The sequence below is a fragment of the Balaenoptera acutorostrata genome, chromosome 17 (genome assembly GCF_949987535.1).
Source record: "Balaenoptera acutorostrata chromosome 17, mBalAcu1.1, whole genome shotgun sequence".
Classification (NCBI taxonomy): domain Eukaryota; kingdom Metazoa; phylum Chordata; class Mammalia; order Artiodactyla; family Balaenopteridae; genus Balaenoptera; species Balaenoptera acutorostrata.
In genome coordinates, this window is record NC_080080.1 from 30670529 (window position 1) to 30742617 (window position 72089).

Here is a 72089-nt window from a genome sequence, read left to right on the forward strand (position 1 = left end):
AAAATTAGCTTTCTCTTATTATCCCTTTATCTCATTAGCTTTCTGCTCCTTTAGAAATCTCATCAACTTGCAAGAATATACATTCTCAAGATCTATTTGATATGTAATTTTCACCTACGAGTCCATCTAATAAATACTTAGTAAGCTCCTGTAGTATCAGTAAAGTGAATGGCAGAGTAGACTAAATAAAGCAATAGAAAATCATTTTTTGTCTGTGTAAGCTGCAGGTGACCAACTAAAGAAAAGTAGCCATGAAGAGAGGAAGGAGAAAGGAGAAACATTAAGCACAGGGTCAACATATACATATGCACAGGGTACAACATATACAGAGAAGTCAGGAAAAATGTAGACAAATGAAAGTTGTGGTAGGCAGAATAATGGTTCCACAAAGATATCTGCATCCCAGTTCTCCGAACCTGTGATTCTGTTACCTTACATTAAAAAAAAAAAAAAAAAAGCTTTGCAGATGTGATTAAGTTAAGGATCTTGAGATGGGGTGATTATTCTGTGTGTTGCAGGTGGATCCAACGTAATCACAAAGGTCCTTATAAGTGAAAGAGGGAGGCAAGACAGTGAGTGTCAAAGTGATGCAGCCTGAAAGGGACTCAACAAGCTATTTCTGTCTTTGAAGATGAAAGGGGGCAATGAACTAAGGAATGTGGGCAGCCTCTAAACATCGGAAATGGCAAGGAATGGCAAGGAAACTGATTCTCCCCTAGAGCCTCCAGAAGGAATACAGCCGTGCAAATACCTTGATTTAAGCCCAGTGAGTCCCATTTCAGACTTCTGACCTACGGAACTGCAAGGTAATAAATTTTGTTGTTTTAAGCAATGAAGTTTGTTGTAATTTGTTATAGCAGCCATAGAAACTAATATTGAAAAGGTATTCAGTAATTACAGTGACAGTTAGATGGCAGCCAATTCAACAAGAAAAATCATCATAGATGTTATAGTGGCCAGCTTTAGTGTATTTGCTGTTCACCAACCCCAGTCCAGAATGTTGGGCTCCCAGTAGCAACAATGTTTCTATTATTTTACTACTATCCCTCTTCATGGGGACAAGAAATGAACACTTGACCAAAGATGGGCCAATCAGTATTCATTTTCTAGAAATAAGAGATATCTCTCGCAACTAGCATTATCGCATATGAACTGGAGCACCATTATTTTTTCCCACTACAGTTGCTGATAACAAAGCAAGCCAGGCTATCTGCAGAGAAAGAGAGAAAAAATTCATATACACACACACACGTGTGTGTGTGTGTGTGTGTGTGTGTGTGTGTGTGTATAAATAGAACAGAATGAGACTCTTCCCTAGGTTCCCTGTCACCTTCTTCCTGGCTCAAAGCTACCCTAAGGCCAAGCTGCATTCATGCCTTTCACCTCCATGGGAGAGCTGTCATCATGAAGTGCTGCATAAGCCAACTTTCGGTGTTTTTTTTTTTAGTTAGAAAGCAAAGCGTCCTTAATAATGCAGGTAAAGGAAAACAGGACAAGAGATGAATTGAGACTTGTATCTAAAAACTACAAGCCAGTGAACTATAATCAACTCACTGTGTAAGAAAGGATTGGTGACCTGAATGAAAAAAGTATGTGACAATGTGTTATTTTTACATTTTTAAATAGATTACAAAGACAAAAATAAAATTTACAAAGGTGAAATGCCAGATAAAAATACAGAACTTACGAAACCGGAGTCAAAAACTTGTCCATGACTCTTTGAACACCATGGCCAGATGAAGAACATCAAGGAGGCCAGAGTGGAAAGGAGATATGATATGAGGAGATCGTTGTGTGAAGAGGAGTTTTGGAGACTGCCACATAGCACTGCAAGGCCTGTTCCCTAAGGGAGAGGACTTGCAGAGATGGCCCCTCACCTCAAGCTCTGGTGGGGAGGGATTCCCGTTAGGCTCTGCAGAGAGCTTAATCTGTGACCCCTGAAGTTGGAAGCATAGTGAACCAGGGTGCTGGTGGGGATAGAAGACGGAGGAATGTTTGGCAGTAGGCTGGAGAATGTTCTATTTGAAGAGAAAACTAGAAGATGCAAGAAGTTAGAGATGGAAGCAAGTTCCTAGAGGCTGTAGAAAGAGGCTCAAGTCACTAGTCAGAGTAGACAATCAGTCTTCTGGGTCAAAGGAAACAGCAAGTAAGTGGTCTCCCATTTGGGATTCTCAAAAGAGCCAAAGAAAGGAACCACAGAGAAAGAGTAGGCTTTAACCATGCCAAGTTCAGAGGACACAAAGCCATCCAGACAACATCTGTGTCCTGTTATCTCTCCTCTCTTCCCATGCCTCGTCACTGATGGGGTAAAGAACATCCCGTGGAGGATAGAATAAGAAAGAAAGACTGTAGATGATCATTACACCCTGGGTCTTAGCTGGGAGAAGGTGAGAAGATATGTCTTTGAATAAAGACTCAAGTGTTAATAGCTTGGACAAGATGCTTTTAGTTTTTAAAATGTGATTGTTTTGTGACATAAATTGACTCCAGGACGGTCTATTATTTCAATAGCTCTGTTGAGTACCTGAGGAAATTCTTCCCTCTACTGAATAAAGTCAAAAGGGGCATTGAGAGACAAAGCTTTGATCCCATCCCATGAGTAATGCATTCAATTTATCAGTAACACATACCGATTAGAAATAGGTAATCTTCATTATAATTGTTGCGGTTTTGACATTTTAAGACATCTGCAAACAATTGGACATGCTTAATACAAATGCTATAGTAAATTTAATCATAACCATACATTTAGCATGTAATGAGTTCTCAAAAAGAAATAGATGGTTCTAAGTCTTCATAGAGACAGTGTAACAGTTACAAGTAAGGCATCAGCCCATAACCCCTGGACTCAACTCTAAGCTCACCTCTAGGTGGAGTGGAGGAGTTCCCTGCTGGCTGACAGCTTCCCTCCTCACGATGATACTGTACTATTTAGTGATATAGAAATAATGATCAGAAAAATGTAAACAGAATTATATAAAAAGATAAAAATGTTTCCCTTTGGGGAACAGGACAGGGGGTAGGGAAGAGAAAGGCCAGTAACTACCGCTTTACTTATGGAGTCTTGTCTCCTTTTTAAAAAATTCTTTAAAGTGTGTAAGTACACATACTTCCCCCAAAGAATAGTGTACATGATATGTTATTAAGTTACAACTACAAGGTGCAGAAAAATATTATGTATGTATCCAATTACAATAGAACTAAATGCACACATACACATGGAATTTTAAATTCCATAAAATTTTTGGAACTTCTCTTAAAATAAGCCAGTCTCTTTTTTTTACAGTTTGATCAACCATTATGGCCCAGAGAAGGTGACAAGACAGATGTCATCTTGGGAAAGAGAAAGAAGTTTCTTCCAATCCTGGAAGATTACGGAAAGAGGAAAAGATTTAGAGGTAAGGAGGGGTCAAGACCTCCTCCCCACTTTAAGCCAAAATCTTAGGTTGGGGCTGGAGGCATATTTGATAGGTTGAGGGGAAAACTGAAAGTGGAAGGACTTTTGCCTTGTTTCCCATCTTGTCCTGTGGAAGCAGACCCACATGGAGCGGCCACCCGACAGTATATACGATGGAATGGTGCAATGGAGGAGAACCAGAGCCTGGGTTTATCTTTCTAGAACTTCTGCCAGCTGTCCAAATATGATGCAGAGGGTATGCAAAGGTTTTTATAGGTACTGTGGAGGGAGGAAAAGCCTTGACTGGTTCCTTCTGGGAAGCAGGACTTAGGACAGGAAGACAGGGGAAGGGAGGGCAGAGCAGGGGAAGGGAGGGCAGAGCAGGGGAAGGAAAGGAAGATCAGGGGTGGGAGAAAATCCAGCCATGGGCTTTAGCAGTAGAGCCAGCAGGTTAAGCAGAGATCTCATGGACAACAGTTACCACGAACCAGAGCCCAACAAGGACCCGAAAATAACTCTGGGACTTTGATGGTGATCTGAAACCTTCCCTCATCCCCACCACCTCAGACCACCCCAAGGGCCAAGTAGTGAATTTGGGAAGGAGAAGGGTTAAGGACAGAATCTGAAAAACTGAGTATTTACTCAAGAAGGGCTCTGGTACATAAAAAAGAGACATAACAACCATCGGAATTTCACAAAATACACCCTGAGAAGCTAAAAAAAAAACCAAGAAGAACAGAACATATATTGTAACTGTCAGAAATGAGCTCAGACATGAACCTGATACATCGTGAAATCACGATGTGGGTTGCGAAACACAAATTTTTCCTCTGAGACTGTAAAATGTACTCAGGTTTTTGTTTGGATTCAATTGAGAACAAAGAGAACGGAGTGCCACCTTATGGCAAGACCTCCCACCCGCTCCTTCCTCAGACCCGCCAGCCCTCCTCCCTCCACCAGTCTAGGTCATCCCATTTCCGTGTCAGCATTAGATCATGCGTGCATATCGGGGCCCACCAGTGTGAAACCCATTAATCAAAAGTACATAAGGTTTACATTGGGCTAATTAACTTCAAAACAAACATAAATCTTGAGAGCATGTTCTACATAACAGCAGGAGTGTGTGGAATGAGCCATGTTGCCACAATCCACTTCAAACAGCCTTGCCATCTCTGGTAGAAGATGACCAGGTTTTACTTTGAAACTGCTATTTTATACTTAATAGCAAAACAATGACCTGAAAACTAAAGTATGCAATAAGTCAACTTAGCCACTTCCACAATGCTGAGCTCTATTTGTACAGCCATGTTTTGTACTGTTTTTCCCACTAAATTGAATGAACTGAAGATTGTTTCACCACAGACAAACCCAGGTTAAGACGATAAAGCCTATTCCTGCCCTCATTAGAGTTGCCATTGCAGAAGGGCATATAAGCTATAATAAACCTTGAGTGATTTTCCAGCAGGTTGGAAAATTGGACACAGAAGCAGCTTTTCTGGCAAGAGAAGCCACCTCTGCAGGATGACATATGAACAAGAGCATGAGCTTTGCAGACAAAGTCATAGTCATATTTTTAGATTTTGTCTCTTCCTTGGGAAAATGAGATTAATAATGTTAAATGACTTAGATTCTTAGATGCAAGCAACAGACACTGACTCTAGCTGATTTTAGCCAAAAACAGAAACAAAAACCACAAGACTTTAGTTAAAGGCTATTATAATGGGTGGTTCACAGGATCTCAGGGAAGACCAGAGAACCATGCTCAGAGGCTGACCACCTCCACAATAGCCATCACTGGCAGACATCTCAGCTTACCTCTAGGATGCCATGCCACATCAGGAAAATGGATTTCCCCTTCTATCCCCGCTGCTTCCATCAGTCACAAGTATAGATTTTTTTCTTATGGGCTCTGCTTCATCAGGACCTGCTCTTCCCATTCAAAGCCTGGGGTCAAGGTGCCCACGTCTTAGCTATGAGGAGGCTGAGAAAATGAAGTGGAGGCTAGCCCTGCCCATCAGTCAGCTACAGATACTTCTTTTGAAGACTTGTAATAAGGCTGAAATTAGGGACTTCCCTGGTGGTGCAGTGGTTAAGAATCCTCCTGCCTATGCAGGGGACACGGGTTCAAGCCCTGGTCCGGGAAGATCCCACATGCCGCGGGGCAACTAAGCCTGTGCACCACAACTACTGAGCCTGCACTCTAGAGCCCGCGAGCCACAACTACTGAGCCTGCATGCCACAACTACTGAAGCCCACACACCTAGAGCTCATGCTCCACAACAGGAGAAGCCACCGCAATGAGAAGCCCATGCACCGCAACAAAGAGTAGCCCCCGCTCACCGCAACTAGAGAAAGCCCACGTGCAGCAACGAAGACCCAACACAGCCAAAAATAAAATTAATTAATTATTTTAAAAAGGCTGAAATTACATAAACAGGTATAAATTTCATCAAAGAAGATACTTTGACCCCCAATTCAAGGCTGGCACGTAATAGCTGTTCAATAAGAGTTATTAGAGGAATGATTTTTAAAAAGCAATGAATAGACGAACAATATGGGTAAAGACTCAGGCCGTGCGGCACAGCCAAGTAATAGCCATGTAATGCATGTCCTTTCTTCTCCCAGTCTTATAACACTCACCTCTCTGGAAACTATATTATACAAATTCTTTATATTTGGCAATTGGAGAATAGGTTTTCTGATTTATGGATTAGTATGTTTAAATGGTAAATATACATTATGTAAATTATCAATTTTAAAATAATTAGAATGTAATACATGTAATTATTGCCAACAGTTTTGAATTCAATGAACCCTCTTTTTTTTCAGATTTAGAAGGCTCTACAGTATTACCCACTGACATTGTTATATATTTAACTAATATTCTGATAATGAAAGTAAATGCCACATAATAAAGACTTCTTAATTTTAAATGGTCTACTAAAACAACTTTTAAACATATTCTTTTTTTTAGTACTTATGATGAAGCATTAACAAATGTTTGTTGATCTTTTATGTTTTAACATAGTAATTCATTTTCAATAGAAAGCAATGCTCTTATCAAACATGCAAAGTCTGGATAGTTTTTAGGACAGTTTTTAATTATCCCCATTTATTAGCCTTCATTTGTGCTATGAAATGTTCATGTCCTTTACAAATTATGCTCTTTACTAATAAATAGTATCATGGACCAAATTTTCACTCTCCTCAATCATCAGAATTCAATAACTTTATTATAAAGATGTTATCATTTCAAGGCAAGGCACTGAAAAAGTGGAGCGGAAAGTAATTTACCATAGTAATTCTGAATAATCTTATCTTTCTACCTCTGAAATTTGGTGGGTTTACAAAATAAATACAAAAGTAATTCAAGATGTTCTGAACCATGGTAAATCAGAATTAAGCAGACCATGTAGCAAAAGCTATTTACACAACATAGCATTTTTGGCCACCTGGATCATCTTTAAACTAGACAAACAAAATGATGAAACACACAGGGAGAAGGACCCAATCCACATGCAGCAAAGCCAACTCTCACCTCAACTCTACATGTGGCCCCATGGCTAGAAATGACATTAAACCAAAGTTTTCAAGAAACAACTGCTTGCCCGACACCCTCCCAAAAAAAACCTTATTTAAAAAAAGTATTATATACAATATAAATTAAAGGAAAAGGCAAATAAAATCAGAATAAAAACCAGCATAATCCTACATAAGTAAATACTGTTAACATTTTGGTGTATTTACCTCTAATTATATGTGTGTATATATGTGTGTATGCAAGTTTAGATGTATGTTTGGATATACACTAAAATAGAATTATACAGCATAACTTAATTTCCTCACCTAACAATATTTCTAGCCTCACAATATTCCATTGCATGGATCTACAAATTATTTACCCTATGTTCTCCTTGAGTATTCAGGTTAGTTCTAATTCTTTCAACAGAAACAGAATTATGTTGTACGTACTATAATAAAGAGTATGACTTCATTTTTGCTGTTGGACCCTGACTGCTTTCAAATCCCCTCCCCCCTCCCCTCCCTCTTGCCCCATATCTGGGCAAGCCCATAAGAAAACCTCTGGCACAAGAGGGGAAATTCAAACCACACAAACCCTTCATCCCAGCCCCAACCCCCAACCACGATAAAAACCAAAGCCACTTGTCCCTCTTTGGTTTAAGCCATTCTGAATGATCCCACTATCTGAGTAATAAAGCTTATCTTATCCTCTTGGTGCATGTATGACAACACCCTTCTCAACATCTGAACCACATTTGAGTGAGGTTGATCCCGCCTGCCACAAGGCCACCACAATACAATTGGTGCTGTAAAGATGACCATCTAGTGATTAGATGACCACCACCTGGGGATCTTTGTTCTCTTGCATTTGGTTTGCTTACTGGATCATCTGCCCGTGGTAAACGTGCACTCTGAGCAGCTGTCTGCCAACTAGCATGAGCTTTGAGTTCTGCTGCTGCCCCCTGGCAAGCTTGCATTTTGACCTGTCCTACACGCTGTTGCATTTGTAGAGTCCTACCAAGCCTGTTATAGATATAACCCACCTAAGTCACAAGTTTCAGTAACTGACATTAGGGGCAAGAATATGGGAATGGGGCTCCCCTTAAAGTGGACCTGGGTTGTGTGTCTTGGCCAAGACTATCTGAGTGACTCAGATTGAATCAGATGTCTCAATTCCAGCATAACCTGTAACTGATGGTAGGCTTATTCATGCTGTTACTTACAAATAGGCTCATTCTGAATTGTGTCCGCCAACAAAGAAGACTCTAGAATCTATTCAAATTGCTATATGACAGGCACTCTCATTGGCGTCCGCAGAGGCTTTGCCACTTTTGAGGCTTTGGCAACCTCCTCTCATGCTGCCTAGAGTTTCTAGATTATCCAAGATGGCCACAGTGGCCCATATGCTTCTGGTACAAGAAACTGCCCTCCTCAGCCCCATACTACACTCCATTAGAGCAGCAAATGCTGTCCACATACTGAACCCTTCTGGAGATGGAGGCTCTCACAAGCCCTGAGCCTGTGACTCCCCATGCCCAACTGACTGTTATGCCTTGGGTCATGGGGGCAGAATGCTGAAGGCTCGGTATAGCCACAGAGAATTCCTTATTCAAATGGAAACAGTACTTACAGATAGAGCCAAACCTGGACCATCACTTACATTCCACCTATAGGAGGAAGTGGCTTCCCCATTGTCATTCCCTTGTCAGGAGCAATGGCACCTGAGGTGGTCACAGTGGTGGTCACCCCTCTTCAGACGCACTAGCCACTTGGGAAGCCCACAGGAATCAAGTGAGTGATCAAGAAGGGAAGTTCATCTACCTTATGGATGGCACATGTGATGGGGCTCCCTGGAGAGCTGCTACTATCTATCCCCTAACTTGGACATCCCTGATCAAAGATGGCGCCAAGGGTCAGCATGACTGACCTATTTGAGGCAGTTGTCTTAGTACTGGAGGATGACCCAGACAATAATCAGTCCTCTCTGAACATTTTTTACAGACTCTTGGGTCATTGACAATATCTGACTATCTGTTCTAATCAATGGCAACAGCAATTCCTTATTCATGGTTGCTCCCATTGGGATAAAAACTCTGGGGATTTCTTGCCTCACAGACACCCAAAACATAGGTCAAGGTCACATGCTCTACACATACTAAAGCCATAAAACAAGACCTCACCAAGACACTCCTTATTCCCTTCAGAGTTCCCGACATTCAGCTCCAAGAGAACAGAGATTTTTGTCTTTGTTTTGTTCACTTTAGGTTTTATTTTGTATTTTTTCCACTGCTGAATGCCCAGTACCTAGAACACTGCCTGGTGCATAGAGGTAGTCAGAAAATTGTTGAATGAATAAATGAATGAATATCCAAAATCTTTGACATTGTATATTTTTTGTATCCCAGAGACTCTATGCCATCCCCAATACACAGCTGAGTGCTCTTTTTTCAATGTTAGTTTCAGTGACAAGAGAGATTTAAGGAAATATTTGAATAATTTAATTAAAGATCCTCATTTGGCTTCAATTATTTGGCTATATCAGATAAAATCTTTTTTGGCTCATTTCTTCAGAAATTACAAATTTAGTCCTGTCTTTAGAGGACTAGAGTCAGGAAATTTGTAGAAAAAAAAAAAAAAAAAACCCAAATCAATGCCTTTCCTAAAACTTCCCTAAGAAAATTGGAGTTTTCTAGTCATTTCCTGAGAAGACAATTTCTTTTATACTTTCATAGATCTGAGGATAGAGTAATTGTTTTATTTTAGAGAAAGTCTAATAATTATACCATTTCAATCCTTGAGACTAAGTTTTTACTGCTCTATTCAACTTCTGAGATACTTACTTCAGCATTCTGCTAAGTCTACCTTCTAAAAGAATTCAGTCCCTACAGATGTGAAAAAAGACTGCTATGAAAATATAAACTATTTGTATAATACTTCAAATCTGTACTTATATTCCTAGGTCTAAAGTAGAATACAATCTACATGAACAAATGAAGCAGGAGCTACAATCAACCAATACTCATATGCTGATCTGAATAAATTGAGTTCTCCCTGGGCCAAATCAATAGATGAATATTACAGACCACATGCAGCTCAGAGAGTGTATGCCTATCAAGGGTCTCCCTCCCTGTCAACCTGTCATAGAATGGATTGAATAGACTACTCCAGAATCTACTCATGTGGGAAATTTGAGAGTGAAAAAAAACATTCTCTAGACTTAAAAAAAGTTGATTGAAAGCAAAATGTGAATTTGAATCACATAAACTTAATTCTCTGCCTTCACCAGCCAACAGATCAAATGAAGTATATTCCATGCCTCCTTCTCTGATTTTAGGTCACTGGTTTCTACACAGGTAGAAATTATACATGGCTCAGTAAATTGTATAGATTTCTTTTAAAAACAAGAAGGTCATCGTTTCATTTTGGCAGTAAGACTGAATATCAGGTGAAATACTAATCTCAATCCCAAAGACCAAATGGATAAATGTGAAGGGAATTTTACAGAATCAAACTGAGCCCTCAAAGATACTTGTCAAGTATGCTAAGTCCACAAAGTTGTTTGTGCCTTCCCAAAATATAAACTTTTGTCCATATTCCACTAGTGCTATCTCATTGTTTTGCTTAATTGTTGGGGGTGGGTGGGGAGAGGAATGGACAAAACAGAAAAGAGCTGGGAAGCCAACCCCTCATAACACAAAGAGGAAGGTTTCAGTTCAAGCCTGTGACCCAGAGAGAGCAACTTAGTGTCTTTTCCTGGAAGCAGGATTGATCCGTGGTGACTGGGAAGAGAGCTTCACTGGGAGAGTTCAGCTGAGGGGCCAGGCATCTTGGCCATTTATTTACATATGCTGTAAGTTGTGGGGAGACTGTGGAGTCAGACAGACATGGGTTTAAACCCTGGTCCTGCCAGTTACTAGCTATTTTTTAACCTTGCTGCATCATCTGTAAATGAGGATAATGTTCCGTACGTCAAAGTATCTTTGTGAACATTAACTAATATTCATAAAATGATTGACACCTAATAAGCACTCAAGAAATGATAGCCATTACTTTAGAATGATAAAGATACACACACACACACACACACACACACACACACACACACACACACACACTTTTGTTCCAAAAAGGACAATAGGACATTTTAAAAACTGCTTGTTTAACAGTAATATAAATTTATAAAAACAAAAGTAAAAAAAAAAATTGGGATAAGGGCAAACTATAGTAAGATAATAAGAGGAAGACAGGTATGACATAAGTTCTCAAAATACATACAAAAGATTTTAATTTCACTAAATTTGGACCAGAAATTTTACTTTAAATCTTGCCGGTAGCATGAAGAGGAAACCTGATCATTTTAAAGATTCTCAGGGCCCCAAAAGTAAAAATTATTTGTTCAGATGAAGCAGAACTGTTTTGTTTTGTTTTTTACTTAGCACGATAAACATTCATCTCATCAACAAAACAATGAGCTTTACACAAGTTTGTTTCTTAAAATACCCTTCAAAATCACCCAGTGCCACCATGCCAATCCATTTGTAGTATGGAGAGTGATATATACCAAAATATACATCACTCTTTTCAAGGAAAAAAATTGCTCATATTCTAAAGAAGAATGTAGAGAGACAAATATAAACATGTCATTATGGTGGTCTGAAATAAATCTTCACAAATTCTTTGCTTCTCTTCCCCTTCTTTGACTTCCTTCTCCTTGAGGGGAAGATGGACTTAGTGATTCATTTCTAATAAATAGAATACAATGAAAGCAGTGGTGCACAATTTCAGGGACTAGGTCATAAAAAGGCAGGCTTTTATCTTGTTTTTCTTTTTCTTGTATTACTCGTTCTGAAGGAAGCCAACTAGCTTGTCTTGAGCTGCCCTATGTAGAGGTTCATGTGGCAAGAAACTGAGGTCTCCAACCAACAACCAGTGATAAACTGAAGCTTCCTATCAACACATGATAGAGCTTGGAAGTAAATCCTCCAGCTCCAGACAAGCTTTCAGATGACTGCAGCCCAGGCCAACATCTTGACTGCAATGAGAGATGCTGACACAAAACCACACCATTGGGCTGTTCTCAAATTCCTGACCCACAGAAACTGAGATAATGAATGTTTGTTGTTTTAAGCTGGTACGTTTTGGGGTGATTTATTTTACCAAAATAGATAAGCATTGCAACTGCTTTGGGAGGGAAAGACTAGAAGATTGAAGCTATTAGTAATTAATAAAGAAATATACTAATACTGGTTCCCCAAAAATGAAAGAAATATTTTTATTTTGAGTCTCTTCCAGTAAGATAAGAACTGCTTGTCTACAAGATTTTGCAAGCTTCTGCTTGTGGAAAAATACAGATATGCACAATTTAATGAGTCTAATTCAAAACATTTTGAGTTTCTTTTCCAGGTCAAAGTGTTTTTTTATTTTCCATTTCCAGCTTTTTTTGAAAGCCCCGTACAATAACCACAAATATAAGAAGATGATTGGATTCAAAGTCTTGGTCGTAAATGTAATTATCTTTTAAATAATATACAACAGTCATATAAAGGGAATGATTTATGTGTAGCCATAAATCTGTTACAAAAGTAGAGAAGTTAAGTGGTCAAAAAATATCATTCATTGGCTCATCCTCTTAATACAAAACATTTATTGACTCCTACTGTGTCTTAGGCACTGGGCTAGATACTCCTGGTACAGACATAAAGCCTGAAACTCAAGTCAGCTGATTTTTACAGGATTCTATGAAGGCCTAACTGAATAGCTCCCTTGACCATGAAGTCATCTCCAATTATCAAAGGAGATAATTTCTCTCTTTTGGACTCCTATAGCATTTTGTTTGCCTGACTGCATAGCATGTGATACATATGACCTTCATTACATTATTATGGCATTTGTCTTATTGCCCCCAACTGAATTATAGATTCCTTGAGCCCAGGGAGAATATTTCCTGCATGCTTAAATCTTTCACACTGTCTTACTTAATGTTTAAGACAGAATAGGAGCTCAGTATTTGTAAAGTTTAACAACTGATGCTACATTAGCACTATATAGATCTAAATTTATAGTTAATAGAGATGCAAGACAGGACTTCCCTGGTGGCACAGTGGTTAAGAATCTGCCTGCCATTGCAGGGGACATGGGTTCGAGCCCTGGCCTGGGAAGATCCCACATGCTGCGGAGCAACTAAGCCCATATGCCACAACTACTGAGCCTGCGCTCTAGAGCCCACGAGCCACAACTACTGAGCCCATGCGCCTAGAGCCCGTGCTCCACAACAAGAGAAGCCACTGCAATGAGAAGACCACACACTGCAACGAAGAGTAGACCCCGCTCGCTGCAACTAGAGAAAGCCTGCACGCAGCCATGAAGACCCAACACAGCCAAAAATTTAAAAAAATTAAAAAAATTAAAAAAATAAAAAGAATCTGCCTGCCAATGCAGGGAACACGGGTTTGATCTCTGGTCCGGGAAGATCCCACATGCCAAGGAGCGTCTAAGCCCGTGCACCACAACTACTCAGCCTGCACTCTACAGCCTGCGAGCCACAGCCACTGAGCCCGCGCACGCCACAACTACTGAAGCCCATGCACCCTAGAGCCCGTGTGCCGCAACTACTGAGCCTGTGTGCTGCAACTACTGAAGCCCGTGTGCCTAGAGCCCGTGCTCCGCAACAGAAGAAGCCACCGCAATGAGAAGCCCGCGCACCGCAACAGAGAGTAGCCTCCGCTCACCACAACTAGAGAAAGCTCGAAGACCCAAAGTAGCCAAAAAAAAAAAAAAACAAAGCAAAAAACAGAGAGAGAGAGAGAGAGAGAAAGAGAGATGGAAGACAGAGAGAAAGAGAATATGAGTATATTCTTGTGTCTTTTCATGTCTCTTCATCTCCCTTCTGAGTAACGTGGAGTTACAAGTGGAAAGGAATAAAGAAAAGTACTTCAGAAAGGACTATTTTGATTTAGCATAGATGAACAAATCTTAGCCAAACTCAGAAGGTATAGAGTAGTTAACACCTCTGGATTTGAATTCTATCCCTTCCAATTAGTATATTACTTCTCTGAAAATTTTATCAGTGATAAAAGAAATCTACCTATAAGTTTGCCGGGAAGAATAAAGAGATGATACATGTAAAATACCTAGCACAGTCCCTGGCACATAATAAGTACTTAATAAAATCCTAGGTGGCAGTGATTCTCACCTGTAAAAATACTTTGCAAATTGCATTTAGGCAAATTCAAAGTTGGAAATACTCCGGTAATCCCTGTCCTCATTGCCTTTGGCTTCATTTTCTTTCTACCTTCCTCACAGTTATACCCACTAATCTCCTTTGACTGAAGATTCCCTGAAACATGGAATCTTATCCTAAGGGTCTGATAGCATTAAGTTATTCTCTAACTTGAAAAAGTGGCATCCCAGGCTGATTCTCCTGACTTAAAACCTGTTCACTCTTCTTTGGTGTCTCGTCATTTTATTCTGGGTTCTTGAGTCAACATCCAAAAAATCTGCCCAGATTCATATAATTGGACTTCTGGTCTCAAGTTCCACTTCTAGAAATCTCACCTGGGATTCCATTTTCTTGGCCACACTCCCCAATCTCTGAGATTGTCTTCGCATTTTCACAACATTCACTGACACTGAAGGTTTGGTTCTCTTCTTGAATGCTCTATGAAAAGCTGTGTTTTATTCACCTGTGCTCAATCCTAGTCCTGCTCTCTCTATGACCCTGGTACTGCCCATAAGTGAACAGGAATGTCCACGGTTCCCTAAACTCACAGGTGAACAGGATATTTAAATATCCACCATTCCCTAAACAACTAACAGAGTTAACACAGCAAATGCCAGACTGAATAAATAAATTTTAATTTATTACCCTCTTGCACACTTGACATAAGTTGGGAGTTTTGATAAAACTATTTCAGTAAAAATACAGATGAATCAGAAGTTACTTTTCAATTTTGCCTATGCAACTTTATCATGTATTATAGGCATACCTCAGAGATATTGCGGGTTCAGTTCCAGACCACCACAATAAAGCAAATACCATAATAAGGTGTTCCACATGAATTTTTTTGGTTTCCCAGTGCATATAAAAGTTATGTTTACAATATATAGTGGTCTATGAAGTGTGCAATAGCATTATGCCTGAGAAAAACAATGTACATACATTAATTAGAAGTACTTCATTGTTAGAAAATGTTAACCATCATCTGACAACGCAGCGTTGCAACAAACCTTCAGTTTGTAAAAAACACAGTAACTGTGAAGCATGATAAAACAAGGTATGATTATAAATGGTTCTACCACTCCTAAATTTAACATCTCTTCATAGGCTTCATAGGCTGTATCTTCTACGCAAAAGACCTGTCCTACTTCGGTGTAACTGTCATTCTCTTTAGAATACTATCTTCCTAGTAGCCCTCTGACCACTCCCTGAAGTGTGGGGTTCTGGGTAGGGGGCAGAGGAATGGCCATGGCATGAGGCAGGGATTGTATAATAACAAGGAAAGGCTGAGTTAGGACCAGGAGTGTAGCGGCACACAGTGTTGACTAAAGTTATCTGAGCCAGATAACCAGAGACCAAGCTTGGAGAGGTCAGAGAGAGTCCCAACCCCCAAAGGGTGATTTTCTGTCCAATCCCTACACAGTCATCTGTGGAGCTTTCTAAAATGCAGATGTCTAGTCCCTAATCTTAGCTATTCAGATTCTGTAACTCTGTAGAAGATGCTAGAAAAGGTTACAGGAGTCTGATCCTTCAGAGTTCTGCAGCCTGGATTAGGATATCTGTTTGTTTAAATTAGAAATCTGTATCTAAGCAGTAGCTCGGAAAAGGAGCTGCTTATAGTGTGGCCATTTTCAGATTTCAAGGACCCTTAAATACATGTAACAGCCTAAGCAGAGAAGAATGCATCACCAGCAGTGCCCCAACCCACTGACGTACATCATATGAATTGGAAGGTGATCAAGACTTTTTCTCCTACCACTAATGGGATAAATGCACGTGCTGAATTTCCAGGAGAGACGAAAGAATGCATAGCATGAGAAATGTCTGAACACTTCTGCCCCAAATTTATGCTGTCCTGTATATTCATCTGCTTCTGAAATGAGTATGTCAAGACAAACAAGCCAATCTTTCTTGGAAACTGCAGCAGCAGCCAAAGCACCATAAGTGCACGGTAGTCCAAGCTGTTCAACTTGACCATGAAACAAGGCCCTGATCTCTGCCGGTCTCCCTTCCATGGGTGATCAGATTTTCTTCATCTGTTAAATCAGAAAACTCTCCTCTGTAAGGACAGGATGATGGATTAATGACCTACTATCTGCCAAAGGAGCATCAGTTTCTCTGGGGGAAATATCCAAAACCTTTATGAATAGTAGTGGACAGAAATGTGCCCTCCTGCTGTTTTCCTTTTTGGCCAGTTGGCAACTACTGAAAGTTTAAGGGCATCAGAAAACACTGCCCCAAAGCCTCAGTATTCCAAAAATGTGCAATCATGGCACAGAATATTTCATTTGGTCTTTGGTGTGAATACAAATTCTCTCTCTTCTCTTATCCTCTTAGTAAAATCTCGTGCAGGGTGAATCCTTTGTCTTTAGAAATTGGACACCCCTGAATGCTTCCAAGCCACAAACAGTAATTTAGGAAGTGTTTTTAGAAACACACAAAAAGGCCAGTGCCCCCAATAGCAAAGAAACTCTTTCATAGATTGAGGGTGTTTCTTAAACTTCTCATTAGATTCCCACGGGCATAGAATGCTTCAGAAGAATAAGTTGAAGACAGGGGTACGTCCATGACCACTGGATGACCTTCCCTGCTTTACAGTTCTGATGCTCTGCTCTATTAGCAAGACACACAGTGTGGAAGGATCCTGGCATTTAAACAGAGGCTGTTTGAACATTCTTTACATGTGACCCCGGAGCTGGAGACTCTGTGAGACACATGTCCTCACTCAATTCACGTTTAAATCTGGGCCTCATTTCTTTTTCTTAAATAGACTGTTTTTTTAAAGCAGTTTCAGGTTCACAGAAACATTGAGCAGAAAGTACAGGGATTTCCTACATACCTCCTGCCCCCACGTGGGCACAGCCTCTTCCACTATCAACATCCTGCACCAACATGGTACACGTGTAACAAGCAATAAACCTGCACTGGTACATCATTACTACCCGAAGTCTATAGATTCATTATGGTTCAATCCTGGTGTTGCTCAGTCGATGGGTTTTGACAGATGCATAATGACATATATCTACCACTTACAGCATCACACAGAATGCTTTCACTGCCCTAAAAATCTTCTGTGTTCCATTTATTCACCCCTCTTCACCCCCAACCCTACCCCCAACCCTGATAACCGCTAATCTTTTTACTGTCTGCATAGTTTTGCCTTTTGAAAAATGTTATACGGTTGGAATCATTCTATACGGAAGCTTTTATCAGATTGGCTTCTCTCACTTAGTAATATGCACTTAAGGTTCTTCTATGTCTTTTCATGACTTGATAGCAAGTCTCTTTAGTGTGGAGTAATACTCCATTGTGTGGATATACCACAGTTTATTTGTCCATTCACTTAGCGAGGGAATCTTGGTCTGCTTCCAAGTTTTGGAAATTATGTAGAAAGCTGCTATAAACATTTGTGCGCAGGTTTTCGTGTGAACGTAAGTTTTCAACTCATTTAGGTAAATACAAAGGAATATAATTGCTAGATCACATGGGAAGAGCATGTTTTGTAAGAAACCCCTAAACTACCCAGAGGAAGATTGCGCTGGGGCTCCAAATTTCTCCTGTTCATAGCACCACCATCTTCACAGGATGCCTCTGAATAGAGCTAGCCTCCAGGCTGGGAAACCTGGGTCTCCTTTCTTACCTCTTGGATCTCTGGGCAGGGCTCCTGGAAAAAGAGGCGGGCACTGAGCAGTACACACTAATCAGGTGGTGAAAAATCCTATCCAGAAACCTTCTCACATCTGTTTCATGTGAGAAAGAAACTGCATCCCAATCACAGTTTAGTCTGTGTAATTTTATGGGCAGCAGTTTTTCCCAAACAAAAGCCAACCTTGAGGATTACAAATTACAAAGGCTTTTCGGTGATTTGCATGTTGGGCTGTCAGGTTGCTCATCCTTAGTGGTTGGTCATCTTCCCTCATGCTTTTTAGGATGTTCTCAGTTTGAGAAATACCTCATTGTCATTAGCTAGGCTGAGGGGTCTGGAGCAGGAAAACGTCTCTAAAGATTCAAACTTCTACTTGTTCAAGAATTCTTAATTGAATGGATGAAAGGACAAACAGAGTCACTCACCACTGCCATCCATAGCACACCCCACTCTTATGCACCCTGGGAGGCCCTGCGGAGACTGTCTCACAAACAGCGACAAAATGATAAATCACTGTCACTCATACCTACTCAGGATTCTCTTAAAGACATCCTTGCCAGAAAATGTCAACATGTTAATTCCACAGTCCAAAGAAATACAGGAGTAAACCTGGGAACATATACAGTAATGAAACCCTAGCTCATAACATCCACATCATAACTGGGTGTCCCCTGATTAGCAACTTTTAAAACAGGACTTAACTATGAAAGTTGGGATTAGTAAATTTAAAATTCTTTGGCTGGCTTTGATTATGAAAATGTAAGGTATGCTTGTATTTGAGGAAAATGATCTTGAGGAGAACTATCTTGTTGATATAAGGTAAAAAAGAAAAAAAAAAAAAAAAAAGAAAAAGCCCTGTGTTGAATTGCACTTCTGAGTAAGATGCAGAAACCAAGGTTAGAGTACACGGTATTTGTCAGGGGGCCTAATAGCAAACATTCGGCATAATCATACTAGGTATTGAGGAGGGTTCGGTGATGCGTCCTATGCATAGCTCTGAGCAGAGGACAGACAGTAGCCTAGGGCAATAGTGGGAGTCACGACCACACCCAGATCAGAAGGGACGAGGGGAAAGGTGGTTACTGGAACCCAAAGACTTGTGCATAAAGGGGCTGCTGGACAGCCTTGACTTCCAGGGACAAACACAGTCAACCTGCAGCAATAGGACAGGGAGGGAGCTAGGGGAATAAGTATTCCAACCCACTCTCCCAACCTCTAGTACCCTGCCTGTGCCTCTCCCTGGTAGAACCTAAAAGGGAGACAGAACAAGGGTAGCCTATGACGTAGAGATTAGCCAGAAGGAGGAACTGTCTTAGTTAAGTTTAAACCTACACAAGCTCTGTTTCTTATTAGCATGATTAAAGCTCTTCTCTTTAATATCCAGCTACTTAACTAACTTTCTGGTTTAATCACAAAGGAATGTGACGCTTAACAATACAGCTTTTGGTGACCACAAACTTTATGCAACATTTGTTATACGAAATCATACTCATTCACTTAAATAAAAAATGTTTGTTATCAGAAGATAAATTTACACACTTAAGTTATGAATGTGCTCACCAACATCAACCTTCTAATCCATCCAGCCCCCTGTAAATGAACTCATCTTTCTTGTGTTCATGAATGCATCATATGGATTTTCTTTTAAGCAGGCAGCATGTTGGCTCGCTTCCTCTTGTAGCTATAGAAAGAAAAGTAATCTCACCTCTCACATATTGATCTAAATATATCATGAAATTACTAAGCTTTTTTATACAAGATAATTCTTTTATGTTCTGTTTGGAGAACTTCTCTGTCTTTTGAGTTTTACATAAGTCATGGTTATACTTCTTGGACCTTGAAACATATAGAAAAATTCTGAGTTATCAAGGTTTTATACAGTAAATTGCCTTTACTTAAAAATCACCCAAATAAAGATGACTCTAGACCTCTGCAGGATACCCAAAGCAATTACCTGGAATTAGGCAAATAACAAGACAATCTTTATGTATGCAAATATCTGTCTCTTCAAAACTAATCTGCCAGGCTTCCCTGGTGGCGCAGTGGTTGAGAGTCTGCCTGCCAGTGCAGGGGACACAGGTTCGAGCCCTGGTCTGGGAGGATCCCACATGCTGCGGAGCAACTAGGCCCGTGAGCCACAACTACTGAGCCTGCGAGTCTGGAGCCTGTGCTCTGCAACAAGAGAGGCCGCGATGGTGAGAGGCCCGCGCACCGCGATGAAGAGTGGCCCCCACTTGCTGCAACTAGAGAAAGCCCTCGCACAGAAACGAAGACCCAACACAGCCAAAATATATATATATATATATATATATATATATATATATATATATATATATATATAAATTAATTAATTAAAAAAAACTAATCTGCCTATAGGAAATGTCAGTGAAAGGGTGGGGTACAGATCCGAAGTGTTCAGAGTGTCCTCTGTTCTTATTATGCTTAATCCTAGTGGCATACATTAGCCCTGTGATAGCAGGACTATGGAAAATTGACTGAGTAACACTCCTTCATATGTACTCACCTAGGACAATAATGTAGGAATATATTCATGTTTATTTGCCTTGGACACTTAGTCACAACAAAGCAAACACATTTTTATTGGAATCAAACATCCTTTTTATGCTTTTATTTTTTAAAAAAGCAAATTCTCTGCAGGTTTCTTTGTATACTTATGTACGACCAAATTAAAAAAAAAAATTTATTCTTTGCCTACGTAGTGTGGCTCAGCAAGTAGCTGTGGGTCAGTTCTAGAACCTTTTCTCTAAGATCCCACTCTGTGCTTATTGATCCAATTTTCCAAGGTCTCCTCAATTCAAGCCCTGTAGTCCTAAGATCTTAGAAGGCATCTGGTGGTGGTGGTGTTTTACCAACACATTTGCTCAAAGTCAGATGTTACTGAATCCTTATTTTTCTTCCTCCAACCTCACCTGACCTGATCTTGTACAACCTGCCCCAACCCTTCCTAGGCAGCCAATGTTAAACCCTAGTATGCATCCTTCCACACCTTTCCTCATGATCATAGAAGTACACATCCACACTCACAAACACAAGTATCTAGGTTTGAGGGACTAAATTACACAACTCATTTTCACATTATAGTCTCTACATCTACCATTTCACACTTGGAAATCTCACCAAGAAAGTGAATAAAGATCTATGTATTTTTTTATTTCTTCTTTGATTTCTTCAATGATCTCTTGGTTATTTAGTAGTGCACTGTTTAGCCTCCAGGTATTTGTGTTTTTTACATTTTTTTTCCAGTAATTGATTTCAAATCTCATAGCATTGTGGTCAGAAAAGATGCTTGATATGATTTCAATTTTCTTAAATTCTCTGAGGCTTGATTTGTAACCCAAGATGTGATCTATCTTGGAGAATGTTCCTGGGGCACTTGAGAACAAAGTGTATTCTGCCACTTTTGGGTGGAATGTTCTATAAGTATCAATTAAATCTATCTGGCCTATTGTATCATTTAAAGTCCCCTACTATTATTGTGTTACTGTCGATTTCTCCTTTCATGGTTGTTAGCATTTGACTTATGTATTGAGGTGCTCCTATGTTAGGTGCATAAACATTTATAATTGTTATATCTTCTTCTTGGGTTGATCCCTTGATCATTATGTAGTGTCCCTCCTTATCTCTTATAACAGTCTTTATTTTAAAGTCTATTTTATCTGATATGAGAATTGCTTCTCCAGCTTTCTTTTGATTTCCATTTGCATGGAATATCTTTTTCTATCCCTTCACTTTCAGTCTGTATGTGTCCCTAGGTCTGAAGTGGATCTCTTGTAGACAGCATATATATGGGTCTTGTTTTTATATCCATTCAGCCAGTCTGTGTCTTTTGGTTGGGGCACTTAATCCATTTACATTCAAGGTTATGATCAATATGCATGTTCCTATTACCATTTTCTCAATTGTTTTGGGTTTGTTTTTGTGGGTCTTTTTCTTCTCTTGTGTTTCCCGTCTAGAGAAGTTTCTTTAGCATTTGTTGTAAAGCTGGTCTGGTGGTGCTGAATTCTCTTAGCTTTTGCTCGTCTGAAAAGCTTTTGATTTCTCCACCGAATCTGAATGAGATTCTTGATGGGTAGAGTAATCTTGGTTGTTGGTTTTTCTCTTTCACCACTTTAAGTATATCCTGCCACTCCCTTCTGGCCTGCAGAGTTCCTGCTGAAAAATCAGCTGATAACCTTATGGGGATTCCATTGTATGTTATTTTTTGTTTTTCCCTTGCTGCTTTTAATATTTTTTCTTTGAATTTAATTTTTGTTAGTTCAATTAATATGTGTCTTGGTGTGTTTTTCCTAGGGTTTATCCTGTATGGGACTCTCTGTGCTTCCTGGACTTGGGTGACTATTTCCTTTCCCATGTTAGGGAAGTTTTCGACTATAATCTCTTCAAATATTTTCTCAGACCCTTTCTTTTTCTCTTCTTCTTCTGGGGCCCCAATAATTCAAATGTTGGTGTATTTAGTGTTGTCCCAGGGGTCTCTGAGATTGTCTTCAATTTTTTTCATTCTTTTTTCTTTATTCAAAAACATGATGACCCAAAACCTATGGGTTGCAGCAAAAGCAGTTCTAAGAGGGAACTTTATAGTAATTCAATCTCACCTCAAGAAACAAGAAAAATCTCAAATAAACAATCTAACCCTACATTAAAACAACTAGAGAAAGAAGAAAAAAGAAAACCCAAAGTCAGTAGAAAGAAAGAAATCATAAAGATCAGAGCAGAAATAAATGAAATAGAAACGAAGAAAACAACAGCAAAGATCAATAAAACTAAAAGCTGGTTCTTTGAGAAGATAAACAAAATTGATAAACCATTAGCCAGACTCATCAAGAAAGAAGGAGAGGACACAAATCAATAAAATTAGAAATGAAAAAGGAGAAATCACAACTGACACCACAGAAATACAAAGGATTATAAGAGACTACTACAAACAACTATATGCCAATAGAATGGACAACCATGAAGAAATGGACAAATTCTTGGAAACGTACAATTTTCCAAGACTGAACCAGGAAGAATTAGAAAATATAAACAGACCTATCACATGGAATGAAATTGAAACCGTAATTAAAAATCTTCCAACAAACAAAAGTCCAGGACCAGATGGCTTCACAGGTGAATTCTATCAAACATTTAGAGAAGAGCTAACATCCATCCTTCTCAAACTGTTCCAAAAATTTTCAGAGGGAAAAACACTCCCAAATTCATTCTATGAAGCCACCATCACCCTGATACCAAAATCAGAAAAAGATATCACAAAAAAAGAAAATTATAGACCAATATCACTGATGAACATAGATGCAAAAATCTTGAGCAAAATACTAGCAAACAGAATCCAACAGTACATTAAAAGGATCATAAACCACGATCAAGTGGGATTTATCTCAGGGATGCAAGGATTCTTCAATATATGCAAATCAATCAATGTGATACACCACATAAACAAATTAAGGGAAAAAAATATATGATCATCTATAGATGCAGAAAAAGCTTTTGACAAAATTCAACACCCATTTATGATAAAACTCACCAGAAAATGGGCATAGAGGGAACCTACCTCAACATAATAAAGGCCATATATGACAAACCCACAACAAACATCACACTCAGTGGTGAAAAACTGAAAGCATTTCTACTAAGATCAGGAACAAGACAAGGATGTCCACTCTCGCCACTCTTATTCAACATAGTTTTGGAAGTTCTAGCCACAGCAATCAGAGAAGAAAAAGAAATAAAAGGAATAAAAATTGGAAAGGAAGAGGTAAAACTGTCACTGTTTGTGGATGACATGATACTATACATAGAAAATCCTAAAGATGCCACCAGAAAACTACTAGAACTAATCAATCTATTTGGTAAGGTTGCAGGATACAAAATTAATGCACAGAAATCTCTGGCACTCCTATAAACCAACAATGAAAAAATCAGAAAGAGAAATTAAGGAAAAAATCCCATTCACCACTGCAACAAAAAGAATAAAATACCTAGGAATAAACCTGCCTAAGGAGGTGAAAGACTTGTACTCACAAAACTATAAAGCACTGATGAAAGAAATCAAAGATGACATAAACAGATGGAGAAATACACCAAGTTCTTTGATTGAAAGAATCAATATTGTGAAAATGACTATACTAGCCAAAGCAATCTACAGATTCAATGCAATCCCTATCAAACTACCAGTGGCATTCTTCACAGAATTAGAACAAAAAATTTTACAATTCTATGGAAACACAAAAGATCCCGAATAGCCAAAGCAATCCTGAGGAAGAAAAACGGAGCTGGAGGAATCAGGCTCCCTGACTTCAAACTATACCACAAAGCTACAGTAATCAAGACAGTACAGTACTGACACAAAAACAGAAATATAGATCAATAGTACAGGATAGAATGCCCAAAGATACACCCACACACATACTGTCACCTAATTTACAACAAAGGAGGCAAGAACATACAATGGAGAAAAGAGAGCCTCTTCAATAAGTGGTGCTGGGAAAACTGGACAGCTACATGTAAAAGAATGAAACTAGAACACTGCCTAACACCATCCACAAAAATAAACCCCAAATGGATTAAAGACTTAAATGTAAGACCAGACACTATAAAACTCTTAGAGGCAAACATAGGAAAAACACTCTTTAACATAAACCACAGCAAGATCTTTTTTGACCCACCTCCTAGAGTAATGGAAATAAAAACAAAAATAAACAAATGGGACTTAATTAAACTTAAAAGCTTTTGCACAGCAAAGGAAACCATAAACAAGATGAAAAGACAACTCTCAGAATGGGAGAAAATAATTACAAATGAGACAATGGACAAAGGATTAATCTCCAAAATATACAAACAGCTCACAGAGCTCAATATCAAAACCACAAACAATCCAATTAAAAAATGGGCAGAAGACCTAAATAGACATTTCACCAAGGAAGACATACAGATGGCCAAGAGGCACATGAAAAGATGTTCAACATCACTAATTATTAGAGAAATGCAAATCAAAACTACAATGACCTATCACCTCATGCCAGTCAGAATGGCCATTATCAAAAAATCTAGAAACAATAAATGCTGGAAAGGGTGTGGTGAAAAGGGAACCCTCCTACACTGTTGGTAGGAATGTAAATTGATACAGCCACTATGGAGAACACTATGGAGGTTCCTTAAAAAACTAAAAACAGAACTACCATATGACCCAGTAATCCCACTACTGGGCATATACCCTGAGAAAACCATAATTCAAAAAGAGACATGTACCACAATGTTCACTGCAGCACTATTTACAATAGCCAGGACATGGAACCAACCTAAATATCCATTGACAGATGAATGGATAAAGAAGATGTGGCAGATATATACAATGGAATATTACTCAGCCATAAAAAGAAACGAAATTGAGTTATTTGTAGTGAGGTGGATGGACCTAGAGTCTATCATACAGAGTGAAGTCAGAAAGAGAAAAATACCATATGCTAACGCGTATATATGGAATCTAAAAAAAGAAGAAAAAAGAAAAACGGTACTGATGAACCTAGTTGCAGGGCAGGAATAAAGACGTAGGTATAGAGAATGGACTTGAGGACAGAGGGTGGGAGGGGGAAGCTGGGGCGAAGTGAGAGTAGCATCAATATATATACACTACCAAATGTAAAATAGTTAGCTAGTGGGAAGCAGCAGCATAGCACAGGGAGATCAGCTCAGTGCTTTGCGATGACCTAGAGGGGTTGGATAGGGAAGATGGGAGGGAGGCTCAAGAGGGAGGGGATATGGGGACATATGTACGCATATGGCTGATTCACTTTGGTGTACAACAGAAACTAACACAGTATTGTGAAGCAATTATACTCCAATGAAGATCTATTAAAAAAAAAAAGATCTAACTCATTCTTTTGGTCACACATACATATTTGATGCTTTAATGTTAAATTCAACCTCATCTAATATCACCACTCTCATTTTTGTTGGTCTTTGGTCTCTCTTGTCCATCCTCTATTTCCAAACTTTATCATTTCAAGTGTGTTTCATTAAAGTGAATGTATCTGTTTTCTTTTTTTAAAAATCCGATCTCTCAGTGTCTATCTTTTAATAAGAGAATTTGCCAAGTCATATTGAATGTGACAATTTACATACTTTACTCCTTACATCTTTGTTTGCTCATTTATTTTTACTTTGTTTTTGCTTACTTATTCTTTCTTCATGCTTTTGCTGTTTTGCTAATTATTCCCTCTTTCCCCTGTATTTAATTTGAAATTCTGTACTTTTCCAGGCTGCCAGTATTTACCTTCTTTTTTCCAACACTCATAATCAAACTCTTATTTATCTCTTTTTATATGAAACCAAAATAACAACTATTTCTCCCAAATGAGATGAGCTTTTTCTCCACTGTTTTCTTTCCCTTCCCCAACAAGATCACTATAAAGGCTTTTCTTTCTCCACTGCTTGGTGGTGAGTTCTGTAGAATTGCTTCCCCATTCTTTATTCCACTCCACCAACACCTAAATTCTAAGTTTTTAGGCAAATATTTGGTAAACTGCAGCTTCCCTTTCCATGTCCCTTCTGCTTTAACAATTTGTATTTAGCACTTAAATTTTACATTTCTTGTTACATTATCACTATTCATTTACATACATTTAATACAATTTACATATATTTATGTCCACTTACACACATTTTAAAGTTTATTGCTCGCCATTCTTTCTTCTCTTTATCTTCACCATGTTGAGAATTCCTCTGATTCAGGGTTTTTTTACAAGTATCTTTCCCATTTGGGGTGTGTGCTTGACACGTTCTCTGAATCGTCACAAATCCACAAATCTTTCCTATGCCTTAGCGAATGAATTACATCAACATTCTCAGCCTGAAGCCCTTTCCTCCCAGTAGCCTATAGCAGTTAGTCCACCATCCTCTTCCTTCCAGAATTCCCAGTATCATTTTTCTTCCATTGTAAATAGTCTATTTTTTTTAAACCAGGAAACTTGCAAGATTTTCTCTTTGAATCTTCCACCTTATCAAACATTTTCTAGGACTATTCTTCACATTTTCTAGCCTTTTTCTATTGTCTTTTACATTTTCCTGAATTCTTCTAATGACTTAGTTAAGACCTTGCTAAACTAAAAAAATTTCAATTTTGAATTGTTTTACTTAATCCTACCCTCTTTCAGCTGTTACCACATTCTCTCTATTCTCTCCTCCCTACACTTCTTAAATGAGAGATATGCAATGAATTTTTGCACATTCATTCACTCTCCAGTATGTGTTTGGTGCATTCTGTGTGTCACAAGCATTTTTAGATGCTGGGAATACAATAATGCATTTTAAAAAGACAAAAATGCTTGCCCTTATTGAACTTGTTCTCACTGTCTCATTTTTCATTCATTCTTCTACCCACAGAAAGCTGCTTCCCCCCTTCTCCCCCATCCCACTGTCCCCACCCTCTCCAAGTCTGCTCTAGCAAAGATCAGGAATGAACTGTAATTGCCAAACCTATGTCTACCTCAGTAATCTGTGACATTTGACACTTTTCTCAATGTCTTCTTGATTGTGACAATGTGACTATATCTGTCAGGATGACTTTCATTGCAAATAAAGAAGAACTAAACTAAAATTGGCCTAAACAACAATTTAAAAGGTAATATAACCCAAATTTTCAGTTACAGCAGGTTTCAGAGCTGATTTGATTAGGCAGTTCATCAAGAACCTGGTTTCTTTCCTTGTATTCTGCTTCTCTGGTGTCAGTTTCATCCTATGCTGTAATAGTTCCAGTCTTCATATTAATAGGCCACACCTCTCAGAAGGAGAAGCTTACCTTTCAGGAGCTCTTTTCCCCCCAAAACCTCCAGCAAATTTCCCATCATGTCTAATTAAATTTAATTGGGTCTCTGCCCCTTCCTAAAGTAATCCTTCTTACCCTAGAAATGTTCTGATTGTCTTAGGCTTGGGGTATTTGAACCCATCATTGTGGCAGTGGTATAGGATTACTCTGAATAGCTGTATAAACCAGGCCTCATCCCTAGAGCTGGGTTTGACTCAGCTTTTGAGGACACATATCAGCAGCATGATGGAAAGATGTGTGGATACCCAAACAAAAATCTGGTACTGTTAGGAAGGGGAAAGAGGCGGTATTATTGCTCAGTTGACCATAGACAAAGGCCAATCAGCTTCCCCCTAGACCATGAATTAAATTTTGTGGCTTTCTAGAATTTCACGTACAGAAATTTTGGGTATTTTCATCTGCTACCAACTCTATGATAGGCATTCTCAAATTTATGTCTGAAATCTCAGCTTCTTTCCTGGAATCTAAATTTGTATTTCTAACTACAGGATAACTATCTTGGCTCATTAGTATTTCAAACTTAACCTGTCCGATACCTGCATAGACATCACAGTAATCCAAAATAGAAATCTCACAATAATCTTTCACAATCATAACTTTTGCTTGTTAATACTTTCTCCAAAATTGGGGAGCTTCTTGCTATCTGCACCAAATATTTGGATCTTCTTTACCAATGTGCACCTTGCTTAGGTGAATATTACAGTCACTTAATACACATGAGAGCTTTGCCAAGGAGAAATTTAACGTTTAAACTTTGCTCCTGATTACATCTTTTGTCAGAAAACTCTATTCACTTTTATAATATCAAGTCAACGTGGTATTCCAGCTTAGTAGCATGGAAAGGTTAATGTCGTTATCCTTTGTTCTTAGGCCTTCCTTGGAGTCTTGACCAGAACTAAGTAATTGAAAATACCTGGGCTTCCCTGGTGGCGCAGTGGTTGGGAGTCTGCCTGCTAGTGCGGGGGACGCGGGTTCGAGCCCTGGTCTGGGAGGATCCCACATGCCGCGGAGCGGCTGGGCCCGTGAGCCACAGCTGCTGGGCCTACGCGTCTGGAGCCGGTGCCCCGCAGCGGGAGGGGCCGCGATGGTGAGAGGCCCGCGCACCGCGATGAAGAGCGGTCCCCGCACCGCAATGAAGAGTGGCCCCCGCTTGCCGCAACTGGAGAAAGCCCTCGCACGAACCGGAGACCCAACACAGCCAAAATAAATAAATAAATAAATAAATAAAGTAGGGGGGAAAAAAATTAAAAAAAAAAAAAAAATACCTTACTTTTTCATGTCTTTGTAGCACTGTCTGTTCTCCCTGCCAGGAATTTTCTTTTCTCCTTGGGCTCCTGCATGAAGTCTTCTCTGACTCACCCCCAAAGCTCTGACAGAGTTACTGACTCTGTCTTTCCAAATCTCTTACACAGACTTAATCCTCTAGTATAGAAATTATCTACTATTGTCAAGACAGGCTGCATCATAATTATTCAGTTTTATGAGTATCTCCATAGCAGATAGCAATGCCCTTTCTAGGTATGTAAAGATGCAATAAATGTGTGTAAGAATGGAATGAGGGAAGAAGGAATGTGCTGTAGTAATAAACAATAATCTATACAGTTACCTTAGAGTATTTTCTTCAATTTTTAGTAGATAGATTTTATATGAACAGAAGAGAATAATTTGAGGATGAAAACAAGGATCTGAATTTAAATTCTTCTATTAATTACAATATATACTAGAGCCTCTGGCCCAGCAAATTCTCTTTTCTCTCCAGGTCCAACATCAATAATTTACAAATGTGGATAATTCTAATCAGCCAAAATTTTTTGGCTGGCTTTGGAGCATTATGGGATATGCAGTTTAGTGAAAATGTTATGACTCAAATGAAGCATGTTACATTGGAAATGTGTATAAGGTTTCACATGCTGCAGTACAGATCTACATAGGCACTAAATGAGAAACAAAAATCACAACAGAATAGCAGATATCTTTCCTGCCCTATTTGACAAACACAACTTTTTCTCGTTTCTTGGAGATGGAGCTCTTGTTTCACTTCTTTACTGCCTATCAATCAGCTGGAGAAGACATCTGCAATTGTAGTTCCTTCATAAAGACATAAGTCCTGGCAGCAACAGCCAACACTCCTCTAAAAGCTCCATCCTAAATTACCTTTGTCAGACTGTGTAGAAAGCAAAAGGCACACTTCAGTCTCATTTGATTAAATCAGAGTATGTACCAGCTAGCCAAAGAATGGAAAGTCCTTTCCATTTAAATGCTCCATTAACTGCACTTCACCAGAAAAATCTCAGTGCAATTCTTTACCTCTGCTCCTCTAATTGCTACTTACAAATTCTTTTCTCGAAATCATGCTATCTGTCATAAATCAGGAAGCCAAAGCATTTGCAGCTGAGTCCCTGGCTCTAATTTAACATGATATGCCGCTATTAATGCCAAAGGCAAATAATGTACTAAGTTACCATGGGAACCAGGGCATGAAAAGATGAAAGCCCTCCCAGACACAAGATGGGTGGGACTTCTGTGGAGACCTCTGCCCCACCAACACTAGGGGCCATGTCATTTTGGCAAAACTCCTCAGACCCAACCCATTCCCAGTCCCAGAGATGTGTGGATCTATCCTTCCTCCCTTGAAACTTAACATGTAATTAGTCCATACCTCCAAAGAAGAAAAATTACTGGACAATCACTCACATTACAAACAGATTCTTCATTGTACACTCACTTTCAGAAGCATAAGACTAAATATTAAAAGACCAACTTGCAAAAGAGATCAACTGAAAGGTATTACTACCATTAAAATAGTATATTTCATTTTACATAAGCACTCACTCATCTCAAAGTTCTGTAAATTGTATAGTATCCTTTTATCTTCCAATTCTTATGTATACATAGAAGATAGATACTTTCAAGGTTGAATAAGGAGGGTACATTGTTAAAAAGCAATTAGAAATAAAAACCAAATAGCTCTGTAGTTATAAATCAAGGGGAATAAATTATCCCATTTTCCAAAACATTAATTCACACAGTGCTTCAGTGATAAGGCTTGTTTCTAGTGATGTAAAACTACTTCAGCACACGCATTCGTGTCTGTGCCCCCTACACACAAGGAAAGAGCTGCCATACAACATTTCTTTGTCAGCCTCCTTCACTTGTATCTTATTTGCTCTGCTTTAGCCTCATGAAAACAGAAATTTTCAATTATAAGGAAAGAAATCATTGAATTTCCACCATAAGGAAAACATTTCTCTAGAGAAAGAGACAATGAAAATGCAAGGCATGGTACTAACATGATAATATATAATTTCTCTGGAGAAAAGTCAACTCAATTGTATGATGGTATTGAATGATGTCATTCATTTATTTTCCTGCAAAGTTTTCTCCATTTTATTCAGAAACTGATTTAAAGAACTGAGCTGAAGTAAGCAACCACGTTCTCTTTTGTTACAGTTCTATAAAACTTAAAGCTGAAATTGGTGCACAAATGCAATGCTGGTTACCAGAGTAGAGAAATCTTTGCCACACATGTTCATTTCATTGGGATTCAAATTATTGCTAACAGCCTTAGGTTCATTAAATTCAAAACATATTTTATGGAATATTTTGGCCCTCCAATTTTAAAGCCATGTGTGTTTTATTGAAAATTTTAATTCAGAAGAGTTTGATTCCATTTGACATCATTAAGATTTAAGTGAACTTCTTGATGATGACCAGTAAGGTCAGCTAAACCTACAGTATAATATTGAGTTTGATGATTGGCAGTTAATGAGAGGCCAGAGTTAGAAATAGTGTTCTGTTGCAGGAGTGGAAGCAGTTGTCAACATATATCAAGAAGCTAACCATGAAACTTTGGAGGGTCAGAGTGGATCAGAGGATACAGATGTACTGCAAAGAGTCTTCAAATAATTTGGCACACCTATCTTGCCTTTTTAGTAGGCTAAATACATAATGCCTCTCACATACATCTTTTCTAGTTGTGTGTGTGTACACACCATTATATTAATAAAGTAAAAATTTATTGAATAGGGTAGTTTTTTCAAATTCTTTTAAGTAAGTCACTTTTTTACACGACTGTTCAAGCATTAGGTGATCCATGAAGAGAGCAAATGATATTACATTAGAATTAATACTACTACTAATAATAAAATTTATTGAACACTTTCCATGTGCCAAACACCTTGCTAAAGATCACCCCAAAATCATCCCATCTGATCCTTAAAACAACTCTATGAGGTAAACATATGCCATACCTCATACCTTTGCCAAGGTCACATATACACTTTCTATTTATCCTTTGTAAAGCCTTTTAGAAAAGAATGTAAGAGAGTAGGCTTTACTAAGAGACTTTTGTTTCAGTTTCATCACCTCAAAGAGTAGTCATCCTAGACTATACAGGAAGAAGGAAATGCTATCTATTTGTGCCAGGGTCAAGATCAGATAGTCTGGAAGTGTGTATACTTGACAGATAGCCATATAGTTTAGGTTCTGTACACTATACCAAGCTCAATCTAGCTAAACAAAAAAATACAAGAGATAAGACTCTTGTTTGCAGCAATGTTATATATTGTATTACCATTCAAAACTGCTCCTCTGTGGGAGGATTATATATCCCCATTCTGTTGACAATAGGTTTAGCCATGTGACTTGCTTTGCACAATGAAATGTGAACAGAATGTGACACATATCACTTCTTAGCAGAAGCTTTCAGATCCAACACATGAATCATGTTTCTAGTTTTCCCTCTATTATGAGCCCAGCAATGCCCCGACTGGAACTTCTCCATCAGCCTAGGTTCAAGATTGAAGACAACAGATGGCAAAGCCCCAGCCAGCCCATGGTGAACGTGTACATGTGAATGAGAAATCTACTTTTATGGTTTAAAGCCCCTATGTTTGGGAGGTCATTTGTTACTGCACATTAACTTTGTCTACCCCTACAGATACAAACAATGTAACACAGTGATTAAGAGGATGAGCTCAGCAAACTGCCTGGCCTCAAATCACAATCCCATCACTATTATTTATGCTATTGAAATTCAGTTCCAAAAATCTGACCTTTGAATAAGCCAAAGTGAATGTATAACAAATTAAATTTGGTCCCTTGAATACTCCCACTGACTAATATGGAAAAAACAAGTGGGATAATTTACAATTGGTTTACATTAAGCAAAACAGATTACAAAGCTCATACATCTTAAAGGTTTTTTAAAAAGTTTTTCCAATACATAACCATGTTTTAAATTTCAAACAATAAGTGACTTTGGTGCCCTAATTCCTTCCAATAACACTTATCTAGTATTTGTTCAATATTTGAATTGTATATCTATCTTTCTCCCTTTCCATTATTGAAATAATATAACATTAAGACTTCTCTATTTCTGATCTTCTTTATACTTTGGAGCCCCATACTCAAACTAATGGTATGTGGTTTTCTAATATGTCATTTTGGCATAGTTGATAATTCATTCCCTATCACTGTTTATCATACTTATGAGTTTTGGTAAGGAAAAAATAGAGCATTTGTTAAGGTAATTACACTCTACATGTTTTCAAAATGATTTGGAGTTGCTTACAGAAATATAGATACTGCAGCAGAGCCAAAAAAATAAAAATAAAAAAAGGCAAATGAGTGCAAAGGAGAATAAAGGCAGCCCTGTTAGATGGATTCGATACATAAAATGGAATCCAAGAGGAGCTTACATGCTTATTAAAAAGCTTTGCAAATTCAACTTTGAGATTCCTAGTGCCCAAAGCAAAGAGAGAAACATAATCACTTAGATACATAATGACCCAAAAATCTTAAAAAGTAGTGACTCAAGAGAAGTACAACTTTTCATGTCATGGAAATCTGTCAGACATTTCCTCTGCAGGTCAACATTAAAAAGAAAATGTGAGATACCATCCTTAACAATGTCCTTATCAATCCCTACAAACAAACAGTGAAAATGTAAGAAATTTCCCACTCTGCATTCTATTAAGACTTGAATTTCATCCTTATGACTTATGGAAATATCCAATCCAAGATGTTCTTCCAAGTTAAGTTATTTATTTACACTAAACATATGTAGCCATTTAGTCTATGTCAAGTTCTTTATGTATAATATTCTATGTGGCATTTTTGAACAAAGTTAAAGGCTGAAACATTGGTCATTGTTTTAGATACTCTGTGGTGTGTGCGCAACAATTTACTTAGACCAAAATGTTGGAAAAACATTCTGGTTTATCTGCAAAAGAATTTTGAGTAAACAAGACTAAATTCTTTTCAATTCAAGATCTTATTCTTTTATTCAATTCAAGATCATATTCCTCTAGTCAATCCAACAATCTCTACGTCCCTTGCCATCAACTTTTTCTCCATTGTCATCTCCAATTCCACAGTTATTTTTTTATTTTGATTTTCTGAAACCATTCTTATTCTTTCTATAGCTACCATCACTGGCTGGGTACCCCACTTAAGGTGATGACCACATAAAACTATCCAATGACTATAACTCATTACAGATGTCGTCTATTTGTGTTCATATAGAAACTATACAATAATATTGCCATTGGCAGTCCTTTAGAGTGCCTTGCTCTCTATGGAATTTTCTGACCTTGCTTATCTTCCTACATAGATGTCAATTATTTTCAGAGTAAAGTTATGCCTTGTGGAAGAACATCAACAAAAGCAGTCTAGAAAAAGGGGGAAAGGACAATCAGCAAAATGAATGGATTTGAGTACCTCTTTGAGATCTCAGACTCAAATTTGGGAAAGGGGTTTTTAGAAGCCATCTAATGAACTGATATAAAAAATCTTCACTTAGATTTATAATTGGTTCTGCTCTTCATTTCTAAATATATAAGGATTTGTAAAATACTTCATTTTGGAAATTTAATATTGAGACATGTGGTTCATATTCTTAATGGTTTGTTTGCCCTAGAGAAAGTTAGTTAATCTCCTGTACCTCCATTTCCTCATCTTTAAAATATAGATTATAGTAAGGCCTATCTCATGGGGTTGTTGTGAGGGTTACATGGGTTATAATTCCTGGAACACTCAGAGCCATGCTTGGCACATTGAACACTATAAAGTGGCTGCCATGATTTTTATTCTTTTAAAAATTAATTTTTAAATGTTTTCAAAATGTTACTGTTCCCTCTATTTTTCCTCATTAACTATTCAATAGCATAAAATGATAGAAATGGGCACCATGAAAATTGAAACATATTTTAAATTTTTTAGATGAATGCCAAATTCTACCTCATTAGGAAGAAATGAAGCTACAAGTTGTCCTTTCCTTGAACACACTGTTTTAATCGGCAGGCACCATGACATTTCAATCAGTGATAATTCAAGAAAGATTTGTTTTTGCTAACATCTCTTTACGAACTAGTGCTTTTTGTTAAAGGCCTAAATAAAGCCAACTCCAGTTTTAGATTTGCTTTAATTCAAAGACCCTCACTCTCTATTCAGCTTGTCCCTAAAGGCCCTGTTCACCCATCCTTAGATTGGCAGCAGGTTACAATGAAAAGAGCACTGGTCCAGAAATCAAAAACTTATCCTGAACTGGCTGTGTCACTTGCTGGTTCTTTATATTTAAACAACACATTTTGCCTTATTTGAACTTAGTCTCCTACAGGAGCTGAATGGAGATGATCCCTTATAATTATAAAGTTCTATAATTCTCAGAAGCTTTTCATGTTATCTACGTATGTTGGACAATGTGACATTAACTCCTCCAAAGTTATACATCTATACAGACTTGTACAGAAAATAAATTCTCCCCATCTAGATCATTCATATAGTACCCAGATTTTTATGCTTCCTAGAAAGAACAGAAAATAGTTCATATTTAAAGCTATTTAATACTTAAATAATTAGAATATCCTTAACAGCACTGAAACTCTCACCCCTTTCTTTCCACAGAGATAACACATAGATTTGACTGTTCTTTTTATCTTTGCAATGTTGTCCAGTTTCTGGCTGCTGCTTCTTGTTAGCTGGTCACAAATACAAGCAAGATAGTCATTGCCAACATTTGCTTCTCAAAATAGAACTTCCCAAATATAGCTTCTTCGCTCTCTTGTATACAAACATATGGCTGTCTTCTGGAATTCTCACTTGTAAAACCAAATGCCAAGAAGCCATTGGCTTGATTTTACTCCCAAGAGCCCTAGTGTCTAAGAGGTACGACCAATCATTGTATTCGCAACTAGAACCATATACTGCACATTCTTGGAGATACCACTGGTGTCACAAAAGGTAGGAGTCCTGTGGTCATCTCTCCTTTGCTGACTTGTCTGTTTTCTTTCCCCTCCCCCAGAAAGAAAACAGACAAGTCAGCGAAGGAGAGATGACCACAGGATTTCCAGGGGCAGGGACTGGGTGAGGCAGAAGACAAAGCAGAATCTCTGAAGGATCTGATGAAATGTCCTGGAGCCAGGTCCACAGAGAAAGAGAGTCTAGGCTAAGAAAGTAGAGTCTGAGTAGTAGGCAGACAGAAGGAGAGAGGGCTTAACCAACAGGCACCATTGAGAGGCAGAGACCCGAGGCAGCAACGTTGTAGGAACAGCACCAGGAGGGAAAGTAGAGTCTGAGATTCCTCGTGGGAACCATAACTGGGATTAGAGGTCGGAAGTATCAGGAATGTCCCACCCTCCCACCTACCCACCCAACAGTAGAGGCAAAAGTAAACTCTCCTTGGAGGAAAGTTTCCTAAAATAGGCCCACGGGTCTCGCACAGATTGAAAGCATGCGTGAACTTACACATAAAGATCACCAAACACACAGAAAAACAAGCCACAATGTGTGAGAATCAGCAGACAAGAAACAAAGGTTTAAACGGAAAGAACTGTAGATATTGTAACTGTTTGACATAACAGAATATAGCTATGTATGAAATTTATGAAAGAAAAATGCAATTACAAAGATAAGTATATAGGGCTTCCCTGGTGGCGCGGTGGTTGAGAATCTGCCTGCCAATGCAGGGGACACGAGTTCAAGCCCTGGTCTGGGAAGATCCCACATGCCACGGAGCAACTAGGCCCATGAGCCACAACTACTGAGCCTGCGCGTCTGGAGCTTGTGCTCCGCAACAAGAGAGGCCGTGACACTGAGAGGCCCACACACCGCGATGAAGAGTGGCCCCTGCTCGCAGCAACTAGAGAAAGCCCTCGCACAGAAACGAAGACCCAACACAGCCAAAAATAAATAAATAAATAAATTTTTAAAAATTAAAAAAAAAAAAAAGTATATAGTAAAACTATGAGAAATAAGCAGATAGAATTGAAGAGGTTGTAATTTACAGGTATAAAAAATATAATTGAAATTATATATGTTAGATTAAAAAGCTCAATCAATGTCAATAAATAGATTAGGGAACGAATAATAGGTTAAAGGAAACACAGAAGTCAGGGGATGGGGCTGAAGGTTCCACCCTCTAATCATACTTTGGTCTTTCTGGTGACTAGCATCCACCCTGAAGCTATCCAAGGGACACTGGACATCTCATTAACATACAAAAGACACTCATTAATCTGGAGATTCTAAGGGCTTTAGGAATTCTATGCCAGGAGCCAGGGACAAAGACCAAATAATTTATTTTTTATTTTGTTACATTTTCTTTTAGCTAATGTTCTCTTTTAGTGGATTTATATTTTATAAAATCACATTTATATGTGATTATGTTTCACACCTTGAAAGTAGGACCTTCAGTCATTTGACACTAAACAACCAAGAGTATAATATTTTCATGGCATTGACTAACTGAATTAATAAAAATGAACCTTTTATTTGGTATTGATAAACTTAATTTGTATATTGGGACCTACAAAACGGAGGCCGACCCAGTCACCCAGCCCACATCACAAATCTAAACTTAAGCCATCCTGCACTTATGGAAATGCTTCACCATCAAGGAAGGTGAACACCAGTCACAATCTTCCAACTCAGCTTTAGCTAGCTTACCCCACCCCAGAAAATAGGACTAGCTAGCCTTTAAGGAGATCACCCAACCTCATTGCCAATCATGCCCTGTACCATACTGCTTCCCCTAACAGTCTCTACAATTTGCTCTTGCCCAAAATCCCTTGGGAGGAGTGCTCTACTGCTTATGAGGCACTGCACTCCCCCAATCCACGGATTGTTTTCCTCCTAATAAAGGACATCAAACTCGTTACTAAATTGTTTCGGGTTTGTCGTTTCACAGTGTACTTAGCATAAACTGGGATAGAGTTTGTTTTTCCAGAAAGTTTTTTTAAAGATATTTGCTCCTTATTTATATGATGAAAAGAAGGGAAGCACTGTTCAAAGTACTCTTGAGAAGTTTCTCTACAAAGAGATAAAGCCCTTTAATTCTCAATGTTTCTGATGTTTTAAATAATTTAGATAAAATATTTAGTATTTTAAAGAATTTCCCTATACATTTATAACCTACAGTAGGAGTTTTCAATGTTTTAAGAAAAATTTTTAAAACATTCTAATTGCAATAATTGACATATAATATTGTATTCATTTTGGGTGTGCAACATAATGATTTGAGATATGTATATGTTGCAAAATGATTGCTACCATGTTTAGTTAACATTCACCACCACAAATTTGTAGTCACAAACTTTCAATATGTTTGTGTGATGCAAACTCTTAATTAAGATCTATTCTTTCAGCAACTTTTGAATATACAATACAATATTGTTACCTATAGTCATCATGCTGTATATTATATCCCTAGAACTGATAGCTTGAAGTTTACACATACTGATGACATTCACCCATCTTACCCACCCCCTGAAAGTTATTTTTTAATGCAATTAAACTTGAGTGAAAGAGTCACAGAATCTCATAAGGGACCTGTGGTAGGAAGAAAAATGGACTCCAAAATGTCCATCCCCTAATTCACAGAACTGGTGAATGTTACTTTACACAGCAAAAGGGGCTTTTCAGATATGATTAACGTTATGGACTTTGACATGAGGACATTACTCTGGATTATCAAGGTGGGCTTAATCTAATCACATAAACTATTAAAAGTAGAAAATCTTTCCCAACTGTGGTCAGAGAGATGTGATGACAGATAAAGAAGCAGAAGAAAGAAGGCACAAAAAGACAGCCACCTGCCATTGCTAGCTTTGAAGACAAAAGGGCCTACATGTCAAGGAATGAGGCTGGAATCTAGAAACTCAGAATGACCAGCAGGCAACATCCAGCAAAGAAATGGGGACCTCAGTCCTTCAACTGCCAGGAAATAAATTCTGACAATAAGATGAATGAGCAAGGGAACAAGATTCTTGACTAGAGTCTCCATAAATGAGTACAGCCTTGTCAACACTTTGATTTTAGCCCAATGATACCTGGATCAGATTTGTGACCTGCAGAAATAAAAGATAATAAATTTGTCTGTTTAAACCACTAAGTTTGTGGTAGTCTGTAATGGCAGCAATAGAAAACTAATACCTCCTGCACTGTTGGTGGGAATGTAAATTGATACAGCCACTATGGAGAACACTACGGAAGTTCCTTAAAAAACTAAAAACAGAACTACCATATGACCCAGCAATCCCACTACTGGGCATATACCCTGAGAAAATCATAATTCAAAAAGAGACATGTACCACAATGTTCGTTGCAGCACTATTTACAATAGCCAGGACATGGAAGCAACCTAAATGCCCATCAACAGCTGAATGGATAAAGAAGATGTGGCACATATATACAATAGAATATTACTCAGCCATAAAAAGGAACGAAAGTGAGTTATTTGTAATGAGGTGGATGGACCTAGAGTCTGTCATACAGAGTGAAGTCAGAAAGAGAAAAACCAATACTGTATGCTAACACATATTTATGGAATCTAAAAAAATGGTACTGATGAACCTAGTGGCAGGGCAGGAATAAAGACGTAGACATAGAGAACGGACTTGAGGACACGGGGTGTGGGGGAAGGGGAAGATGGGACAAAGTGAGAAAGTAGCATTGACATATATACACTTCCAAATGTAAAATAGATAGCTAGTGGGAAGCTGCTGCATAGCACAGGGAGATCAGCTTGGTGCTTTGTGACGACCTAGAGGGGCGGGATAGGGAGGGTAGGAGGGAGCTTCAAGAGGTAAGGGATATGGGAATATATGTATACATATAGCTGATCCACTTTGTTGTACAGCAGAAACTAACATAACATTGTAAAGCAAGTATACCCCAATAAAGATGTAAAATAAAAGAAAACTAATTCTGGACCACAGTGAAAAGAGAAGTAACTTTCTCAAAGTCATAGAACTTTTAGGGATAACACTGGGGCTAGGACATTGTTTATATATTTTGGACGCACAGCAGTATATGGGATCTTAGTTCCCCAACCAGGGATTGAACCCACACCCCCTGCAGTGAAAGTGCAGACTCCTAACCACTGGACTGCCAGAGAAGTCCCCTATTAATTTAATATTTTTTAAATTTAAATATACCTTTATTTTCCTGGTAATAAATTTGAACTGCTTCCTAGTGGACATTTAGCAAATTAACAGATGTTCTGAAAGATACAGATAATGATGGTTTTAAATTAATGCCAATTAGTTTTCAAGGAAAAGAATCGTAAGAACTTTTATTTTGGCTTAGATGAAAAGAATTTCCATTTTTTTAAAGTTTTAAATCACACATATCACATAAGAAGTGTTCATTTTATTGGCTACAGACAGATGTAGGCCTCAATCAAAAGGTTATTTGCTTTGCAACAAAAAGAATAAAATACCTAGCAATAAATTTAACCAAGAAGGTGAAAGTCCTGTACACTAAAAACTATAAGACATTGTTGAAAGAAATTGAAGAGGACACAAAGAAAAGGTATTTTATTCTCATGGATTGGAAGAAGAAACATTGTTTAAATGTCCATATTACCTACAAAAATCTACAGATTTGATAAAATTCCTATCAAAATCCCTATGATATTTTTCAAAATATAGAAGAAAAAAATCCTAAACTTTATATGGAACCACAAAAACCCCAAATAGCCAAAGTAATCCTAAAAATTACAAAGCCATAATAATAAAACAGCACGATACTGGCAGAACAGACATACAAATCAATGGAACAGAATTAAGAGCCAAGAAATAAACCCATACATATATGGATAATTAATTTACAATAAGGAACAAAGAACATACATTGGAGAAAGGATAATCTCTTCAATAAAAGTCACACGCAAAAAGAAAAAACTAGACCACCATCTCACAACATATACAAAAATCAAATCAAAATGGATTGAAGACTTGATTGTAAGGCCTGAAACCATAAACTCCTAGAAGAAAACCTGGGCATCATTGACATCAACCTTAGCAATATCCTTCTGAATATGTTTCTTCAAGCAAGGGAAACAAAAGCAAAAATAGACAAATGGGACAACATCAAACTAAAAAGCTTCTGAACAACAAGGGAAACCAGCAACAAAATGAAAAGACAACCTACCAAATGGGAGAAGAGATTTTCAAATCATATATCCAATAAGGGATTAATATCCAAAGTATATAAAGAACTTATACGACTCAACAACAACAACCAAAAAAATACAAACCTCAAACAACCCAACTAAAACATGCACAGAGGACATGAACAGACTTTTTTTACAAACAAGACATACAGATGGCCAACGGGCACATGAAAAGATGTTCAACATCACTAATCATCAGAGCAATGCAAATCAAAACGACAATGAGGTATCACGCCAATTAGAATGGCTATTTTTAAGTAGGCAAGAAATAACAAGCATTGGAGAGGACATGGAGAAAAGGGAACACTCATACCCTGTTGATGGGAATGTAAATTCGTGTAGCCACTAAGGAAAACAGTATAGAGATTCCTCAAAAAATTAAGAATAGATCCAGCTAGTCTACTTTTGGGTATTTATCCAAAATGAAAACACTAATTCAAAAATATATATGCACCCCTATGTTCATTGCATTATTTGCAAGGTATGGAAACAGCCTAAGTACACATCAATAGATGGATGGATAAAGAAGATGTGGGGTGTGTGTGTGTGAATATATATATATATATATATACATATACATATATATATATATATATATATATATATATATATGGATGGACCTTGAGGGCATTATACTAAGTGAAATAAGTCAGATCAAGAGAGACAAATACTGTGTAATTTCAATCATGTGGAAAGTAAATAAATAGCAAAAAACCCCAAAACAAACACACAGACACAGAGAATAGAGTAGTGGTTACCAGCGGGGAAGGAGGAGGGGGGCTGGAGCAAGCAATATGGGCAAAATGAGTCAACTCTACGGTAACGGATAGAAACTAACCTTTTGGTGGTAAGCATGTTGTAATGCATGCAGCAAAATCAAAATATGATGTTGTATACATGACACTTATATAACATTATAATCCAGTGTTACCTAAATAATATTTTTGAAAAAGCTTTTTGCTGCAGTTAGTACTCTGAGAGTAGCAGGTCAGGTTCCCTAGAGAGTTCAGACTGAAACTCTACATAAAGTATTACTTTATTAGTTTAATAAAATAACATATTTTAAAATATTATAAATAGAAGAAATCAAGAAAATAAAACTTTTTTAAAAACCAAGAGATTGTAGAATTTTTAAATAAGCCATATAGGACTTATTAAAAGTTGGAAAGCTAGCAACCTGGAAGCCACGAAGTGAACTTGGACTTGGAAGTAAACTTCTCATTGTGTAACCTTGGGGGAAAATTCCTCTGAGACTCGATATTCTCATCAGTAAACTAGTAGCGGACCAAATATGTTCCTGTCTGCATGCCATATTATGTTAAGAACAAAATAATACAATAGAGATGAAAGTCATGTCTAAAGAGATCACAGAAAATACTCTGAACTAAAAGCCAGAAGATCTTAGTGTTACTTCCCAATCTGCCATGTGACATTGTCTAATATCATTCCTCAAAATTTTAGTTCTACCATCTGCAAAATAGAAATAGTATAACATTCTCTTCCAACATCACAGGATGCCATGGTTGAAAAGTATTTTCAAATAAGAAAGCTATATGTACCTGAGACTTTTTTGGTACATGAAAGGGATAACCCACTCTCAAGAAGCCATGTCCAAAGAAATCAAAATACTTTCTGAGTAAATGATGTGATAATGTGTTGTGGATGAAATTGTTCTCTCAGGTATATAAATAATTTTGTGATTCCTAGATGACTATGTGAAGCCACAAATTTGGATTAATTCACAAAGGAGCTTAAACATTCAAAGAAATAATACTCTTTGAAAGAGAACCATTAAGTATATGCATCAGACTAACAGAGCAGAGACCTAAAGTCAAGTCAAAAAGAAAGGCATAGCACAGAAACTTTCTGGAAGTCAAGAGGTAAACAGTAACAATGTTGAGACACTGAAGAGGCTTCATGAAGAGTGGACTCTGTGCCCTATGGGTTTTCAGATATACTTGAAAGGGTCATAAAATATCCTAGTAATAAGAACGATCACACAGCTGGCTCACTCACTGCTTTGGATGTAATTTGGGCTTTATTACACTTCATTATATCCAGAAACATAAAAGTAGAAGACCTTTTTTATGGTATTTGCTATCTGATGGAAAAATTGTGCCTTACAAAGATAATTAGAAGACTAATATTTATGTTTAAAACACAATTCCACCAAATTAATCATACATGCTCAGATAGGCCAGGTACCTCCTCCTTTTTGATAAAAATTTTAAAAGAATGGAGGGTGTATTCTGTTCAGCCAGTCAGAATCCAGAAATTCTCATAATTGTTATTACTTGTACTTTACACTATTGAGACCAAAAATGTTGACCTGCTATTGAGAATTTTCCAGAAACCATCCTGGAGGCTATTATACTGTTTCTGGACAAACTGCGATTACTTATCACTCTCTCCTTGCAGTTATTTACAAACATCAAGCTTTCCATTCAGATTAAATTTTTAATTTCTCAACTAGTAGAGCAGCTCTTGGCAAATCTATCATATGAAATCCTTATGTCTTTGTAAAATATAGGGTTTTGAATACAATCACTAGATCACCAAATAGAAACAAAAGAGGAAAATATTATTTTAATTTTTAAAAGAATACTAGTTAAGAAATAACACAACCATTATAATAATTGAATTGTAAAGATGAACAATAAAAATAAATTATTATAATACATTCATACAATGAGTTGAAATGACTCCTTAAAATCCCTGCCATCCATTCCTTATCTTTGGAATTTCTGAGACCTGGATTTAAATCTTCTCTCTGATGCTTATTAATTATAGGAACTTAATCTACTTACCCTTTTCAATTTACAATGCACTTGGTTAGAATATCTACTTAATATGACCGTAGTGAAAATTAAAGATAATATATACAAAGCTCCTACCATAATTCTTGTTACCTAATAAAGCATCAATAAAAGGAAGATTTTTGTTTGTTTGTTTTCTTGGTCCATAACCACAGGAAATAGAGGAAACTCATTCTACTTTCACAAGTTAAAGATCTTGAGAGCTAGATTCTAGTGCTCACCTCAGCAAAGTCATGGTAATAATCAAAGCAGCATTTTATAACTTTATAGAACTTTATCATTTATAACAGTTTATAAATATCTCATCTGATACAAATCCATAGCAATAGCCAATTCATACCCTTTTTGAGATAAGACAATTGGGATTCAGAGAAATTAAGTGACTTTTTAATAATAACTTTTAGTGTAGTAGATATATTCTGGTTGCTGAGGATTTTCCTTCATCCTGGAAAATGTCTTGCCCTCCACTTCATTCATAAGGCTCCTGTGAGAACTTCCAAGTCTTAAGTAAATCCATACTCCTGACAACAGCTGATTGGTCCAAGAGTAGGGACAAGACTCAAGTGGAGTCAATAATAGCAGACCACATTCACAGTGGCCACAACTGATTGGTCCAAGGAGGACCTCTGACTCAATCTGGGCCAAAGGGTCTCTTCTCAAGATTCTTTGGACTTAAGCCAAGAAAGTTTCTCTCTGATGACAGGCCTTTGATATGTTTAACTCCAGAGCTGTTGGCATCTGTGACTTCTGTAGAATGGGGAATGTTATTCTGAGCCAGAGAAAATGAGGTTTTCTTATACTAAATTTGGTGTTCTTTTCACCAGATGGACTACTAATAGTCACCACTGTTCTCTGAATACCCCTTTTTGCCATTTTTATGCATTTGATTTTGGAGCCTAAGCAGGTAAAAGCTATAAAGGGTGGTGTACAAATTAATTCACACACTATTAAGTATATAAGAAGGAAATGACAAAACAAAGAGGGACAGACTCACGTCCTAAAATTGCTTCAATTCATCCAGTACACATTCTAGTACAGCTGGTGAATACTGAATTTCCTAAACTTGCTCTGTTCCATATAACCCCAGCTCATTCCACATGGTTTTTCTGTTTGTTTGCTTTTTGCTTCTTAAAATGCCCAACCTCCAGTCCACAACCTTGACATCTCTTCATCTAGCTAACTGTTGTTACTCAGGTCTCGGTGTAGAGATAATTTATTCCAGGAAGCCTTCTCTAGTCTCCAAGTTTGGGCTCTATGCATCTCCTCCATGCTCTATGAGCACCTGTATTAAATCCATGATAACTCCTATTCCATTACATGATAAAAGTTCACCATATAATCCCAAGAGAGCAATAACCATCCTGCTCAGTGCTATATCTTCAGTAGCTGGGATTGTGTTTAACATATAGCCAGCACTCAAATATTTATGATAATCTTTGTGAATAAACTTCTCTGGGGATTTTTATAAAATTCATATCATTCCCCACCTCCAAATATATCATTGATAAGGTATCTCACTTACTAATGAAAGCATTTGAGTTACTCAATTGTGTTGGGAAGGACATTAGATTGAAAACAACTCAATTGTAAAATGCCTGAAGTCCTCTTCTGAAGTCACATAAAAAGAATATTAAAGGCAAATTTAGATGGGCACTGAAATGAGAGTTGTCTTCAAAGCATGTTCAGACAATTTTATTTATATTGATAATAGAGAATGAGAATTAATATCTATATTCCACCAAAGGACAATAAGAATACCAAACACTATACCCTGGAAAAGCAATTTGCAACAGGTCAAAACTGAAAATTGTAAAATGGTTCTCATATAAATGGCTATTGACTCTTAAATTTTGGCAATAACATTGTAAACTATATATCATCAAAACCAAAATGGTTTTCCTTATGTGAGTGGACGTAACTATGTAACCAAATCTCTCTCAGAATATATTAGAAATGACAGTGATATAATAAAATAAAACTCAGTTAAAGAAATATATATATTATTCAGATTTCACCAGCAATATAAATGGTATGAAGCAAATGAACCTCTCACTGGGTGACATCAATCTGACATAAACAATAGTACCAGGAGAGAAACATACCCAAATACACTTCGGTCACAAGGACTTAGGTTGAAGAGAGGTAGAATGGAAGCCCAGTGTTTTAGTTTCTATCAACTGTTTGATGCAGTGTTTTCGTCCTATTGCTGATCTTGGCCCATATGAATACTTTATGTTTTTCTTGGATTTTTAGAAATAGCACATCTCAAATCACAGGGCAATGTGCATTCTAGGCCAGGAAAATGGCAATGCCTAGTAATGTGGTATGCCTAAGATTTTACTTGGCACATATGTCTAATAAATACTTGAATAAATGAATGAATAAACAAATCTGTTCATTGCTTTGCTGTACACTTTGAATTTAATTCTTTATCTTTGAATATGCCTTTTCCTTTTTTAATTGATTGTTAACAACATCAAAAACAAAAAACTTGGGCAATGTATGAGAGCAAAGCAGTACTACTCATAACCAGAATGGGCAACTTCTCAAAAGTCTTGAGTTTAACACCCACCCCTCCCAAAGTATGCTCAATATGTTTGTCATTAAAAAACTTTGGGTTTGTTTGCAGAAGAGCATTAGTCAAATCCAATGTTTTCTTTGGATCAAGTATTTGAATATGAATCTATTCATCACCCTTAGCATGAGAAGAGACCAATGGATACATTTCCCCAGAAAAGACCAATAAAAAATAAAAAGGGGACAAATAAATTATATAAGCACCAACTATGGAGCCATAAAGTCAGAATAAGACATAATAATAATTTTATCATCAAACCAATGTGTTTAATAAACTAAATAAAATGGACAATTTCCTACAAATATGTACTTAGTGCAACTACCTCAAGAAGAAAAAGAAAACATAAACAGTCCTAAATCATTAAAGAAATTATATTAGTAGTTGAAAATCTACCCAGGTAATCAAAAGTATCTCAGACTGTATTACAGATGAATTCTACTGAACAATAAAGGAAAAGATTGTTACAAACTTCACAAGCTCTACCAAAGAAAAAAGAAATAACACGGTTTATCTTTTTTTTTAGGATAGTATAACCTTCTTACCAATATCACAGTATAAAAAGGAAACTTTAGCAAAACTCACTTATGAACAGAATTAAAACAAAAAGGGGTAATGCAAGTTGGATTTGCTCCATGAATGAAAGAATATTTTAACAATAGAAGATGTTATGCACCACATAAACAGATTAAACAACATTCAGATAACCATATAGGCAAGAAAAGAATTCAGTAAAATTCTATACCAGTTAATATAAAACTTTTATAAAAGCAGGAAGAGAATTTCATTACCCAATAAAGAGGATCTACATAAAAACTAAAAAAAATCATAGTTAATAATGAATCATTAAAAGCATCCTCTTTAAAATCAAGAATGGATTGTTTCTGTCATCATCACTTGTCATCCACTTAGCCCTGGAGATACAAGCCATCACAGTAAGATGGGGAAAATAAGGTTTAAGTGGATAAACATTGATAAGAAAGAAACTAAACAATTATTATTCAATAATTTATAATTATTCATATAGACATCATAAGAGAAAACACAGGCAATGTGTGAGAATTACTAAGAAAATACATCAAGATTGATGGACATAGGTAGATTTTTTTTTAATGACGCTTATTTCTATATACTAGCAACAAGAGAAAATGAGATTTTTAAAAAAGCATTTTAGATAATTAAAAAAAACACAACAGGTAAAAATAAACATAAGGGAAAAGCTTCATGCATGTTCCAGAAGAAGCACAAGGCTCTGGCACTAGCTCCCTGGCTCTAGTCTGCACCTGCCAAGATAGCAGCCCTATGCACCCCAGAAAAAGCTTCAGCCCATGCTTGTTTCAGCTCCAGCACTCCCACCAAAACTATCAGCTACATGTAGACTGCTTAGGGACACTCCTATACAAGGACATGCCTTCAAGACTGGGATAGCCTAATTTCATAGAGACAGAGAAATTCAAACAAAATGAGACTACAGAAGAGTATGTTCCAAATGAAAGAACAAGATGACCCTAATGGAATGGAGATAAGTAATCTACCTGGTAAAGAGTTCAAAGGAATGGTCATAAAAATACTCATGAAACTCAGGAAAAGAATAAAAGAACACAGTGAGAACTTCAACAAAGATTTAGAAAGTATAAAAAGACCAATCAGAGCTGAACAATACAATAACTGAAATGAAAAACACTCTAGAGGGAATCAAAGCAGATTAGGTGATACAGAAGAACACATAAGTGACCTGGAAAAGAGAATAGTGGAAATCACCCAATCAGAATAGCAAAAAGAAAAAAAAAAAATAATGAGGATAATTTAAGGGACCTCTGGAACAACATCAAATGTACTACTATTCACATTACAGGGGGTTCCAGAAGGATAAAAAAAAAGAGAAAGGGGCAGAAAGTTTATTTGAGGAACTAATGGCTGAAAACCTAACCTGGGGAAACTAACACATGTCCAAGTCCAGGAAACACAGAGTCCCAAATAAGAGGAACCCAAAGAGATCCATGCCAAGACATATCATAATTAAAGTGGCAAAAATTAAAGATAAAGAATTTTAAAGGCAGCAAGAGAAATAGAGTCACAGAGAAGAGAACACCCTTGAGGCTATCAGCTGATTTTCAGCAGAAACTTTGCAGGCTATAAGGTAGTGGCATAATATATATAAAGGGCTGAAAGAAAAAACCTAAAATCAAGGATACTCTACCCAGCAAGGTTATTATTCAGAATTGAAGGAGAGATAAAGAGTTTCTCAGACAAGCAAAAACTAAAAGAGTTCATCACCACTAAGCATGCCTTAAAAAAAAAAAACACTAAAAGGTCTTCTTTAGGTGAAAAAGAAAAGGACACAACAAAAAATAAGAAAATAAAATTTAAAACCTCACTGGTAAGACAAATATATAGTAAAGGTAGTAGTCAACCACTGATAAAGCTAGCATAAAGGTTAAAAGACAAAAGTCATAAAATAAACTATAACTACGATAAATAGTTAAGGGATACACATAAAGATGTAAAATATGACATCAAACAATAAAACATGGGGGAAGAGGGAGTAAAAAATGTACAGCTTTTAGAATGTGATTGAACTTGAATGACTATCAGTTTAAAACAAATAGGGATAACATAGTTTGATAAACATGAACCTCAAAGCAACCCCAAACCAAAAACCAACAATAGATACACAAAAAATAAGAAATAAAACCAAGCGTAACACTAAAGGAAATCATCAAACCACAAAGAATGAGACTAAAAGAAGAAGAAAGAAACAGAAAAGAACTACAAAAACAATCAGAAAACAAGTAACAAAATGGTGATGAGTACATACCTATCAATAACAACTTTATATATAAATGGAATAAATGCTCCAATCAAAAGACAGAGGGTATCTGGATAAATAAAAACAAGACCCACCTATATGCTGCCTGCAAGAAACTCACTTCAGAGCTAAAAACACACACAGACTGAAAGTGAAGGGATGGGAAAAGATATTTCATGAAAATTGAAATAAAAAGAAAGCTGCAGTAGCAATCCTTGTATGAGATAAAATAGACTTCAAACAAAATCTATAACAAAAGACAAAAAAGGGCATTACATAATGATAAAGGGGTCAATCCAAGAAGATGCTATAACATTTTGTAAACATATATGCACCTAACATAGAAGCAACTAAATATATAAAGTAAATAGTAACAAATATAAAGGGAAAAATGGGTAGTAATACAATAATAGTACCCCACTTACATCAATGTATAGGCCATCCAGACAGAAGATCAATAAGGAAACAGTGATCTTAAATGACACATTAGACCAGATGAAATTGATCAATATCTACAGAACATTCCATCCCAAAAGAGAAGAATACACATTCTTTTCAAGTGCACATGGAACATTCTCCAGGATTATATCACATACTAGGCTACAAAAATAAGTCTCAATAAATTTAAGAAAACAGAAATCATATCAAGCATCAACAACAATGATAAGAATTTAGAAATCAATTATAGGAATGAAACTGGAAAAAAAAAACATGTGGAGACTAAACAGCATGTTACTAAAAAAAAAAAAAATCAATGGGCCAATGAAGAAATCAAAGAGGAAATTTAAAAATGCCTTGAGACAAATGAAAATAGAAGCACAAATTTCTAAAATCTATCAAATTCAGCAAAAGCAGTTCTAAGAGGGAAGTTTATAGTGATAGAGGCCTACCTCAAAAAGCGAAACAAAAAAATTCTCAAATAAACAACCTAACTTTACAACTAAATGAAATAGAAAAACAAAGCCCAAGGTAGTAGAAGTAAAGAAATAATAAAGATCAGAGCAGAAACCAAAATATAATAGAGACCAAAAAGAAAAATGCCAAAGATCAATGAAACTAAGAGCCAGTTTTTTTTTTTTGAAAAGATAAATAAAATTAATAAGCCTTTACCCAGACTCATCAAGAAAAAAAGATAGAGGGCCCAAATAAATAAAATTAAACGTTAAACAAGAGAAGTTACAATTGATATCACAGAAATCAAATCATAAGAGAACACCATAAACAATTATAAGCCAACACATTGGACAACCTAGAAGAAATGGATAAATTCCTAGAAAAACACAATCTTCCAAGACTGAATCAGGAAAAAATAGAAAATCTAACAGATTGATTACTAGTAATGAAATTGAATCAGTAATCAAACTCCAACAAAAAAGGTCCAGAACCAAATGGCTTCACAGGGGAATTCTGACACACATTTAAAGAAGAGGAAACACCTATTCCTCTCAAACTGTTTCAAAAAATTGTAGAGGAACAAACACTTCCAAACTCATTTTATGAGGCCAGCATTACCCTAATTCTAAAACCAGACAAAGAAGCTACAAAAAGTGAAAAATTACAGGTCAATACCCCTGACGAACATAGATGCAAAAGTACTCAGCAAAATTAGCAAACCAAATTTGACAATACATTAAAAAGATTATACATCATGATCAAGTGGGATTTATTCTAGGGATACAAGGATGGTTCAATATCCACAAAACAATCAACATGATACATGATGTTAATAAAACAAAGGAGAAAAATCACATGATCATTTCAATAGATACAGAAAAAGGCTTTAACAAAATTCAGCATTCACTCATGATAAAAACACTCAACAAAGTTGGTATAGAGGGAATATACCTCAACATAATAAAGGCCATATATGAGAAACCTGCAGATAACAACATATTCAATGGTGAAATGCTGAAAGCTTTTCCTCTAAGATCTGGAACAAGACAAGGATGCCCTCTCTCACCACGTCTATTTAATATAGTATTAGAAGTCTTAACCACAGCAATCAGACAAGAGAAAGAAATAAAAGGCACCCAAACTAGAAGCAAAGAAGTAAAAGTGTTGCTATTTGCAGATAGCATACTAAATCTAGAAAACCCTGAAGTCTCTACCAAAAAACTATTAGAACTAATAAATGAATTCAGTAGAGCTGCAGGATGTAAAATTAATATACAGAATCTGTTGCATTTTATAACTAGTAATAAACTATCAGATGGTGAAATTAACAATCCCATTAACCATCACATCAAAAAGCATAAAATACCTAGGAATAAGTTTAACCAGGAGATGTAAGACCTGTACTCTGAAGACACAAATAAATGGAAAGATATCCCATGCTTGCTCATAGACTGGAAAAATTAATATTGTTAAAATGTCCATACTACCACAATGCAATTCCTATCAAAATACCCGTGGCATTTTTCACAGACCTAGAATAAATGATTCTGACATTTGTTTGGAACCACAGAAGACCCCAAATAGACAAAGCAATCTTGAGAAAAAAAAAGAATAGAGCTGTAGGTATCATGCTCACTGACTTCAAATTATACTACAAAGTTAATGGTAGTCAAAACTGGCACATAGGGCTTCCCTGGTGGCGCAGTGGTCGGGAGTCTGCCTGCTAATTCAGGGGACACGGGTTCGAGCCCTGGTCTGGGAAGATCCCACATGCTGCGGAGCGGCTAGGCCCGTGAGCCACAACTACTGAGCCTGCGCGTCTGGAGCCTGTGCTCCGCAACAAGAGTGGCCGCGATAGTGAGAGGCCCGCGCACCGCGATGAGGGGTGGCCCCCGCTTGCCGCAACTAGAGAAAGCCCTTGCACAGAAACGAGGACCCAACACAGCCAAAAATAATAAAATAAATAAATAAATAATAAAAATAAAGGAATTCCAAAAAAAAAAAAAAAACTGGCACATAAACAGGCACAAAGATCAATGAAACAGAATAGAGAACCCAGAAATAAATGCACTCACAAATGGGCAATTACTCTATGATAAAGTAGGCAAGAATATACTACAGGGAAAAGACAATCTCTTCAATAAGTGGTGTTGAGAAAACTGGACAGCTACAGGTTAAAGAATGAAACAAGACCATTTTTTCATACTATATACAAAAATGAATTCAAAATGGATTTAAATGTAAGACTTAAAACCATAAAACTCATAGAAGAAAACATAGGCAGTACGCTCTTTGATATCAGTCTTAGCAACATTTTGTCTGGATCTGTTTCTCAGGCAAATGCAACAAAAGCAAAGATACAAATGGGACAAGATTAAAGAGCTTTTCCACAATGAATAAAACTATCAACAAAATGAAAAGGTAACTTACTGAACCAGAGAAGATAGTTGCAAATGATGTGTTTGATAAGGGTTAGCATCCAAAATATATAAAGTACTCGTACAACTCAATATCAAAACAACAAAACAATAACAAGAAACGATTCAATTTAAAAAATGGACAGAGGACCTGAATAGACATTTTTCCAGAGAAGACATACAGATGGCCACAGACATAGGAAAAAATGCTCAACATCACTAATCATCAGGGAATGATGGGGTATCACAGTGGGGTATCACCTCACACCTGTCAGAATGGCTACTGTAAAAAAGACAAGAAATAAGTTGGTGAGGATGTGGAGAAAAGGAAACACTTGTGTACCATTGGTCGGCATGTAAATTGGTGCAGCCACTATGGAAAACAGTATGAAATTTCCTCAAAAAAATTAAAAATAGAACTACCCTATGATCCAACAATTCCACTCCCCGGTATTTATCTGAAGGAAAAAAAACCCACTAATTTGAAAAGATATATGCAGCCCTATGTTCACTGCCCCATTATTATTTTTTTTGTATGCAAAATATTTTAATATTTTTCTCAGGTTCTCCACATTTAAATATATAAGCCTTGGGGCTTCCCTGGTGGCGCAGTGGTCGGGAATCTGCCTGCTAATGCAGGGGACACAGGTTCGAGCCCTGGTCTGGGAAGATCCCACAGGCCGCAGAGCAACTGGGCCCGTGAGCCACGGCTGCTGAGCCTGCGCGTCTGGAGCCTGTGCTCCACAACAAGAGAGGCCGCGACAGTGAGAGGCCCGCGCACCACGATGAAGAGTGGCCCCCGCTCGCCGCAACTAGAGAAAGCCCTCACACAGAAACAAAGACCTGGGCTTCCCTGGTGGCTCAGTGGTTGAGAGTCTGCCTGCTAATGCAGGGGACACGGGTTCGAGCCCTGGTCTGGGAGGATCCCACGTGCCATGGAGCGGCTGGGCCCGTGAGCCACAGCTGCTGAGCCTGCGCGTCTGGAGCCTGTGCCCCGCAACGGGAGGGGCCGCGATAGTGAGAGGCCCGTGCACCGCGATGAAGAGCGGTCCCCGCACCGCGATGAAGAGTGGCCCCCACTTGCCGCAACTGGAGAAAGCCCTCGCACGAACCGAAGACCCAGCACAGCCAAAAATAAATAAATAAATAAATAAAATAAATAAATTAAAAAAAAAAAAAAGAAACAAAGACCCAACACAGCCAAAAATAAATAAATAATAAAAAAAAAATAAATTGAAAAAAATATATATAAGCCTTATTTTTATCTTTAGGATTTATTCTATTTTTTAGCTGTAATTATTTTTTTTCCATTTTATTTCGAGTTTTTTCAAAAAATAGCAGCCAGGACTTCCCTGGTGGCTCAGTGGTTAAGAATCTGCCTGCCAATGCAGGAGACAAGGGTTTGATCACTGGTCCAGGAAGATCCCACATGCCGCGGAGCCACTAAGCCCATGCACCACAACTACTGAGTCTGTGCTCTACAGCCCGTGAGCCACAACTACTGAGCCTGCGTGCCACAACTACTGAGCCCACATGCCGCAACTACTGAGCCCACGTGCTGCAACTACTGAAGCCTGCGCACCTACAGCCTGTGCTCTGCAACAAGAGTAGCCACCACAATGAGAAACCCATGCACCACAATGAAGAGTAGCCCCCACTCGCCGCAATTAGAGAAAGCCCGCGCGTGGCAACGAAGACCCAACGCAGCCAAAAAATAGATAAATAAAATAAAATAGTAGCCAAAAATAGAATGAGTAAAGGAGTAGAAACAATAGCTAATTTCACTAAAGCAAAGTCAGGGTAAGATCTATTTGAAAAAAAAAAAAATGCGAAGAAAGCTGCAAGAGATTACACTATTGAAAAATCCTGGGAGAGCCAGAGCTGCTGTTCCTTCAGAGAATGTGAGTGATGTTGAAAGATTAATAACGTTTGGATAACATTAATTAGGGTGATGTTATAAACTCCGGTACTCCAGTTGCCATAACAACCTGCTATATGTTGGTTTTCTTTCTTTTTGTTTTTCTTTTTTAATTGGGGTATAGCTGCTTTACAATGTTGTGTTAGTTTCTGCTGTACAACGAACTGATTCAGCTAAATATATGTATATATCCCCTTTTTTGGATTCACTGTAGCATTATTTACAATAGCCAAGGTATGGAAACAACCTAGATGTCCACTGATGGATGAAGGGATAAAGAAGATGTGGATATATATACAAAGGAATATTTCTCTGCCATTAAAAAATAATGAAATTTTGTCATTTGGGACCTCATGAATGGACCAAAAGGGTGTTATGCTAACTGAAATGAGTCAGACGAAGACAAATATTGCCTGATTTTACTTATATGTGCAATCTAAAAAGCAAAACAAATGAACAAACATAACAAAACAGAAAGAGAGTTACAGATACATAGATCAAACAAGTGAGGGAGAGGGAGAAAGAAAGAAATAAAGTGTGGGAGATTAAGTACAAACCTCCAGTTACAAAATAACAATTTCACTCATGTGGAAAGTAAATAAATAAACTAAAACAAACAAAAACAAACACATGAATACAGAGAATAGAGTACTAGTTATCAGAGGGGAAGGAGGAGGGGTATGAAATGACAGTGTGGGGAATATAGTCAATAACTAAGTAATATCTTTGTATGATGACATATTGTAACTAGACTTATCATGGTGATCATTTTGAAATGCATAGAAATATCGAACCACTATGCTGTGTAACAGGAACTAACATAGTATTGTAGGTCAATTATACTTCAAAAACAAACAAATTCATAGAAGAGATCAGATTTGTGGTTACCAGAGGTGGAAGGAGAGGGAATTGGATGAAGGCAGTCAAAAGGTACCAACATCCAGTTATAAGATAAATAAAGTACTAGGGATGTAATGTACAATGTGATAAATATAATTAACACTGCTGTATATTATATATGAAAATTGTTAAGAGTAAGTCCTAAGAGTTCTTATCACAAGAAAAAACTTTTTTCTATTTCTTTAATTTTGTTTTTATATGACATGATGAATGTTCACTAAACTTACTGTGATAATCATTTCACAGTATATGTAAGTCAAGTCATTACACTGTATACCTTAAATTTATACAGTGCTGTATGTCAATTATATCGTAATAAAGCTGGAAGAAAAAAAAATGTCTTGCATTAAGGTTTATATTCTTCTCCATGGAGATTTCTTTTTTTTTTTGAAGAGACATATTTTTTTAATTTAAGTACAGTTGACTTACAATATTATATTAGTTTCAGGTGTACAACACAGTGAATTCACTATTTTTGTAGATTACACACCATACAAACTATGATAAAATATTGACTATATTCTCTGTGCTGTATTTTACATTCCTGTGAATTATTTATTTTATAACTGGTAGCTTGTACCTATTAATCCCCTTCACCTATTTTGCCCCTCTCCAACCCCATTTCCCCTCTGGCAGCCACTAGTTTGTTCTCTGTGAGTCTGTTTCTATTTTGTTACATTTATTTATTTGTTTTGCTTTTTAGATTCTACATATAAGTGAAAACATACAGTATTTTTCTTTCTCTGTCTGACATATTTCACTTAGCATTATAACCACGAGGTCCATCCATGAGCTCATAAATGACAAAATTTCATTCTTGTTTAATGGCTGAGACATATTCTTTTGTGTATATATATATATATATATATATATATATATATATCCACATCTCCTTTACCCATTCATCCATCGATGGACACCTAGGTTGTTTCCATATCTTGGTTATTGTAAATAATGCTGCAATGAACACAGGGGTGCATATATCTTTTCAAATTAGTGTTTTTCTTTTCTTTGGATAAATACCCAGGAGTAGGACTGTTGGATCATTCAAATATAATTAAAATTATATTTTAATTTTTTGAGGAACCTTCATTCTGTTTTCCATACTGGCTGCACCAATTTATATTCCCACCAACAGTGCAGGAGGGTTCTCTTTTCTTCACATCCTTGCCAACACTTGTTATTTCTTGTCTTTTTGACAACAGCCATTCTAACAGCTATGAAATGATATCTCATTGTGGTTTTGATTTACATTTCCTTGATGATTAGTGATGTTGAGCATCTTTCCAATTCTCTGTCGGCCATCTGTATGTCTTCTTCAGAAAAATGTTTATCCAGATCCTCTGCCCATATTTTAATCGAGTTTTTTTTTTTTTGATGTTGAGTTGTATGAGTTCTCTATATATTTTGTATTTTAACCCCTTATCAGATATATTGTTTGCAAATATTTTCTCCCATTCAGTAGGTGGCCCCTTTGCTTTGTTGACAATTTCCTTCCCTTTGCAAAAGCTTTTTAGATTGATGTAGTCCCATTTGTTTATTTTTGTCTTTGTTTCCCTTTCCTGAAGAGACATATCCAAAAACATATTACTAAGACTGATGTCAAAGAGCATACTGCCTATGTTTTCTTCTAGAAGTTTTATGGTTTCAGGTCTTAAATTTAAGCCTTTAATCCATTTTGAATTTATTTTTGTACATGGTGTGAGACAGTAATCCAGTTTGATTCAATAAGACAAGAAAAAAGAAATAAAAGGAATACTAATTGAAAAGGAAGAAGTAAAACTGTCACTATTTGCAGATGACATGATATCATACATAGAAAATCTTAAAGATGCCACCAAAAGCTACTAGAACTCATTAGTAAGTTTGTTAAAGTTGTAGGATATAAAATTAATATACAGATATCTGTTGTATTTGTAAACATTAAAAACAAACCATCAGAAAGAGAAATTAAGAAAACAATCCCATTTACAATCACATCAAAAAGAATAAAATACCTAGGAATAAATCTAAGGAGGTAAAAGACCTGTACTCAGAAAACTATAAGCCATTGATGTAAGAAATTGAAGAGGACATAAACAGATGAAAAGATATATTGTGTTTGTGGATTGGAAAAATTAACATTGCTAAAGTGACCATACTACCCAAGGATATCTACAGATACAATGCAATCCCTATCAAAATACCAATGACATTTTTCACAGACCTAGAACAAATAATTCTCAAATTTTTTATGGATACACAAAAGGCCCTGAATAGCCAATCAATCTTGACAATAAAGAACAAAGCTGGAGGTATCATGCTCCTTGATTTCAAACTATACTACAAAGCTACAGTGATCAAAATGGTATGGTATGGGCACAAAAATAGACACATAGATCAATGAAACAGAATAGAGAGCCCAGAAACGAAATCACCCTTATATGGGTAATTAATCTACAGCAAAGTAGGCAAGAATATACAATGAGGAAAGAATGCTTCTTCAATAAATGGTGTTGGGAAAATTGGACAGTTACACTCAAAAGAATCATACCATAAGACATTTTTAAATACCTATATAAGTGGAAGGTTGTACTGAAATGGAGTGTTTCTTCAACTTGACTGGGGCTGCATACTGGAACCACTTGGGGAGTTTTAAAGAGTACTGACACCTGGGCCCCACTCCCTGAAATTATGATTTAATTGGTCTAGCATGCAGACTGGAATTTGGAAGTTTGCAAATCTCCCCAAGTCATTCTAATGTGCAGGCAAGTTTGATTTCTAATGATTTAGTGGATGCTGTAGTGCCCACCCAGATCCCCACTGTAGGATAGAAACAGCCATTCTCCCTGCTGCTGGGCGTATTGGCAACTGATAGTTCTCAGATGACTCCTCTCTCTGGGACTTTCCCACAAGTACTTTAGCTGAGGACAGCAGGACTGAAGCCCCCTGTATACCACTTCACAGTCACTTCTCTCAATTCCTTGCTCCAAAGATAACCACGAACTTGGATTAGGTGTTTTATATTACATTTCTTTTTCCTTTTGCCACATATGTCCGTATCCCTAATGATACACAATAGGAGTTATATCATACTGAATATATTCTTCTTGCTTTATTTTTGTTTGTAAGAGTTATTCATATTAATAACTGTAATTCTAATTATTTATCTTTAAAGCTGCATAGATTTCCATTGTATGCTTATACTATAATTTTTCAATTTTTCTGATTCCTTGTATTTAGGTGGTTCCATTTCTTCTTAAAGAGGTCATTAGAGGATTTGGAGTTGCTCAAAACAATTTACAATTTCTTTAAATATACCAGAAGTTCCAGGTGGGATACAAAGTCTTTGAATATGTCACTATAAAAAGGGAGAAAAAAGAATGAGAAAAAGCACAAGAAGTGATTGAGATAAAAGCTAAGTGGGATCCATGTCTCTGAAGCCCAGCCAGGGGACCATTTTCTTACCTATATTTCTATCAAAACTTCATCTTCATTTTCTCTTTATCACAACTAACCTAAAACATTTTTTAAAAATTCTCATCTCTCTTCTCCCAAGGCAGCTCTAAAATGACATGTTAGGCAAACTGCATCCTACTATGGACAACTTCTTTTCCTCCTTACCCTATGTTGTCATATTTTCTCTTGCTTGTACATGGGATTGCAATCCTACAACATTAGCAGAAGAAAACATGGTACTCATAAATCATAGCCTACATTTTGTAAACGGTGAGAGCCTGTTTTATAGTCAGACAACCTGGGATGAAATGATAATGTGTGAGGGAATTACTTCACATCCCCAAGTTTCAATTTCCTCATTTATAAAATGGGAATACAATTTAAAATTAAATACTTCAAGGGTTATATGTAGGACAATTGAGATATGCATGTAAAGTCCTTGGATGCACACCTGGCCCACAGTAAGTACTCAGTAAATGCTAGCTTTTTAAAAGATTTGTCTATATTCCTTATAAGGGCGTACATCAACTAGAGCCACAGAACATTACCAAGTTGTGATTACTGCCATAAACTGACACCTCTAGTGGAATAATCTTCTTGGATTCAGGGTATGCTGAATTCTGATGTATGAATTTTTTTATCATCCCCCAGTTGGTTCAAAAGTCATTCAGTGATGCACATTCACAAAAGTGAACTTAAGGTAACCACTCATGAATTAGGTTAATATACATTTTGTATATTACCTGATACACAATGGTTTTTGATCATGTATATTTCAATAGATTCCACAAGTTATATATTCCTAAATTTATTGTAACACCTTTGGAAAAAAGTAATAAAGTCTATTGTGTAGTTTATGTCTTATAGGGCTGATAACTCTAGGGTCCATATTTTCATAGGTGGCTTCAAGGAAAGTGAGACTTCCCTGGACTTGCACGCAAAATTTGACATCTATGTGTATTCTTTTGAAGAGCATTTTGTCAACTTTCATCATATTTCAAAAAATGTCTGTTACACAAAGTTGAGCAAGTCCTGGTTTACTGAAACCAAGCAATGAGTGATAAGCAATGATCTAGTGTTTCCCTTCTGTGTTGGTCCTGGTGGCCTGTGATTTATAAGGTCATTGCATGTACATGGATGGCATCGATCTATCACCTAGTTTACCTTATGACAGTACATTTCTCCTCTTGTCAGTCACTCTCACTATAGATACACTGTGAAACCACCTCTATACTGTTATAGATACAGTGAACTTTCATCCTAGTTTGTCTGGGACAGTCTTATTTTACACCTGTCCCCCAGTGTAATTATTCATGATACGTCTTTCACTCTCAAAACTGTCCCAGTTTGAATGATATGATTACCATAAACACAACTCAAGAATGGCTGAGGACAAGAATCTGGGCCTTTGATGAAGCACTTTCGTCTCTTAAAAAAAACAAAAAACAAAAGAAACTGAAATCACCTTCCAAACAAACATAGCTAGTCTTGCCAGCAGCCAAGAGAGATAAGCAGCAACCAAGCTCACCAATCTTCAATAAGTCCTTGCCCCTAACAGGGGCTACAGGCCCCAACATCAGATGTTAACTGAGGAGGCAGAATGGGGCTAGGTGGTTGGAAAGAAGCCATTCTCTACACTGCAGATTGTAGGAGAAAGAAGCAGTTCTATGACAGCATGATGAAGGGTCACTTGCCCCAGCATTGCCCTTTCACTGGCAAACTACCTGACCTCTGAACTGATACAGCTACTTTTAGAACTCAAGATTCTCAGAATTCTTTGTAACTTGTCCAGATCCCAAAACTAACTTAATAATTCCCAGAAAGAAAACACGCTGTGAAAATTCCTAAAGTAATACCAGTAGTTAGTCTTAGTTGTGTACTTTATTTATTTTTTTAATAAATTTATTTATTTTTGGCTGTGTTGGGTCTTCATTGCCTCGCGCGGGCTTTCTCTAGTTGTGGCGAGTGGGGGGCTACTCTTCGTTGCAGTGTGCGGGCCTCTCACTGCGGTGGCTTCTTTTGTTGCAGAGCATGGGCTCTAGGCGCACGGGCTTCAGTAGTTGTGGCGCTCGGGCTTAGTAGTTGCGGCTAGCAGGCTCTAGAGCGCAGGCTCAGTAGTTGTGGCACACGGGCTTAGTTGCTCCGTGGCATGTGGGATCTTCCTGGACCAGGGCTCAAACCCATGTCGCCTGCATTGGCAGGCAGATTCTTAACCACTGCACCACCAGGGAAGTCCCTAGTTGTGCACTTTAAATGAAAAAAAAAAATCTACTATATTTTTCATGCTACAACATGTTTCACGACAGTAAGAATGTGCGAATATGAGAATGGAAGCACAATGGATATTGACAGGTGATCAAAACTGTAAAATATTATCAAGTGAAAGCTGAACAAAACATTGTTTTGAAAATTATTTTGACTGAGGCCACAAAAATGAATTAATTTCTACCCTAGTGGTATGGAACTCTTTGTGATATGAAACTCTTCAAAAACAAAAGAACATCCCAAATTTCAAATCTATTACCCACAAAAACAATTCACAAAGTAATAAAGTGGTGGTAAATATGAATAAGAAGAAAATAAAGACAAAATTTTATAACCAAATCTAAAATTAGGTAAAATATTATATGCTAAGTGGGGAGATTCCGTATCATGAAAATCTCAGAAAAATTTTTTTCTCTTAGAAAATAGCTAGAGCTGTAAGTAAATTGAATTAATGTGAACATCTGATGTCAGTGAAGGTTAGGTAAATATCACTGGAATCCACCTGGCTTAAGGAGTAAAATTCCTCTTTTGAAAGTATTTTATTAAAGGAAGAAAAACATTTAATTTTATAATCTCCAAGGAGAAAAATCCTAATGAATAAGTACCTATCCTACAAAAATCAAACAGAATCTGTATTCTAACAGAAGTACTGATGGTCTCACTGAATATTCATATGCTGCTGAGATTTCCCCTACAGCTTGAAGTGAGTGAAAGTTCACGCATAAGTGGCCCCTAGGGACATGCTCCTTGTTCAAAAATTCAATCTCACTATGTGAAGTAAAACCCAGTTGTATGTCAACCTTGAAAGGATGGGTGTTTTTTTATTTGGCATAAGAATGTGATATGTAGAACATGAGCTGGGAACAAAGTTTAACCTAGTTCCCACCCAAAGCCTAAATCCAAATGAATCTCTCTTGGGTTTCATCTGCCTGGTACAATAGAAGCTCTGTCAAGTTAGAAGAAAGCTGTGATGTGATGGGCTATGTAGACTCCTCCCCACAGCAGTGGAGTCAGTGCCAAAAACCTGGAAATTTAATAGGATGAAACCATATCCTGTCTGGACTTCCCATCCTCATTTATACCCAACCATTCCTTGTTTGGCCATCTGAAGCTATTCCAAAAGACATACTATTCTATCAACAAAATGTAGGCAATGTTATTGACAAATGCCATCTACAAATTTACTAGCTCGTGTTCCTTCCATTTGCTTCCATCCCATTAGACAATCCTGCTTCCTATTATGTTAACATGGGCCAATGTCTCTGACGAGTATGGTGGGTTTAGAGAGGAATGTCTTACTTGGGCATCTTGCCCACCACTGAGCTGGCCTTAGCTTGTCATTTTAAGTCCCTGGAAAGCCAAAGCAAGGAGTGCTTCTGATACAACCTCAGATTCATGTCTAGTCTCTAGTTGTTCACAAAGAAGATAGCATTTTTATACATCCACAGCTGAAGCTTTCATTAGTGACTTGGTCTGACCACAGCATGGCACCTCATGGAAACTAGAAATATCTGATTTCCTTTTTTCTCCAAATATCTTCTCTTTTACATCCTGTAAAACTTAGGCAATGTTAAGAACCCAGTGACTGCATGGGGAATATATCTTCCTCTAGTTTCAGGGGTTGCAAATTGGCATCTGAATATTTCAAGCTATTTAGGAACATTAAACAACGCAGTTCTAAAACACATTTAATAAAAATGTAGTAACAGCATCAATGAACAATTGTTTATAATAAAAGTAGGTACTTATTCACATCAAGTACCTAGTAATTCAAGATACAGTTGATCCTTGAACAACATGGGGGTTAAGGGCATCAACTCCCTGCACAGTGGAAAATCCAAGTATAGCTATTACTAATAGGCTGATGTTGACCAGAAGCCCTACCAATAACATAAATAGTTGATTAACACACATTTTGTATGTTATATGTACTATATACTGTATTCTTACAATAAAGTAAGCTAAAGAAAAGAAAATGTTTTTAAGAAAATTGTAAGGAAGAGAAATTTATAGTACTGTACTGCATTTATTGATACCATAAGTTTATGTCTGTTTACAAGATGAATTATCTGTTAGTACCTACATCAATATTATCTTATATGACACAAAATACTGTAGATGTTATATGTACTACTAACACTAGACAATAAAAAATGAAAAGATAACGTGAAAAAGAAATTCATATTTATTTACTGGTAAAACAATTCATGCATTGATGAGGAAGCAGGAGTAATATGACTGCTTCACAGTAGCCTAGCCTATACACTAATGAAAAAATGGCTATAAAATTTTTATGGCATACACTATTACAGTCACATTCATAATACGGTAGTGGAAACATTGTTATATTAAAAAAAAATGTACCTGTGATGATAGCTCGATACACATTTTCTCCAATTACTAGAGAGAGGCATACTCTACAGTAATGTAATTCTTTGAAAGCGAAGTTATAAAACAGTAAGAAAACCAGCACATTATTAATAGTATATTAAATATCACTCACCTTATGCCTGTGTAAGAATAGGCTAGTATTTACATACATTTTATACATTCATGACATACCTTTTTCTTAATTTTTTTTGCTATTTTTAAACTACACAGTTAGCTGCAAGTTTTTTCAAATTGTCCAGATCTCCAAAATTTTTTCCAATATATTTACTGAAATAAATCCATGTATAAGTGGACCCATGCAGTTCAAACCTGTGTTGTTCAAGATATCTATATGTTGGGACTTCCCCTGTGGTCCAGTGGTTAAGACTCCACACTCCCAATGCAGGGGGCCCAGGTTCCATCCCTGGTGAGGGAACTGGATCCCGCGTGCCACAACTAAAAGCCCACATGCCCCAACTAAAGATCCCTCATGCCGCAACTAAGACCCGGCCCATCCAATAAATAAATAAGTAAATAAATATTTTTTTAAAAAAGATATCTATATATCTCTGTAGGTAGGTACCAAGTATAAATGTTTGTATAGCTACATCTCTTCTTATTTGAAATTTGCCTACCCAGATTTGCCAGGCCCCCATGTAAATTGAGAAGAACTTTGTTACGTTGTAGATAGTTTCCATTCTACAATGTGGTGGTTAGTTTTATGTGTCAATTTGAATGGGCCACAGAGTACCCAGCTATTTGCTCAAACATTATTTTGGGTGTGTCTGTGAGGGTGTTTTGGATGAGATTAACACTTGAATTGGTAGACTGAGTAAAGAAGATTGAACTCTCTGATGTGGTCCTCATCCAATCAGTTGAACTTCAGTTGAAGGCTTGAATAGACCAAAAATGCTGACCCTCCCTAGAGTTAAGAGGGAACTCCTCTGCCTGATTGCCTTAGAGCTGGAACTTCTATATTTTCCTGCTTTCAAACTCAAACTGAAGCATCAACTCTTCTTTGTTCTCAAGCCTGCCAGCTTTTAGACCAGCACTTATACCATCAGCTCTCCTGGTTCTCAGGCCTTTGCACTCAAACTGGAACTAGACAATTGGCTCTCCTGGGTCTCCAGCTTGCCCACTGCATACCTTAGGATTTCTCAGCCTTCCTAACAACAGGAGCCCATTCCTTACTTTATATATATACACTTTATAAAGGTCAATTCTTTATTATATATGTGTGTGTGTGTGTGTGTGTGTGTATATAGATAGATAGATAGATAGATATATATATATATATATATATATATATATATATATATATATATATATCTTGTTGGTTCTGTTTCTCTGGAGAACCCTGACTAATAAAAATATGGAAAGCCACAAAAATAATTACAACCCCACCAAATAGTTACAAAACTTAGACTTCGGAATTCAAATCGAATCAAATGAATAAATATATTCTTCAATACCTAGTGAGCCCAAAGCTAGTGTTGTAGACACAGAAGGAAAAACAATACTTAGAGTCTAGTGAAGGAAAAAAGACTTAGAGTTCAGCTATGGAAAGAGAAACACTATCTAGCTAAGAAAATAAGACTTACATGAAAAAACCAAGGCAAAATAACATGAAAAAATATAATCAAGTGTTAGATGGTGAAAAAAAGAAAAAAGATTTTTTTTAATGTAAGAAATGGTCTTGGACTGGACAAAGGTGTCATTGGCATAAAAAATTCATTTATTTCACATCTGCATTTAGCATTTCCTGCTTTATCCATATTATTTCATGTGCTCCTGAAATTTGGAAAACTCAGTCATCTACACTATATTAACTGTTAAGAAAATGAAAAGTCAAGTTACAGACTGGGAGAAAATAGATACAATACATATAAATGTCAAAGGATTTGTATCCAGAATATGTAGAGACTTCCTATGAATCAATAATATCAAGACAGATAATTGGATTTTGTAAATAGGTTAAATACTTGAACAAACTTTTCACAAAAGAAGATTCACAAGTGACCAAATCATCAGCCATTGAGAAAATGCAAATTAAAACCACAATGAGGGACTTCCCTGGTGGTGCAGTGGTTAAGAATCTGCCTGCCAATGCAGGGGACATGGGTTCGATCCCTGGTCCAGGAAGATCCCACATGCTGCGGAGCAACTAAGCCCATACACCACAACTTTTGAGCCTGTGCTCTAGAGCCCACAAGCCACAACTACTGAGTCTGTGCACCACAACTACTGAAGCCCGCACCCTCTAGGGCCCGTGTGCTGCAACTACTGAGCCTGCACGCTGCAACTACTGAAGCCCACATGCCTAGAGCCCGTGCTCCGCAACAAGAGAAACCACCGCAACTAGAGAAAGCCCACGTGCAGCAACCAAGACCCAACGCAACCAAAAATAAATAAATAACCCCCCACACACACAAAAAACACAATGAGATACCACTACACAGCCACTTGAATGGTTAAATTTTAAAAGGTTGACATTGCTTAACGTTAGCAAGGATATAGAGCTATTGGAAATCTCATACATTAATGGCAGGAATAAAAATGGTGCCAGCACTTCGAAAAGAGTTTGACAGCTTCTTATAAATATACAACTTATGTGTGACCCAACAAGATATCTCCTCCAAGGTATCAATAAAAGAAATGAAAATATATGTCCACATGAAGTCTTATCTTAAACATCCATAGCAGCTTTATATGCAATAGTGAAAAAATGGAAACAACACAAATGTCAACAAGTAAACAAAGATGCAAACTATAGCATATTCATACAATAAAGTAACACACAGTGATGAAAAGGAATGAACTGCTGAGATGTACAACTACAAAGATGAGCCAGAAAAAGTTTATGCTGAGCAAAAGACGGCAGGCACAAAGAAACACATATTGTATAATTTCATTTTTATGAAACTCTAGGAAGATAAATCTAAATTATAGATATAGAAAGAAGATCAGCAGTTAGCTGAGAATAGTGGTAATAAGTGGAGCTTGAGATAGAATGTAAAGAAAGTTTTGGAGGTGATGAAAATGTCCTGTGTTTTGGTTGTGATGGTGGTAACATGGAATATACGTTTGTCTAAACTCATCAAACTCTGAAATTAAGGTGGGTACATTTTATTGTGTATAAATTATACCTCAATACAGTTAATTTAAAAACCCAAAGTAAATCAAAGTAGTATAGTCTAAAGTTCTTCCCCCAAATACCCACATGAAGAAGTTTCTCATCTCCTTTGAGTCTTTGTTCAAATGTCATTTTCTCAGCAAGGACTTTCCTAACCACTCCATTTAAAATTTCAACCCTTCTTTCCAAGTTCTGATCCCTTAAACTACTGTCCTATAATGCTTAATATCAGCTAATATAGTATATAATTTACTTATATGTTTATCATTTATTCTCCAATGAGAATGTGAGTTTAAGATACCTTATTTTTGTTTCTTGTTTTGTTCGCTAATGCATCCCAAATTTTTATGTGCCTTACACACAGTACATGGTCAATAAATCTTTGTTAAACAAATGAATGAAATTCCAAAGAAAAAAATTTTTTCAGAGTAAGCTAATCTTAACAAACCACTAGATAAAAAGTATTGAGATAATATAGAAAAATATGATTTTCCCAAAAGTATTACATCTAGGCAGTCTTTCTCCAATACGCTCTCAGTGTTACTGATTGACTTTGGGCAACAACTGATACATAATCTTGGTATTGTTGTAGATAGAGGAGAAGGGCTGAGAAAAGTATAAAGACTGAATAAATATAAAGATCATGGTGCCACATTCAGTGACACAACAAAGGAAGTTACACAATGCATCTTGGTAAAATGTCACTTTAATCATATTTACTCTTAGGAATGCTTTAGAAGTTAATTTACTCTAAGGACCATTCAGAGGGATTTATTTAGTTAAGTGTCAAAGGAACTTTAATATATTTACAATAATTCAATTATTTAACTTCTCTAGATCAGTTTTCTCATCTGTAAAATGAAGGGGGTTTAAGACCACTGAATTTTGATAAAACTTCTTAGACTCTAAATGGTATTTTGCGAGTAGAATTGGACTTATGTAATTAATGAAAAAATTTTCAAGCTACGTCATCAAAATGTCAGAACACTAGAGAGAAGATCCAAAGTCCACCTGTTCCTCTTACTTCCCCAAGGCTAAACTGTTCTACTCTTCCTCTGATTCTATGGGTTATCACAGTATTTCTTCAATAACCCTAGTTTCCTCTTTTAAACTTATGTTAACCAGAGTAATCCTCTGTTGCTTGCAACCAAGAGTCCTAACTAATAAAGAGGTTAGTCCTTGGAAGTTCCAAACACTAAAATGTGAAAATAACTGCATGGAGATTGAATGACAAACAGTGAGGTTTTCTTACATTAAAGGCCGGAAAAGTTTCAATTCTTGCTACCTAAACAGAAAAGTTGTTTGATTAAGCAACCATCTGTTGTATTTTGAGACCCAGATAATATGACTAAAGATAAGAATTCCAGGCTGCTGGATAGGAGATGTCAGGATGGTGGAGTGTTTTAGCTACTTCTTTCAGATTTTGATAAAATGTTTCAAGAGAGGGAGGCACAAGGCCCAAGGTATTCCAGCTGAAGGAGGCCAGCAGCAGGGTTATAAAGCTTTGCCAAGAGAGGGCCAGTAATTCGACTGTCAATGTCAGACAGTGTAATAGTGTAATTTGTTTCCTTTGTGTTTTGGCTAGGAATAAATAAAAAGGGGAAGCAGAGTAACTGAGGAAGTTGTCAATAAAATGATCATAGAATTTTACATGGTATAAAAAGAAAAAATGAAAAGAAAGAAAAATTTTATCAGACAATAAAGAGATTTGTATAATCCAAATAGTGAATAAATTAAAGTCATGTAGGGGCTGAAAAATCCCATCCTTTCCATTCAGCCAATTAAATTTTGGAAACAAGATTAGAAAGAAGATTGAAGTTGAAAATTGGGTTAGAGCTAAAGTTACCAGATTGATAAATTAAACCATAGCTGTAATTATGAACTTCAGTTCTCTATTGACAAAGCAAGCAGAGCCCCACCATTAAGAGTAAGATCAGCTTATTGACATTACATATTTTAGAAAAAAATCCTTCTGGAAGGCACAAACCCAGAACAGATCCTAGGCCCTGTTCCTCAAGTCTTTGGCGAATAACTCAAATCTATGATTGCATCACAATCACCAATGTTGAGCAAGTAATGTCCACTTGTATAAGACAATACATTTTTCCCCTATGTAGTTAGGTGAGTTTGAAACTACAAGAAGTTGTGAAAGCAAAGACAGAAATAATAAGTAAATCAAATCCATATAATTAATTTGGTATAACATTTATAAATAAGTTCTGCAATCATCAAATGGTTTTTTTTAGGTTTTTAAATGCTTAATTTGATATTTTAGAGAAATGTATGTATGTATTTATTTTGATAAATGTATATTTTATGTAACAGGCACTCTTTTGAGTACTTTAGAAATATTAACCTATTTAAAACACATAGTCAGCCTACGAGAGGTACTGTTATCAGTGCATTTTATAGATAAAGAAAATGAGGCACAGAGGATTAATTTGCTCAAAGTTATCCAGGTAGTAAGTGGTAAAGCTGGGATTTGAACCTAAGATAGTCAAGTTCCAGAGTTCATACTATGTATTATCTACTATGCGATGTGGACCCTCTATTGATTTATTAGGCATGTTGCCTTACTTAAAATTTTTAAATTGATATTAGAGATCTGATTTTACTTTGAAAGTTATAAAAGACAGATTGATCAATTTGTACACAGTATTTTTAATATTAAATGTTATCTGATTTATGAAATTTATAAGTTTACACAATATTTGTTTAGAAGTAGTAATAAAAGATTTAGGAATATTCTGCTTGCTAGACGTGTAAGTCTGAATCTTTATAGTGTTGAGAAAATTAGGTACACTAATTTTTTGAAATACTTAAAATAACCTTGTAGATGAGATTATTTATACAGAGGAATTTAATCTGTTAAATTTATGAGTTAATGAATGTAAATCAAACAAGTAAATGTGTGACTGCTGCCATCACATAGATTTATGTAAAAGAAAATTTGTAAGTTGTACATAGGGCTTAAGAAAAGCCAGGTTTCAATTTTATACCTTCAATAATTTCAGTATTAGTTAAAATCCTAATAAATGTAAAGAGTCCTTTATGTACAGAAAGGTTTCCTCATGTTTTAAAACTTTCCATTGACATAGCTGTAAAGATGGGCTTTACCACAAAAGTTCATGTAAAATCATTTCTGTGGACTCCTGTAATTTTTACTGTATTTTCTAAGTATTTTCTGTAATTGTCTAACAATATACTAATAAAAAACTACTACATTTAAATTATAATTAATTTCAATTATAAATCCTAATTCATATTACATATATATCCTCCCATATCAATCCAAGTAAAGTTTAGGATACTATTAATATAGAAGAGCTTAGCTAATTGTAGTATAAAAGTTCAGATTTTCACATGGATTAAACCTGCCGTGCTGTTAGGACTCTGTGGAGGCATGCTTTATTGTCTCCTACTTCATGTAATCATACCTTTAACTTTCTTTAGTGGTCTTTAAAAAAAACTACACAATCTTCAATTGTTTAAGTAGTTATCTTTCTACCAATCACATCACTATTTCATCGTGACAACCACACAAGACAATTGTCTCTAATTAAAACTGTGCAGTTAAGCTAAGGTCTAAGGGGATATTCAGGGTCCAGGTTCTGTTGTTAAGAAACTTTTTTTTTTCCTAACAAACACATATGCATAATGTACCCAATGATGCTATGCAGAGTGAACACGAATATTAACTCTTTTAATCCACATAACAATCTTATGTAGTGCGTAGTACTATGACCCCCATTTTACAGATGAGGAAGGTGAAATACAGACAGCATAAATAAACTGCACCTGATCATACAGTTAGTAAGTAGGGGAGCTGAGATTTGAACCCAGGGAGTCTGACTCTGGGATTCAGATTCACAAAGCCCAGATACAAATGTTACAATTCAACAACACTTCCAGCATTTACTACTGGGTTTCAGGGTCTTCTAAAGAGAAAGCCAAAAGACTTAAAGCAGTTGTATTGTCAGAATAACACCAATCCTTAAAGCAGGGCTGTTGCTGCTCTATCTTTATAGCAATCTCTTGGTTAGTAAGTTGTTTTATCTGCCTGTAGAAATATACTCTACAAATCCCCACTCACAAGGGGCCATAAAAGAAATTGTTGATTCTTTTCAGTCCAAGACCACCACTAGGAATATCCCTGTAGTCAGACAAAGCTGGCATTATTGATTGACTTATTGCAACAAGGGAGAATACATACCACGGAGAACCATGGGGAGAGTTCCATAAGAGGGTTTAAGAAATCATCCGTAACAGGATGTTGGCTTGTGTTAGGTGATTTGAGAGAAGGTTCATAGAAGCAGAGATTTCTTTGTTCTCCCCAAGAAGTGGGAGTAAATCTATGATTGGGCATCTTAAAAATTTCTATTGCGAACTAGTCTTGCAACCACAGCACAAATAAGCTGAAAGAAGCTGTTGTTGAATTTTGGTATAGTAGCAAAGAAGGATATTCACAATCATCTGAAAAGGCTACTAAAATACATCTCCCTTTCCAACTGCAAATCTGTCTGAGGCTGGATTTTGCTCATATGCTTCAATCAGAACAATATATTACAAAAGACTGAATGCAGAACGTAAGAATCTACCTGTATTCTATTAGAGATTTGAAAAAACATAAAACAATGCCACTCCTTTCACTTATTTTTTCTTTTGAAAGATATAGTTTACTTTTCATAAAAAAATGTTATTTGTAATGATATAATGGGTTTGCCATTATATCAGAAAAATTAATAATTTAAATCTTTCTCAGTTTCAATTTCTAATGTGGTAGATATGATCATTCAACCTATGTCAACAAAAGCTCTTTGGGGTTCTCAATCATCTTTAAGTGTGTTAAGGGATCCTGAGAACAAACAGTTTGAGAATCGCTGATCTGGTCAAAAGGAACAACACGTGCAAAATTTTAGAGACTAGAAGAGATGTAACATCATTGCAAGAACTGAAAGAAATTCAGTTTAGTTTAACTGTTGAATAGAAGGAGGGAAGTTCTGTAAGAGAAAGTGAGAGAGGTTGGCAAGTATTGAAGGAATGAAGAAAAACACCTGTCAATATGGCACAAACTTATCAGGGACCTTAGCATCTCATGGTTCACCATGAAGGCCCATCACATTTAATAGTTCAGCACCCACTGGTTAGGAAGCAATGTCACTGTGAGTTCTGCATTTCTGTCACATCATCATCATCATCATCATTTTGAAGAACTGCATTGCCCTCTCCCCACCTCAATTCTTTGAAAGCACACAAAAATTAAGATTTTTTCCAAACAGAAGGTCTTGGCAAAGGGCAAGAGATTGATGAGGCAGAGATATTTACTGTCTGCTTATCAACTATCAATGAGCTAACTTCGTGAGAGTATGTTGCATGAAAATAAACATGAAAAATAATGATCTTAACTACCTAGAATATTATAAGCTAAGCAGTTGACTACTTGAGGTCTCACCTCAACATTTTGATTTTGCCATCAACT